The sequence below is a fragment of the Oryza sativa genome, chromosome 6, assembly GCF_034140825.1.
Source record: "Oryza sativa Japonica Group chromosome 6, ASM3414082v1".
Lineage (NCBI taxonomy): Eukaryota > Viridiplantae > Streptophyta > Magnoliopsida > Poales > Poaceae > Oryza > Oryza sativa.
Window position 1 is genome coordinate 17,925,035 of NC_089040.1, and position 72,089 is coordinate 17,997,123.

Consider the following 72,089-nt stretch of genomic DNA (forward strand, 5'->3'; position numbering starts at 1 on the left):
CGGAGCAGGCGCTGTGGCGTGGCATGGCACGGATACAAAGGCCAGCGCGGCGCGCGCATGCACGGAGGAGTGGCCTCGGCACGGGTGCTTCGGCGGTGTGACGCGCGACAGGGGTGTTCCCTAGTTGTTGCTCGCTGATTTCCCCTTTTTGTTCTTGTCCTTTTCCTTTTCTTATTCCTTTCACAGACCGCAGTCCTTATTGTGAATTCGTGACTCCCGGCCAGGGCGACGTGCAGCCAACTCAGCACGGCGCTGCACGACCGGCGTCCCGGGATGAGCGCGGAGGACATGGATGGCGCTAGCACAAGCATGGTGTTCATTGCTGTTCGCACCCACAGCATCCTGTTCATCACAGTGCGAGCGTCCAGCGCATGGTGCAGCCAATGCCGCCGGCGCGTCAAACGCACGATGCGCGCGGGTCGGGGCTTCGGGCAGCACACAACGGTGCCGGCATGGTTGCAGCCTTGCAGCTTGGCTTTGGTCGAGCGCGGTGCGGCGAGGTTCTGGCAAAGCTGGTTGGTCCTCGTCTTGCTCCCATGCACACGGTGGTTTGGTGCCCAAAAACCCCAATCGGCTTTCGCAAGCAACTCTGAGTCGGCACTGACGGTGATAGTTGCCGTTGGGAGTTGCAAAAACAGAACAAGAACAAAGAATGAAATCATTTTTGGTATACGATTGGAGACTTCCTTGATTTCCTGATAACATTCTTTACATCTTTCTTACCGGTAGAGACTCGTGCATATAACATATTGTGCAAGCCTAGAGCTACATAAAAGGGATACATACTAGGAATACAAAAAAGAGACAAATATATGAGGGACGTGCAATCTTTCTTTCATTCATCCATTGCTCTAGTGTACAATAGTCCTCTCCACTCCTCTATTCATAGCCATTGTCCCGTAGTGATGGCCTATTAGTGGGTAACCTAGGCTGGACCTTCATAGGCTGGCCGGTTTCTTAACAGATCTAAAATTTTACCAAATTTTCCTTCTAGATCCATTGGACTGCGCTCTCTCCCCTAATCCACACAAATACCCTTCCTCCTCTTCCTCCCCTCCCCGACTCAAAACCCTAGCCGCCTCCACCCGAAACACCATCTGCTGCGCCGTTGTTGCTCCTGGTGCTCGCCTCGTCCATCCTGTTCTTCTCTTCTCCATTTCCGCCGCCATCACCTCATCCTCCTACTCTACAGCTTCCTCATCTTTGGTTATGAACCCTCCCACGGCCACTTTTCCCTGCAAGATCCACTTGCCATAAGAATTTGATTCCAGTGGTGCCTAGATAAATCGGCGCCTACCGTGTGCTCTGCGACTAGCTGCTGCGTTGGTCATCCTTCTCAAGTTGTTACCACCACGCCTAACCCTTTCTATCCCAATCCCAAAAACCTAACCTTGAAAGGGTGTCACCATATCCTTGTTATTGCCAGCTAAGGAGGCCGAAGCACGCCACCCTTTACCACGGCACAAATCTAAGAGGTAATCATTATGTCAAATTACTTAATATCTATGAACTATCTGAGGATTCCCTTAATTAGAAAATGTCATGACATTCTTAGTGAGAAATTTTTATTTTAAAATACATGTTATATTCTTCAAAAGTTTGAAGTTATTTGCAATTACTTTGGATTATTGAATATGTATTCTTTCCTAACGATACAAATTTGAAGGAAAGGCAAACTGTAAGGAAATAACCGAGTATACATTAATGAACATAGATTTTATTTGAAATTTATATTGTGCATTACTAGTTAATTATTGGGTTAAAGCATATCTTAATCATGTAGTAGTATAACCATCGTTTGTCTCTGTTTGGTTGGGAAGATCAGCATTCCAAGTTTCATTGCTCCTTCCATCCTTGGCATGCTTGTTTCTTTTCTTAACTATATATACTCTCCCACTTATCCAACAGAATGGCTGGAGGCAACAAAAAAGTGAAGAAAGCTATGGAAACTATTGCCACCAACATCAATGATCTCCCAAATGAAGTACTACAGTACATTCTATCTTTCTTATCAACACGTGAAGTTGTGCAAACATGTGTGCTCTCTCAAAGGTGGTGCAACATCTGGAAGTTTGTCCCTACTGTGCATGTAACCAACGAAACTATTCAACATTGTCAGAAGTTACTGGATCATGTCATCATGCAAAGAGGTGATGTTTCTATCGATACTTGTCATCTGGAATTCGTTAAATACTTTCGTCGTGAGAATCGTAAGGCAAATAAGTGGATCTTTCATGCCCTATCAGTATGTAAGGTTAAGGAGCTTAGAGTTTATATTCAGTTTCAAGATTTCTTCCTGACGATTACCAATCAGGCTATCATATCTGGTTACCTAAGAAAGTTGGAACTTGATTCTGTAAAGTTAGAAGCTAATTCTCTTGATTTCACAAGCTGTCCATTATTAGAGGAACTACAAATGGGTTATTGCATTATTTATGCAAGGAAGATCGTGTCCAAATCATTGAAGCGTCTAAAAATGGAAACTATGTTTTTTGAGACAGAAGATGATGATGGTTGGCCTTGCCGCTTACACATTTCTGTCCCAAACATTGTATCGTTGACCCTACTTGGTTTTGATGGTTGGACTCCACTGTTTGAAAGCATGCCATATTTGGCATTTGCAATTGTCACATTTAACGATGAATGTTATGATACTTGTCAGTATTCTAGCTTTTGGGACTGTGGTATTGAAGATTGTGAGGGTTGTTATGCCATTGGTGATCACTTAAATGGTTCTGTATTTCTTCACCACTTATCACATACTACTCACATGGAGTTGACAAATGACTGCAGAATGGTATGCTTGCATGTTCTTCTGTTTTACTAAAGAATTTAATTTACTCATTTTAAAATTGCTTAAAGTGAATTCACCAATAATTTAGTTGTTGCCTAAATAAAACTAAAACAAACTTTTATTATTGCAAACTACTTTTAAACCTTGGAGAACATTTATGACTCCTTTTTAGAAAATTGTGAAAAGAAGTTATTGCACATATCAAACTTATAGAAGATCATTCATTCATTTCAAATGGTAATATTGATATAACAATAGTGCCTTTTTTATTCTGATATATGACATTCTTCACTAAGACAATAGTAAGTATTTGTATTTATTTAAATTGTATAAACTTGTGTGAATAATTTGTAACAAACTATATGTATTTGTTTAACAAATTAACTCTGTTTTTAATACCTACATGTAACCCAAGCTAATCTCATAAAAACAAACTTAAACTGATATATCGTTTCTTGTTTTGACCAGAATATGAATGACTCTATTTCAACCATATTTGATAGAGATTTGAAATGGTGCCCGCTCTTTAGAAACTTAAAGACACTGCTATTGAACGAGTGGTTTTTGGAAAATGGATTACGGGGAGTACTTCGCATTCTACAACATTCACCTGCTTTGGAGAAGATCACTCTTAAACTCTATATGGTAAATTTTCTTAAACTTCTATTCTTTTATTACAATGCTATAATGTTGTATATAGTTGATTTTACTGAATTCTGATCTTCCTATACTATATAAAGGAACCTAAAAAGATTGTGGAAAATGAAGAAAGCTATGGTACAATGGAACAACCATTTGTGATGAACCATCTCAAGAAAATCAGTGTCAAATGTCAAAAGGAAGTGATGTGGGTTAAAAAGATCATAATGACCTTAACTCAATTTGGCATACCTCACCAGAGAATTTGTGTCAAAGAGATTCCAAGATCATCCATGTAAGTTAACCATTGGTATCAGTTTTTTTCTTCACTAAATATTTCAATTATATTATCTGTGTTAGCAATACAAATGATAGGAAAGCATCTTTATGAGGAGGTACTGTTTAGGTTGTACTACTCCACCAATTAGGGTCCAAATGATAATGCTGAGAATTATACACACATGGATGTACTTTGCCAAAAATATGGGGGTGAATACGGCGTTTCTATGGGACATGCTGAAATTCAGCCGATATGCACCCTTAATCTTTCATAACTACGAAGAGTGAAATATATGAACTTTTTGAATGAATAATTTTTTGAGTAGAGGAACTCAAATTCTATGAATAACTAGCTAAAACTTCAAAAGATGCTACATTGTTCGAGGTCACGAGTTAACATACAGCGCAATATATAGTATACTATTCATCAAATGTTGTCACAATACGCTATATAAGGTTGCCGTGTATCCAACGAGGGGTAATTTATTGTACACTAACAAATTATGGACTCCATTGTTTTGCTTATTGACAGAATAAGTGAAATGACATATTTGCAAACGGAACATAATTTGCGAATGAAACCTTATAAATGTGTTCTTAGCGATCTAAAAGCAAAGGCTGAAAGATAAACTATGCTTATTGACAGAATAAGTGAAACGACATATTTGCAAATGGAAAATAATTTGCGAATAAAACTTTATAAACGTATTCTTAGCGATCTAAAAGTAAATGCTGAAAAATAAACTATGCTTATTGACAGAATAAGTGAAACGACATACTTGCAAACGGAAAATAATTTGTGAATAAAACTTTATAAACGTGTTCTTAGCGATCTAAAAGCAAAGGCTGAAAAATAAACTATGCTTATTGACAGAATAAGTGAAACGATATATTTGTAAACGGAAAATAATTTGCGAATAAAACTTTATAAACATGTTCTTAGCGATCTAAAAGCAAAGGCTGAAAAATAAACTATGATGAAAAAAAAATCCCAAAATCAACTCCAAATTTAAGGTTGAAAATTTAAAATTTGGCTTATAAGCATAAGCATAAGCCAAAAGATAAGGTTGTATATTGTTGTGGATTCTGCACCCAATTAAAATTCATTTCATGTCTTCTAATTCATCTGTCCACATGTTATATCTTCGGTGAGGGTTTTAAATTCATCGTATGGATCTAAGTATTACCACGAATCCAACAAATATTATTTAGAAATTCCTAAAAGAAAAGAATAATCAGGTAATATATGGATATGTATAACCTTCAGTAATACATAAGGTGATGTGCAAAACAACTAATATATGATAGTTCTTAATAAAAAAAGAATTTTATTGTGTCAGAAATTTAGAAAACACCATAAAATATTGTGGTAATCTGCTTGCTGTCTAGCACTGGTCCAACTATATGTGTTTAATGCAGACCTGAAAGTTTGAAACAAAGGATTGCATAACAATAAGAGAAAATTGAAAAATATGGGGTCTGCGACTTCATAATACTGGTACATCAGGTCACCAGCAACAACAAAAAATAGATTTTATGCACACACTATTAACATGTAAAAAAGAGGAACTGAAGCAAGATATAAGTGGACACCAAGCAAATCATTTTCATATTTACATCAATTTTTGGAACAACTAAACACAAACATTGATTACTCATTTGGAGTTATAAATACCATCCAATGAACTACGCAGGATAAGAACCGAAACTGGGGCCTGGGGGTGATGGCCGGATCCATGAATCCCTACAAACCAAATCAAACCAATTCAATTAGTCGACACCAGTTTAATTTCTGCAAGCAGTGATAACATAACAACAATCTGAAACAAACTTCGAGCGATCAACCAAATGCATGTGTCGAAACTAGATTTCGGCAATAATAAAAGGGGGTGGCTATCAAGCTAGGAAAGTGTATGGGTTTGGAGACAAAAGATTTATACAGGTTCAGGCCTTCTTATAAAAGAAGTAATACCCTACTCCTGTCCGGGGATGAATCCGCCGAGTGTGTTATTGATTGTATGATTTGGGGAAAAACAACATATGCCCCTAGAGGCACCCGGACCCCCCTTATATATGGGAAGGAGTCCGTGTTACAAAAGATAATCTATATCCCTAACGGAATATGCAGATACAGATAAAATACAGTCGTAACCGACTAAGTCTCAAGGTATTTCCTTGATGTACAAGTTAAGAAACAAACCCAGGATACAAGTAAGATATTCTATCTATATTCGGTATCCTATATTCAGTCCAAATATCATCGCCGTGTAGATATGGGATATCCATAATCTCCACAGTAGCCCCCGAGACCTTTGCAGTCAACCATCATAGCCTTCTCAAAGATAATAATCTGAGTGCTTCAAACTTCTCATGCCAAGGTCTGCCGAGTAGCGAAGACGAAGACTGTAAAGGGCGAAAAGATAAAGAATATGGTGCATCGAATATATGCACCTAATTAGGTGTAGCCCCCAACTATGTGATTAGTTAACAAACTAAACATATAGTTGAGAACAAAATAATAGCACAGTCATATATCATATGACAAAAGCATACGCGGCGCCTAAAGAGGCATTCTAGCCGACTGCTTTTTAGCCACAACAAAAGGAATCCGAGTGGTTAACACTCTAAAAGGTTCACGAATGAACACACTTGACAGGTATCCGAATAAAAAACTCTAAAGATTACCCACCAAGTATTATAAAAATTATGGTAATGAATAAGTCTAATAGCCTAGGCTATGACTATTTACCATAATGAAAACAGGCATATAACATACCAAGGAAATGACTATGGTAAAAACAAGTCATTCCAAGTTAACCCAGACAGCTTTTGTAGCCTAAAAAAGCTTACCAAAACAGCATAACGCCTTTCTGTCGGGCACCTTTTAATTTGCATTGCAATAATTCCAAAGAATTATATGACCGCGTAAAAAGGATTTTATCAGCATTGGGCAACACTATTGTGCGCATAAATTGCCAAAGCAAAAAATGCCTAAGTCCCTAAGGAACACAATGGGCCACGCTGTTGAAAGTATTGGGCTGAGGTACTGTTCAGGCCTAAGCCCATTAGCACCTCCGATACCCTTAACCAGAAATCCCGTGATCCAAGCGTCACTTCGTCTTCCCCGCCGGAACTCTCGCCATTTTCCCCACTCTCTGCTACAGTACAAAGCTGCGCCGGCAAACTAGGGTTCACCATTCCACTCGAATCCACCTTCGAAAAGTTCATCAAAATCCTTCCCGTAATCCACCGCCTCAATCCCTCACCTCTCCCTAGCCATCCCTCGAATCAAATCAACGCATTCGGGTAAAATCAATGGCGGAAGAGAAAGAAAGCTTTGAAGGCCAATGGGCGCCGTCCGACGTGACGGAGGAGAACCTGAAGGAGATGGTGGCGCACGGCGTTCTCCCTGCCAAGGAGATCATCGGGTGGCGTCCAGCGTGCGGTGAGGCTTTTCCATCCCCCGATACACACGAGGTTGTTGTTTTTTCCCATTTCTTCTATGGCGGCTTCGCTCTTCCGACCTCGAAATTTTTCCGCGGGATATTAAGCTTCTATAGAATCAGCTTGCATCACCTAAACCCAAATTCCATAGTCCACATCGCCAATTTCGTCCATGTTTGTGAAGCCTTCTTGGGAATCAAACCCCACTTCGCTCTGTTTCGCCGAATCTTCTTTCTCAAACCTCAACCGAACAAGAGCAAGCCATGTGTAGTCGGAGGGGCCGGATTTCAGCTGAGGGGGACTCTGAGCCAGAAGTACTTCTCGATGCCCTTCAAGACTTCAAACAAAGGGTGGCATGCGAACTGGTTTTATGTTCAGAACCCTGAACCTGCTCTTCCCGAGTACTCTTGTCTTCCTCCGGTGTACCAAGATACTTGGAACTCTCTTCCGATCGGAGATGAAGCTGCCCAAGCCTTGGAGTTGATGGACCGCATGCTAAAACTCAAAGAACAAGGCTTACAAGGAGAGCAGATTACTCGGCACTTCATCAAGTGCCGATTGGCACCAATTAAAGAAAGATCCCGTACGGCATTCGAGTTTGACGGCAAGCATGATCCTAATCGTGAAGACCCAGATTCTCTGGATTTTAAAATCATGAAGGAGAGAATGTATAAAATCTTCTCAAATGCTATTGTCGTCAGCTACTCACATCAGCTGCCAGTTGTGCCATATAACGCATTCAATCCGCCTCCTCAGGTATGCATCTGAAATCTTCAACCCATGACCAAAACATAATCTTGTCTTCATGTTGAGTTAACTAACCGTGGAGGCATCTCATTCAGGAATATGTATTGATGAAGTCTGACCCCCCAATTACTCAGCGCCGGTCTCCTCGCCAGCACACCGTTCAGGGAGGTGGAGGGCCAACAATCAGATCAGACCCGCAGCCTCAAACCTCTAAACCGACTGGGCAGACAGGTTCTCGCAAGAGAAAGCTGGTGCTTAATGACGACGAAGGCGACGACGGCAACAAATCTGGGGACAAAGGCACGCCCAATAAACTCCCAAAGCACACCATTCCCAGGAAAAAACTGGCTGGCCGTCAAATGCCAAAGATTAGAACATCTTCCAGGTATAAACCTCTCGGTACCATTTCCCTTTGACATGCTTCTCTCATAGAAATCATACTGAATATTGAAAGGACACTTTGCAGGAAACCATCTGACATAGATCCAACTGGAAAAGATCCTGATCCGGCTGTGACAGAGCCAAATTTATCCAAGGATCCTGAGCCAACTGCCGAAAGCCAGCCGACTGGCGCCCATGCTTCAGGTGATAAGGCCGATCCGAGTGACCAGCCGCCAACTGGAAACTAGTCGGCAGCAGGTGAAACTACAACAACCCAAGAGCCCCCGACTGGAAACCAGTCGGATGTAGGTCCCGATCAAGAAATCCCCGAAGTTGAAGCGCAGACGACAACTTCCCAAGGACCAGAGGCTGGTAAAGACTCAATGATTGGGTCTCCAAATAAAGAACAAGGGTCACCTCACGCTCAGCTAGGAACATCCTCAGGTAACTCATCTTCTCGAGTGATGCTGATTTGAATAACTCCAGCTTATTCGTCTAATGTCTTGGAAATACATCAGGACCACCAGGCGATGACGAAGAAGAAATTCCTCGCATAAAGGCAGCTGACGACTCTCGTCCTCCTATCTTGCTCAAATGGTGGGACGAGAACTCACAAGCTGCCGGCATCGTCATAAATCGTCAAAAAGAAGACGAGGAAGTGTGCCAGCTGAAAAAGGCACTTGGAGAAGCCACTCGCATTGTGAACGTAAATCTTCCGGGTGACTGCCTTTAATGACTTTGTTTTCTCTTCAGCAAAACTAAACCGTGAACCATCATGCAGAGAATCCATCTTCGCAATGAGGCCAAGACTGCAACTTTAGAAAAGCTGGTTCCTCATTTGGGAACTCTGGAAGCAGTTAGGGACCAGCTACACGAGGCCAAGGAGCACGCCAAAAAGACAGAGAAGGAATTAAGGGACCGAATTGCCCAGCTCCAGGATTCAAACTTCGAGCTGAGTGGTTCATCAAAAGGTAATCTTCTAGATCTGTCCCATTAATTTGTGCTGTCATAACTGTATCCTCAAACATTTGGATTTCAAACAGCGCAAGCCACCAGGATGGCTCAAATGGAGAAACAAATTGAAGCTCTGAAAAGAGATAAAGTAGAACTGGCTGCGCAAAGGGACTCGGCCTTGAAGGAGGTTGAAGGTACTGCCAGCTGACAATCTGAACTTCCCTCTTTTTAATGCAGCAGATTCTTATTATAAATGTGTTTTGCAGACCGCAAAATCAAATCTCAAGCTCAGTTCGACGTCCTGGTTGGTAAGATCAAGAGGCTTGAAGGAGCAAGAGATGAAGTCGCTAATGTCGCTACCCCACTCGTCCAAGCTATGTTCCTCAATAACAGTGGTCCGAGTGCACTCGACGCAACCGAAATCTTTGACAAGCTGAGAGTTGCACCGGATGTATATTTCAAGAATATCAAGAAAGCTGGAAGTATGGGAGCTAGCATGGCATTGGCGATGACCAAATCCTTGTACCCAAGAATTGAAATTGACGCCATTGATGGTTTTGCAGACGGGACAAGCGAAGAAGCTGCTCTTGACCTTATCAGCAATGCTCAAAACGCGGCTGACAAGATTGCAAGTGACGTTGTAGATCAATTCCGCAACAACGACCTTCAGCCGAGCAACAATAACTCTGATGATGAAAGGACTGATTCTGACTGAGTATGAATGTAGCAAATGGAGGCTCAATTTGTAAAATACTGGTGTATATATGCTGTGCTTGATAGTTCTAGCCAAATCTTTGATTTCTTAAAAGCTTTTATCAAGCTTTGTTGAGCCTAAAACCCAAAGAAGCTATTAAAAACTTTCAGTCCTCGCAGACTAAGTAGAAAAATCGAACAAGGCAATGATAAACCAAGTAAGCAAATTGAATTGATAAAAAATCACACTCCATTATTATGATGATAGCCCCCGACTGACAACTTCAAGAAGAAAACTTGATGTTGACAGTCAAGATAAGGAAGTACAATGATAAGCTTAAGCGTAGAAACGACGAAGATGTTCAATGTTCCAAGAGTTGTCGACGAGAGTACCGTCTTCGCGCTTGAGTCGATAGGAACTTGGCCGGGTGACTTCAGAGATGATAAACGACCCCTCCCATAGAGGAGATAACTTGTGCCGATCTCGTGTAGTTTGAATTTTCCTCAAAACCAGGTCGCCGACTAAAAAGGCACGGGATCGAACATTGCGATTATGATAACGCCGCAACCCTTGTAAGTATCGAGCCGACCGAATCAAAGCTGCTTCGCGGACTTCTTCCAGTCGGTGCAAGTCATCCACTCGGTCCTCCTCGTAGCGTTCTTCGCGGAAATTACGAAAGCGCAAAGACTCAAATTCGACTTCACTCGGCAACATTGCTTCTGCCCCATAGACAAGGAAAAAAGGTGACTGGCCTGTGGCCCGACTGGGTGTAGTTCGCAAAGACCAAAGTACTGATGGCAGCTGTTGCACCCATTTGCCGGCATAGGGTTTTAGCCGGTCAAAAACACGCGCTTTAATCCCTTGAAGTATCATGCCATTGGCTCGCTCCACCTGTCCATTGCTCATGGGGTGTGCCACTGAGGCATAGCAAATCTTAATTCCGAAGTCTTCACAAAAGTCTTTAAAAACTCCGCCAGTGAACTGTCTGCCATTATCAGTGATGATCCGATTGGGCACTCCAAATCTATGCACAATGTTGATGAAGAAATCTCGAGCGTTATCTGCTGTGATCGTGACAACCGGTTTAGCCTCAATCCACTTGGAAAATTTATCAATGGCCACAAAGAGATGCGTGTAACCGCCGACTGCCTTTTTAAACGGGCCAACCATGTCGAGCCCCCAAACCGCAAACGGCCAAGACAGCGGGATAGTCTGCAACTCTTGAGCTGGTAGATGAATTTGTCTGGCGAAAAATTGACAACCTTCACATGTGCGCACAATTTTGTCGGCGTCGGACACTGCAGTAGGCCAGAAAAAACCCTGCCGGTAAGCTTTGCCGACAATGGTGCGTGCAGCAGCATGGTTTCCGCATATCCCAGAATGTATGTCTTTCAGCAATTGTCTCCCTTCCTCTAAAGATACGCAGCGTTGCAGAATTCCTGAAGGGCTTTTCTTGTATAACTCAGCTTCATGCATAACATAAAGTTTGCTCCGCCTTGAAATCCGCTCGGCTTCATCTTTGTCTTGGGGGAGTTCTTGAGAAGTCAAAAATCGTATGAGGGGCTCTCGCCAGTCTGCTTCAACCATAGCTACGTCATGAGTGTCCGCAAATTGAGTAGTATCTTTGTGAGGTACTGTCGGCGTATAAAGGTGTTCGACGAAAACATCAGAGGGTGCCGCCTCGCGCTTGGATCCGAAGTTGGCAAGTCTGTCGGCGGCTTCATTATTGTGTCGAAGAACGTGACTGAGCTCGAGTCCATCGAACTTGTCTTCCAATTTGCGTACCTCTTGTCGATATGCCATCATGTTGTCATCAAGGCAGGACCACTCTTTCATAACTTGGTTGACGACCAGCTGTGAATCGCCTCGAACTATTAGACGTTTTATCCCTAGGGAGATCGCAATTCGCAGTCCATGAAGGAGCGCCTCATACTCGGCGACGTTGTGGGACGCCGAAAAATGTATCCAAAGCACATAGCTTAATCTTTCTCCAGTTGGGGAAATTAGAACCACTCCTGCTCCAGTGCCTGAAAGTCGCTTTGATCCGTCAAAATGCATGGTCCAGTGTTCCATCTTCTCCACGGGGGTATCCTCCTGGCACTCGGTCCATTCGGCGACAAAATCAGCTAACGCTTGGGACTTAATTGAAATACGGGGCTTGAATGATATGTCCAAAGACATCAACTCCAAAGCCCACTTAGCAATCCGTCCGTTTGCTTCGCGATTGTGCAGTATATCACCGAGTGGAAATGATGTGACCACCGTTACCGAGTGACCTTGAAAATAGTGAGATAGCTTCCTGGTAGTAATTAGAATACCATATAACAGCTTCTGAACCTGAGGGTACCTCGTTTTGGAGTCGGCTAGGACTTCGCTGACAAAGTAAATCGGTCGCTGGACTTTCTGGACATGGCCTTCTTCCTCACGCTCAACAACCAAGACTGTGCTTACAACCTGGGAGGTGGCTGATACGTACAGCAACAACGGCTCCTGCGGGTGTGGTGAGGCTAAGACCGGTGGCTCGGTGAGGAGTTTCTTAAAATCTTCGAAGGCCTTCTGTGCTTCGGGTCCCCATTGGAAATCATCCGTCTTCTTCAGTAGCTTAAAGAAGGGCATCCCCCGCTCGCCAAGTCTTGAAACAAATCGGCTGAGCGCCTCCATGCATCCAGTCAACTTCTGAACATCTTTCTGGGTACTTGGCGGTTTCATGTTGAGGATAGCAGTAACTTTCTCCGGGTTGGCTTGGATGCCCCTATGAGACACCATAAAACCAAGCAGCTTCCCTGACGGTACTCCGAAGGTGCACTTTTCAGGGTTTAATTTCATCCTGAAAGCACGGATGCTCGCGAAGGTTTCTTCTAGATCCGAGATCAAATCATCCTTTTGCTTGGTCTTGACGACTACATCATCCACATAGGCTTCAACGTTGCGACCGATCTGTGTTGAGAAGCATCTCTGAATCATACGTTGATAAGTTGCTCCTGCGTTTTTTAGTCCGAACGGCATGGTGACATAGCAATATGCTCCAAAGGGCGTGATGAATGAAGTCTTCAAGCAGTCGGATTCCTTCAGTCGGATCTGATGATACCCCGAGTAGCAGTCTAAAAAACTGAGAAGCTCACAGCCGGCGGTCGAGTCGACTACCTGGTCAATGCGAGGCAACCCAAAAGGATCTTTAGGGCAAGACTTGTTGAGGTCAGTATAATCAACACACATGCGCCATTGCCCCGTTTTCTTCCGAACTAGAACCGGGTTTGCCAGCCAGTCGGGATGAAGGACTTCTTTGATGAAGCCTGCTGCTAACAGCTTGGTTAATTCCTCCTTGATCGCGTCTTTCCTGTCTTGTGCAAAACGGCGGAGTCGTTGTTTGATAGGCTTGGCATCTTCTTTGACATGTAAGGAGTGCTCAATCACCTCTCTAGGAATACCGGGCATATCAGATGGTTTCCATGCAAAGATATCTTTATTGTTTTGAAGAAAGGTGATGAGCGCGCTTTCCTATTTACAATCTAACTCGGCGCCTATTATAGCAGTTTTAGTAGGATCAGAAGGATCTAGGGGAATCTTCTTAGTCTTGGCTTCGCTTTCTCCACTTTTTGAAGTCTTGGTAGCAGGTACTTCTCCTTCGCTCGCCGTGGCTGCAGCTAGTCGGATATCCTCTCGGGCAGACGCCATCTCGCGGGTTTGGGCCATGTCGCAACTCTCCTTGTCGCATGTGACGGCTTGCTTGATGTCGCTCCGTAGGGATAGGACTCCTCGGGGACCAGGCATCTTCATCATCATGTAAGTGTAGTGCGGGACGGCCATGAACTTGGCTAACGTCGGGCGTCCGAGTATGGCATGGTATGCTGTCTCGAAATCGGCGACTTCAAAGCTGATATTCTCTGTGCGAAAGTTTTCCCGAGTGCCAAAAGTGACCGGGAGGGTGATCTGGCCGAGTGGAGTTGCGGATAATCCTGGAATTACTCCGTGAAAAGGCGCATTGCTTGGTTTTAGCTCGGAGCGAGGAATCTGCATATCATCCAAGGTCTTGGCGAAGAGGATATTGAGTGCACTGCCACCGTCGATGAGGGTTCTGCGAAGCTTGACATTACGGACCACTGGGTCTAGTACCAGGGGGTACCGCCCCGGGTGGACCACTCGGTCAGGATGATCCGAGCGGTCAAACTTGATTGCAATCTCTGACCATCGAAGATATTGGGGCGTGTCGGGCTGAACAGCATTGATCTCTCGTTCGGTCAACTTTTGCTTCCTTTTAGACTCATAAGCCAGGGGGCCGCCGAAGATATGGTTGAGCTCCTTGCGGTGGTCTTGAAATCCTGCCGGGGTGTCGCCGTCGTCCTTCTTCCTCGACGTGCTTTGTTCTTCGTCGGGGTTCTTCCGCGTAGTCTTGGTGTATTGATCCGCGAATTGCTTGTAGACGAAACAATCTTTGGCCACGTGGTTGGAGTTAGGATGGTGCGGGCATTGGGAGTTCATGATCTTGTCGAACGTGTTGATGCGCGAACGCTGTCGAGAAGAGTGACTGGCGGTTGCAACAAGTTCCGCAGGCTTACGCTTGCGGTCCTTATGATTGTTACTTCCACCTCCTCCCGAAGCCGGCGTATCCTTTTTTGGCTTCCAACTGGGACCCGACTGCTTTGATGCGGTGATGGCGTCTTCAGCTTTGGCGTACTCGTTGGCTTTTTCAAACATGAGCTTGACTGTCCTGGGAGGCTTACGCCCGAACTTGCCGACCAATTCTTCGTGGCGAATCCCTTTAGTGAATGCGGCGATGATAACGTCGTCGGTGATGTCGGAGATCTTGTTACGTTGTTCAGAAAATCGCCGGATGTAATCTCGAAGGGATTCTCCGGACTTCTGAATAACGTTGTAGAGGTCGTATTGTGTGCCGGGACGCTCGAAGGTGCCTTGGAAGTTGGCGATGAAGTGGTCGCGCAATTCAGCCCAAGATCCAATTGTACCACGGGGCAATCCATGGAGCCAAGATCGGGCGGAATCCGCTAAAGCCACTGGTAAATAGTTCGCCATGGCCTTGCTATCTCCTCCTGCTGCGCGGATTGCGAGACCGTAGACGGTAAGCCACGATTCTGGGTTAGTGGTACCGTCGTACTTCTCTATTCCAGTCGGCTTGAAGCCGGCTGGCCAATCCACTCGACGCAGGTCGTCGGTGAAGGCTGCTACTCCGTCAAGGTCGTCGTCGTGGCGGTCCGGCGAATGATGATAGCCTCGAGCTGCTCGGCGCTGTATGATTGTGTCGCGAAGATCGACGGGGCGGCGACGAGGTGGTGAGCGAGGCCGTTCCACTCGGCGCTCCCTATGATGATCGGGAGGCGAGTGAACGGACCGCTCGTCGTGGCCCCTGCTCCTGCGATTGGATCCTGCGCCGGTGATGCTGAGGCTTGGATGACGGTAGTCATGAGATCGGAAGTGGGGGACTCGGCTGCCAGTCGGCGTGTGGACGCTTTCGGAGTTAACTGGGACCGAGGCCGCAATCATGGTCTTCGTCTGGTTCAAGATGTTGACGACGTGGTCGGATTGATTGAGCTCGTTTTCCTTGAGGAGGGTGTCGAGGAGGGTGATCGCGGCAACCGCATTCTGTTGAGGGGTGCAGAAAACCGGCGTCCCTTCAACATCTTGTTGGCCGATGAGATCACGCGCTCGGCGCCCTGCTTCCAAAGCTCGCTGCCGTCGATCCTCAGCCTCCTTCGCGGTCCGCTCACGCTCCTGCTGCTCACGCCGTAGCCGTTCCTGTTCTTGTGCTTGATGCTCCTCCTCCAGTCGGCGACGCTCAGTCTCGCGGCGCGCTTCGGTCTCCCGGGCTTGGCGTTGCTCTTCCGTCTCGTTACCGGCCATGAAGACGCCGAAGTAGAGAGGGGTGTAGTTGTCATCTAGGCTTCCGTCGAAGTCGTCGAGATCCAGGTCGTTGTAGCGAGAGCTAAATTCGTCGTACTCCACGATGTCGGTGGGACGCGAGTCGACGGTGGGAGAGCTGTTGTAGCCATCCAGCTGATCCGTCGAAACCGTGCCGAGTGGTTGGAGGATGACGCCGACTTCCCTGAAGCTAGGCGAAATCGGTGTTGAAGCCGACTTCCGCCTAGGCCTACGGGAAGGATACGCTGTCGTGATGGAGACGGCCGCCAAATCGTCGGGGAGCTTCATCAGGATCGGTGGGTAAGCCCCATCATCTTGATCTGGTGACGTTGGAGAAGATGCGATCTCACCCGAGTGGTTTGAAGCCGACTCGATTGAGATGGTCTTGAAGTAACTTTCAGCCGCGTTTGGGAATCCAAACGGGACTGAAATCCGGTTCTCTCCCGACTGGTCTGACTCCGAGTCGAGGAGAGAAATCTTGCCGAAGTTGTTGGTGACGAAATCGAGGCTGCCGAACCGAAACGTCTGCCCGGGTGGGAAGACGAGGTCGTCGATGCCGGAGACAGAACCCATTGCACTGATCGGCGAAAAGCTTGACGCAACCCCTACCTGGCGCGCCAACTGTCGAAACTAGATTTCGGCAATAATAAAAGGGGGTGGCTATCAAGCTAGGAAAGTGTATGGGTTTAGAGACAAAAGATTTATACAGGTTCAGGCCTTCTTATAAAAGAAGTAATACCCTACTCCTGTCCGGGGATGAATTCGCCGAGTGTGTTATTGATTGTATGATTTGGGGAAAAACAACATATGCCCCTAGAGGCACCCGGACCCCCCTTATATATGGGAAGGAGTCCGTGTTACAAAAGATAATCTATATCCCTAACGGAATATGCAGATACAGATAAAATACAGTCGTAACCGACTAAGTCTCAAGGTATTTCCTTGATGTACAAGTTAAGAAACAAACCCAGGATACAAGTAAGATATTCTATCTATATTCGGTATCCTATATTCAGTGCAAATATCATCGCCGTGTAGATATGGGATATCCATAATCTCCACAGCATGCTTCACAAAAGATAAAACTGATTGGAAAGAGTATTAGAGTAGAGTGTGAATATGCATTAGGGGATCTAGCATTATCTATGACAAGCAAACATGCCTGAGCCACCGAGAGAAGCATAGCACACAGATCCATCCCATCGGTTCCTCTAGTCATCAGGGGGATATGGATGGCTCACTTGTCACACTTGTTGCACTTTTATGGATGGGAGTAGGGCTGTCAAAAAGCAAAAGCTCGTGAGCTTTACCGAGCTTAGCTTGAGCTTCTACCAAGCTTGACTGTGTATAGTATATATTGTTTGTTCATGTTATTGATTTAATAAAATTAGCATGTGTTTGCACAATATATTTATTTTAATCATTTTTTGCTCTTTTATTAGTGTGATTAACTAGAAAATAATTATACTTATCAAGATACTATCCTTAAAATATATATTATACTACTTACGGCCAAGCTTGCCTAAAAGCTCGAAGGTGCAATAGGCTTGGCTCGAGCTTGTGTCAAGTTCAAACCTGAGCAGATGACCTTGTTCGAGCTCGGCTCATTGATAGCCCTACATGGGCGTTACCATCGAATCATAACCTATTCCCATCCAATGGCTCATGGTTCCAAGAAGAGGACGTACAAAAGTCGAGGAGGAGCAAGCTGGTGGTGGCGCTCGTGCGCATGTGGAATTCAAAATAGCGCTAGCTGCTCTCTGCCAAGGATATGGAATGACAGGATGTAAGGTACACTGGGCTGATGAATCTCGACCGCTCGATTGAGATCCAACGGCTAGAAGAAAATGAGGTGACATGGAAGCACAAGTACACAAATAATTGCTATTAACTACTACATCCATTTCATATTATAAATTGTTTTAACTTTTTTTAGTCAAACTTCTTTAAGGTTGACCAAATTTATAGAAAAAAATAGTAATATCTATAATACTAAATTAGTTTTATTAAAACTAACATTTAATATATTTTGATAATATGTTTGTTTTGTATTGAAAGTGGTTCTACACCTTTCCATAAACTTGGTCAAACATTAAACAGTTTAACTAGGAAAAAATTAAAGCAACTTATAATATAAAATAGAGGGAGTACATTGTATACGATCATAAAAAGAGCAGCATAAAAGCTAAATCATACAAACTTGATTTAGTATATATACTAAAAAAATGGGTGCTCAAGATGGAACCGTAGCATGCATATTAGAACCGTGGTCTTAATTGTTGCAATAGTGACACCATACTGTATTGCATTTTCTTGGTAATTTGCCTATTACAATACTACATAGTCATAACAGCTCTCCTAGAAAATTCTATTTCCAAGAGAACTATTGCCACTAGTTTCAGTTGATTTCTTTTGAAAATATGTGAGGAAATCCTTAGATTTGCAAATTCTATCTTGGTAACAATATGTACACTTAAACTATGTATTATCTAAAAGTATATATTGTCTAAGCTTTAAAAAGTGTCAATGCACAATCTTGTCCATTGAACTCCAAATTTGCTGAGGTCCATTAGGCCATTCACAGTGCATCACCAAATTTTAGCGTTCCTCCCATGCCATATAGACCAAGAACGGTATAAGCCACATGCTCCACAATGCAAGTTACAGCTCCACGATACAAGTTACATGTAGTGGTGGGTCCCACCATCTCTCTGTCTCCTTTACTTTTTTCAACTCCAGTACTCCACCATCCCTCTCTCTCTCTCGCCTCGCATCTCTCTCTATCCTTTTTTTTCCTGGTGGAGGAAACGAGGCGAGTGCCGCGCCGAGCAGAGGATGGCGCCGACAACGAGTGGGGGATGGCACGGTGGCCCTCTCCCTGTCCGGCCTCCTCCCTCGGTGGCAGGCATGGATCGGGGGCAGCGCGGCCAGCGAGTCCCGGCCGGTGCAGATCGAGGGGCGGCGCAGCCGGAGCAGCCGCTCCTCTCTCCCCATCGGCCCCGCCCTCCCCTCCTCCTCCTCCTCCTCCTCCTCCTCCTCTAGCATGGGAACGAGGGACGGCGGGGGCAGCCGCGTGAAGCCGCTCTCCCTGCTTCCACCTCTCCTCGTCGGGGCAGAAGCCGTGACGACGGCGGTGCTGCGGCGGCGGAGCACCGAGCGGAGCGGCAGCGGAAAGGTGGTGGCGCCGAGCTTCTGATCTCCATTGCCCTCTCCTCCCTCATGTCTCCTCTCCCTCTCTATCGCCCTCTCCTCCCCTAACAACGGCGGCGCAGATCGAAGCAGCCACTGTCGGGATGGGTCGCCGCCACCACCCCGACGAGCTCGGCGCTGCATTGCTTACTAAAGGAACAAGTGAAGAAGAGATGAGTCAAGGTCTCTCTAGGTCCACCACAAATTCCACAACTTAAGATTGCATCTTCAGGAGCACAATGCCTCCTATCCAACATGTCCCTTGTGTTCAGTCTATCCCATAAAAGCAACCACATGAAGACTTTAATTTTCTTCACACATTTAGTTTTCTAGATCCATATAAAAGGTTTTGGAACATTAATTCCAACAAAATTAGCCTTATAAAACTTTTGAGCAGAGTAAGTATGTGAGTTCCAAATGAAGGACCAGGAATCCACCTTCCTTGGACTAAGAGAAATAGAGCCTAAATCAGATTGCAACTATAAAAACTGTTCATAGGCCCTATCAACCAAAGGTAGATGAAAATTAGCTCAAGACTCAAGAAAGAACTTACAGATTCCCATCTCACAAAAACTTGGGAATAAAGATCAGGGTATCTCATCTTTTTAATCTCACCATATTCCAAAGATCATCCTAGAATAAGACGGTAGAACCTGTGCTCAATGTGCAATGTGAAATAGCTCTGAAGATGTCAGCTAATTGAATTATGTCTCTCCACCAAAAGGACCCCTTAGTGAAAACCGTATGAGGAACTTTAGTTCTATAATAAGATGCCCAAATCAGCCTAACCCAAGGCAGGTCCTGTGCAGTATAAAAATTATGAAAATGTTTCGGAAGTAGAGCCTCATTCTGAATGTACAAATTCAGCACACCTAAAACCACCTTTGTCCTTAGGTCTACAAACTTTATCCCATGATGCCAAAGACTTTCTTTTAACTGAGGCATTCGATCCTCTCCAAAGATAATTCCTTCTTGCTGTGTCAATTGCATCTATAACAGTTTTTGGCAACTTCAAAAAGCACATGTAGTAAGTGGGAATAGCATACAGAACTGAATTTATCATGGTTAGTCTATCTCCATAAGGGAGAAAAGCAGCACTGGCAGTCAATCTTCTTTCCACTCTATCAACCAAAGGTGCCATATCAACTACTCTTGGCCTTGTGGTGCCCATTGGTAGTCCAAGATAAGTAAAAGGCATTGTGCCCACTTTATATCCCAAAAGCAAAGCCAAATTATTAACTTTCTCCTCAGGAATATTCAAAGGATAAATGATAGACTTGTGATAATTAATTTTCAAACCAGTATCCTGAGTGAAAGTGTGCAGAAGAGCTTTTAAACAAAACAATTCCTTCTGAGAGGCTTTTTTAAAAAAACATTGTGTCATCAGCATACTGCATAACTGGAAAGTCCTCCCCACCTTGATCATTTATGGGTTTAGTCAATAAACCAAGATTCATGGCTCTGTTTAAAATCACTTGAAGGACTTCAGCACCAATTACAAAAAGCAAAGGTCAAAGGGGTCTCCTTGTCTGACACCTCTCTTGCATCTAAAGAATTTTCCAGGAACACCTTTCAACAAGATGGAGGAACTTGCCAAATTAAAGATCATATTAACCCAATTCATCCATTTAGAGGGAAAACCCATATGTCTCATAATTTCCAAGATGGTTGAGTGCTCAATTGTATCAAAATCATTTTCAAAGTCCAATTTAAGGATCAGGATTTCCCTTTTAGACTGTTGACATTGGTGGATATATTCAAAAGACCAGGCTAAACAATCCTATATAGTTCTCCCCTTAATAAAACTATACTGATTTTCATGAACAACCTTCTTTATCACTCCTTGAAGTCTATCAGCCATTAACTTAGTTAAAAATTTCAGACTAATACTCACAAGAGAGATAGGCCTAAAATCATTAACATTTTCTGGATTAACCTTCTATGGCACCAGAGTAGTAAAAGAATAGTTAATACAATGAAGGTCAACTAGTTCAACATGGAAGTGAGCAGCCAATGTATAAAAATCTTGAGAAACAATTGGCCAGCAATTCTTAAGGAAACTGCTAAACGATTATTTTCAGCACGCTTCCAAACTATTAAACGATTTGTTTTTTACAAAACATTTTATATATGAGTTTCTTTTACAAAATAATAAAAAATATTTTTTCAAGTTTATAATAATTAACACTCAATTAATCATATCCTAATCACTCATCTCATTTGCATGCGAAGGATAAGCTCAGCTTAAATGCCTTCTCGAACGCAGCCTTAGTCCCACTTGCTGGTTGTGCAGAGATTGATTTATACTGTTACTTGTTCAAGCAGTAGCAACAATTTATTAAGCCTTATACATGAAGCACAGTGAAAGCCTTGTTAAACAATTTGTTAATTGTGTGTGGTAGTGCAGGTATGGTTCAACAAAATTAGCACACAACTGGTATTTCCTACTCCTTTGTTAAAGTAACCTTCAGTACATTTGTTGTTCACCAAGCTATCAAATTTCCCACAATAGATGCCCGTGGCCTATAGTCGGCACCGAAAACGTGTCTTCTACTAAGGTAGTTAGTTTCCAGACTCCACCACACCACGTCCTCCCTATCCTTTGTCACCAACTCCCCTCTGCTCGGCTCCATGACCTAGCTTAGCTAGAGGCCTTGAGTTCAATGCGGTCCAGCAGGATCTAGTTGCTCTAGCTCATACTATATATCCAGATCCAGTTGGATTTGGTGAATGTTGAGGGAGACGGTGGTGGCCAGTGCGCTGGGAGAGAGGAGGCGAAGGATGCATCTCTGGTAGTACCATATATGGAAAGGATGAGATGGAGGATGGCTAGGGGGGAGGGAGCAAAGAGTCAGTAGAGAAATGGAAGGGAGCATGAGAGTAGGAGGGTAAGGAACATTCAGAGCTTGAAATTAATTAATGTAACTTCGAGCCCGTGGTTATCGCTATTGGTTCAATGTTAACGGAGTTAGTTGTGGTCTACATGATTGTTCAACATGACATGTTGGATGCGCTATCATAACCTAATGTTATCACGACTGATTTGATGTGAAAAAATAAAATAACCTATCTTGGGCTAACTCATGTAAAAGAACTCTATCTTGGGCTAACTCATGTAAACAAATAACGTATGAGTGAATTAAAAGTGATATACTAGCCTATATATCCAACCAACTCCATAATTGATAAAAGATTAGAGAGCAACCTTAACCTTAACTTCTATGTGTGCCTTGCTCAAAATTCCTTTTGAGAGGCCTATTACATCAGGTTTTGCCACAAGGTTCATCTTATGGACTAAAACCTTTCATTACTCAAAGAGACTTATTGGTTCTCATGCTTAATTGTTTGGGGAGACCTAGATGCTTTAGCTTGCCAAAAAGATGCCTATTCGTTCATTTCCATTTTCCATTCGAATTCTTAGTTAAATTTCATCCCTGATAATCCTCAATAACTTATGATGTCCCTATTTTATCTGCAGATATTGGAATTAAGTGAAGTGGAGAAAATTTCGGTTGGATCTTTAGTCTACTAAATTATCCAAATATTTATGCATTAAGTTTGTTTGTGCATTTGTTTCCCGGCTATGGTTATCAAATTGTTGTTTTGGTTCAGTTTACTTGGATATGGTTTAACTCGGTGTATTTTATCTGTTTTATTTTGATCAAGTAAATTAATTACTTTTGACTTATTGGATCATTCTGGTTAAAATATTAACTTTATGTTATTTGTGCTACTGTATAATTGTGAAACAGATATTTTAGGACCTTCACAACTGATTTGTACACAATTTTCAGTATTCATTTGGTACCTTCCATTACATTAGTGTGAAGCTACTAGAAGGTTCCACAAATCATTGCAACCTTTGCATAGTTGGATTTAATCGAAAAAGGAATGTAGTAGGACCTTATCGCAATTTTAGAACTATACTAGGAATTCGGCGCGTCTGTTGGCGCGCTGAAAATTTATAGCCTGTATATATTATTTATTGATCGTGTTGGACATAGAAAATATATTAACTTATTAAAGGAATAGAAAAAGGAGCCTCCACGTTCGCTCTCACGGTCTAGAAATTCTCATATTAATCGGAGAAAAGAAAAAAACATAGTCCATATAGAAATACAATTTAGAAATAGTTGAAATTCGGAATATTGGAAAAGGACACTAGAGTACCTATAGAAATATAATTAAGAAATAATAGAAATTCGGAATTAAAAATAAGGAATATTAGAAGTAGAGTATAGAGTCCATATAGAAATACAATTAAGAAATAATAGAAATTCGAAATTAAAAATAAGGAATATTAGAAGTAGAGTATAGAGTCCATATAGAAATACAATTAAGAAATATAATAGAAATTCGGAATTAAAAATAAGGAATATTAGAAGTAGAGTATAGTGTCCATATAGAAATACAATTAAGAAATAATAGAAATTCAGAATTAAAAATAAGGAGTATAGAGTCCATATAGAAATACAATTAAGAAATATAATAGAAATTCGGAATTAAAAATAAGGAATATTAGAAGTAGAGTATAGTGTCCATATAGAAATACAATTAAGAAATAATAGAATTTTGGAATTAAAAATAAGGAATATTAGAAGTAAAGCAAAAAGGAGCCTCCACGTTCGTTTTCACGGCCAAGAAATTCTCATATTAATAGGAGAAAAAGAAAAATAGAGTACATATAGAAATACAATTTAGAAATAGTTAAAATTTGGAATTAAAAAAATAAGGAATATTGGAAGAGGAGACTAGAGTCCATATAGAAATACAATTAAGAAATAATAGAAATTCGGAATTAAAAATAAGGAATATTAGAAGTAGAGTATAGAGTCCATATAGAAATACAAATAAGAAATATTAGAAATTTGGAATTGAAAATAAGAAATATTGGAAGTAGAGTATAGAGTCCATATAGAAATACAATTAAGAAATAATAGAAATTCGAAATTAAAAATAAGGAATATTGGAAGTAGAGTATAGTGTCCATATAGAAATACAATTAATAAATAATAGAAATTCGGAATTAAAAATAAGGAATATTAGAAATAGAGTATAGAGTCCATATAGGAATTTAAAACTAACTAAAATTGGGAATAAACATAATAAAATTAAAAGTAGAGTTCAGAGTTCGTATAAAAATACAATTTACAAATAACTAAAATTCGAAATTAACAAATACATGGGTAGAAGAGTGTAAAGTCAACATAGGAATACAATTTAGAAGTAACTAAAATTCTAAATTAAAAATTAAAGAATATTGAAAGATAAGTTTAGAGTCTACATAGAATACAATTAGAAATAATAAAAATTTAGAATTAAAAATAAATAATATTAGAAGAAGAGCCTAGAGCCTATATCTATATAGAAATACAATTTACAGACAACGAAAATTCGGAATTAAAAAAAGAAATATTAAAAGACGAGTCTAGAGTCCATATGGGAATATAATTTACAAATAACTAAAATTTGATATTAAAAATAATTAATAACTAACACGTATATAAAATACAATATGAATATTACACATTAGTAGTTTTGTAAAGTTAGTACAGAATTTAAAATTATGCTATCATTTAAATATATTTGAATAATATGTTAAGAAAACATATATGCTATTATATGAGAGAAAAAAATATAATGATACTAGCTGTGCAATCTGCGCGGGCCACCATGCTAGTTTATATAATTTTACATGGTTTAGTTTAATTTATGCACAAATCATATATTCAAAAGAATGTTTTACTGGATTTTATTTTTATATATGTTTGTCGAAGATTGAGATGGATTGTAGTAGAATAGTTGTTAGGGTTACGGATAAGGTATACTCTCTACCCTTGGATATACGCTATACATCGATATGGTATATCTGCACGTATACAGACGTTCTCTGTATATGCTAAGGAAATTCATCACGGAGTCCACAGATGGAAAGATTCCTACCCGGATAGGAATGGGTCGTCACTGTATCGTGTAAGGTCTGATGTCTCCGAGTCCTACATAGAAACCACCTGACCTGCGGTATAAAAGGGATCCCCGGGAGGACCTACAGCATCGAATCTCATAGCCAAGACAACCACCACAGCCTACAAAGCCGGAGCCTACGGGAGCCAAGTCGCCGAGTGATCTAGTCGAACCAACTCGACTACGATCTCATCGGTATCATCGAGTTCCGCTATTCCCTTTGTAATCTGTGATTTCCATCATATAATTCCATATCAACTGGATTAGGGCTATTACTTCCTAGGGGCCTGAACCAGTATAATCCCTGTTTTCTGTTTGCTTGATGTCATATTGCGTAGATCCTCGTATCAGCGTACCCCAATACCCTCTATATCCGGTCTGCGGGTATCCCCCGTCGACAATAGTAATATGTGCTTTGTCAATAACTATTTGGGTAGAGATTGTGTTGTTTAACCATGAGTATAGGTGCATATTAGGGGAAAAAATAGCAAGTATATTTTCTTAAATTGCAGTGATTTCATAAAACTTGTAAGTTTTGCATATTCCTTAGCAAAAACTTGGCCAATATTTTACATTATTTGCGTTATTTAATTTATTTTCTATATATTGTTTTTTTCATTAAAATATACAATGTCAATATAGTTATAGTACTCGCATCAATTTCAATTTAATCGTAGTTATATTTATCTTACGCTGAGTTGAGTAGTGCATTTGGCTTTTTTCACAACTCGTCGTTTATCAGGAGCACACTTTTCAAACTAATAAACAATGTATATTTTACAACAAAACTTTTTATACAATTTTTTTCCAAAAAAATCAAATAAAGCTGTTTTTAAGTTTGTAATAGTCAATACTCAATTAATCATGTGTTAATGGTTTGCTTCGTATTACGTGACACAAACTCCAAATGTCTAATTTATGTGAACACACTTTTCAAATTGCTAAACATTATGTCTTTCGGAAAATATTTCTATAACAGAGTTGTTTTAAAAGATCATATTAATTTATTTTCTAAGTTTTAGCTAATATCTAATTAATTCTACGCTAATACTGATTTGTCTCCCCTCCTTTGACTTGTCCTATAGGATTTTTCTGCGCGCAGCTATCTGTATATGTCACGGCTAGCTGCTCGATTAATCCTATATATTTATATAGTTTATTCTTAATAAGTGTAGTTAATGCTATTTCTCTCTTCTCTCATTAAGTCACATCATATCAGTTATTTCTAGCGTTTGGATGATAAATCTATGGTTAAAATAGTCTCTTCTTTATCTCTTATAAAACCATGTAAGCTTAATTATTTTAAGGCTCAAAATTTTTTAGTGTCACATAAGACATAAAATAAGGTTAACTTGCATTATATCTGCAACCATGTCATATGAAGCAATTTTTTTAGTTTTAATAGACATATTACATCTTATTTGTATATTGTTAGGGTTATGGATACCACATACCTGATAGTAGTTGACTAAATCTCGGCAGGACCCACCACATACCATGTTCTATACGAAAACAACCTGCGGATATAGGAGGAGTTCCGGATAAGGAAAGACAACCAGAGTTCTACATGGAAACGACAAGGACTACTCGATTGTATCCATATTGGTTTCCCTAGTTTTACTTGGACAAGGGGACACCTATGGGTATAAATACAAGGCCCCCTAGGAGGAGAGGGGAGACACCCAACATAGAAGCCACAACATACAAGCCAACATATGCCAAGAAAAACCGCCAGATATCGACATCAGAGATATGCCTGGATCGACCCTATCCGGTACCTACAGAGGCCGGCCGTAGGGATCTAGCACTGTCTTTGATCTCGCCGGACACAAACTCGAGGAGAAAGACTACCCTGATGTCGACTACGAGTCAGAACTTCAGACTGCCATAACGACAATAGTTAGATAGGCTACCCCAAATATTGTACTGGTGTGATTATGGTGAATAAGAGCAATACCAGCTTCGGCCAACAGGATGTAGGGTTATTACCTGACAATTCAGGGGCCCGAACCTATATAAAAATCCTCGTCTCCATCTCTTTTACCTCAGTCTCGCATATATCCTAGTACCAACGATCCCCATCCTATGCAAATACCGGAACCGCGACATCAAACGTCGACATATATATTATGTAACTTTATTTTTCATAGCAACGCGGGTATTCATATACTTCCTCTTCACATCCATCCACGTTTTAGCTTGTTTGGCAACTCGAGGGAAGAGGATTGTGAGTTTACATGAGAAAATTAATGTTGAGATTAAGATGAAAATTTAATTTTTAACCCAATGTCTTGTTTGGTAGAGAGGTGGAACTTGATAGGGAGTTTAGTTGGAGATTAGGTCATTAATGAAAAATGGATGGTTGAGATTTGTTTAGGTGGAGTAAAGGAGGAATTCCCTCCCAATTACCACCCCTACCCAGGAATTGAAAAGGAGGTAGTTTCTTTCTCAATTCCTCATCCCTATGCCACCAAAATTCTCATATCTTCCAACCAAACAAAACAGTTAATAGCCTCATCTCTTTAAACTCCCAATCCCCTCTAAAACTCCCCCGACCAAACGGGCCGTTTATGTTTGTTCTATTTCTGCCTGCTCGGCTTCGGTCCGTTATTAGTCCAGACAGCGCGCAGCTCTGACGCTAAGCACGAGCACCAGGCCCCCAGGCAGGCCCAGGCTTGCGTTACTTGGGGCCGAACAGCCCAGCAGCCTGTTGGTTTTTTCTTCTTTTTTTTTCCCCTTAAAGCGTATAACGCGCGTTAGCTGGATTGATCTAGAGGGCGATGAGGCACAACCGGCCGGCTTGAGAATATTAGATATATTCCATAATGTTGCCAAGAAGCGGAACAACAAAGCTTCAATTAGCGACCAGTGAATCAAAAAGGCCTAAGGAATAATGGTGTTCGCAGTAGTCCTGGGTGTGTCTCCAAGACTCCAACCCAATCAGTTCACTGCACCATGATTGAAGGTTATAGAACAAATTAACCAGGGCATAACTTATTGTAGGCCGGACGACTACACAAACATACAACATACTCAGTACAACTTTATTTGAATAATAAGTCAAGGCTAGGCCAATCAGAGCAATTAATCAATGGAGTTGGTCAAGAAATATATATAGGGATGTGTTTACGTTGCCTGTTTATTTTATTGGATGTTATTCACACAGGATAGCTCACTGTCTTCTTGTTTTTGCCTGTTTTAACATGCTCTCCCCTCCCATGTGGACTGAAGGAATGAGCCTGATACAATGCAAGGGGGTAAAAAAAGTACAATGAGTAGCAGTGGATTAGTTATCTTTTTACACCAAGTAGAAATGAGAAGTGAGTGCACTGTCCATAAATGCCCAAGCAGAATAATAATATTCACATGCATTTAGTAGATTTAGGCAAAATCCATTTATCAAAAACTTGGAAAAATAGTAAACCTATCAAAATCGTCACACTGCAAACTTCATGTTGGGTAGTTGCTAGGCTCATAGGGGTTCTCTGATCAGCAACCAGGTAACCCTCCCTCCTAGCAAAACATGTAAATTGACAAAACCGGTCCAAAAATATGTGATAATCATATACTCCAGTACAAGATTAGTCAAACATGGGTGCTAGAGCACAATACACAGAGTGACCCCTCGCAACAAACTTGCTGCATGCATTAGCTTGTAAGCGCCCACGTCAAGCCATGTTCACATGTCAACCATTCAAATTAGGAGGAAAACCTCATCTATAGACCTACTCACAAATGTCAGCCAATCCCATAGAGGGAGAAGACTAGTGGGAAAACAAATGTAAAATTCCAAAGTAGGACATGGATGCTATACAAGCATTTCAACAGACATGTAACCAGCATATAGGAAATTTGTCTCGCGTGTTGTTGGTCTTTCTATCCGGTAGTGTCGCCATTCTCTACAAAAGAATCAGGGCAGGTGTGCGATCGATTTGTGCCTCCTAGCCAATTATGCTTTCTCTCTTCCACATATTATGCTGTCAAACTTGTCTACAAACTAAACCTGATAGATCCAAATACCCTAGGCTCCTCCAGCCATTACCTGTGCTAGAAGGGGCTTGACAAGTAATTAATCTCCTTGGATTTATTGGGGGACTTCCCAGATCAAAACATTCTAATTGCATATTGTTTACAGTAGACAAGTATTCCAAATGTGCCCACTTCATAGCTTTGGCTCATCCTTTTCTGCCTTAGATATAGCTAAACACTTTATGGAAATGTCTTTAGGTTACATGGACTTCCACTGTTATTGTATCTAATAGGGACAAGGTATTCACTAGTCAGCTTTGAGAATATCTATTTGAAAAATCTCGCACTAAACATAGTCTAATGGACAGACAAAAAGGGTGAATTGATATCTGGAGATTTACCTCAGATGCTTTGTTCATTCTGTTCCCTCCAAATGGGTTACTTGGCTTCATCTCGCTAAATATCGGTATAACACCTCTTATGATTCTTCCCACAATCCACTCCTTTTAGGTTCTTTATGGTTACCCACCTAGCCATTTTGGTGTTGGCTTTCAAGATTGTGCAATACCTGATTTGGCTACCAGGTTGAGGAAAAGGAAACTCATGCAACAATTGATATAACAACATCTCCATAGGACTCAACATCAGATGAAGCACTTTGCTAACAAGAAGCGAAGTGTTAGGGATTTTAGTGTGGGAGATTGGGTCTACTTGAAATTACAACTTTATGTTCAGATCTTTGTGGCTGTTAGAGCAAGTCATAAGTTATCCTTCGAATATTTTGGTCCCTTTTAGATCCTAGCTAAAATTGGCAGTGTGGCTTACAAACTACAATTTCCCTCTACCAGTGCTATTCATCCAATTTTCCATGTGTCCCAGCTGAAATCAGCTATTGAATTTAATGGTTCAGTGCAACACTGACTGCCCAACTCTTCTTCAACGCTACAATACCCTTTGTGTATACTGGATAATAGGCTGACTAAAAAAGTAATTCTACTATCACACAAGTACTAATCCATTTGTCTGATTCAATCCTAGAGGAAGCAACATGAGATTATCTAGAAGAATTGTGTACTCATTTTGCTGCGTTAGGGAGAACCATGGTGTCAAACCAATTTTCAAGGAATGGGGCTTGTCAGGGAGAACCAGGCGTCTATCAAGGCTGATGAAGATGACACTAGAGACACTGAAGAAGGCATCACTGATGAATAGTACTCTGAAGATGAATGAGTCCTAGGCGGGAAGCAATATCAAGTCTATGGGTCATCGTCCAGTCCGAGAGGGAAGGCTCAACACTAGAGTCGTATATGGGCCGGACAGGTGGAGTATTCCCTTGCTCGCATGTGAGCTATCGCATGAGAGAGTAGTTGAGATGCATGGTGAGAGAGTAGTTGAGATGCATGGTTGAATAAGTATCTGTGTTTCGGATGGTGGACAGCATGAACTGGCAACAGGTGGCGTTGGTGGCGGTGGCTCAATCCGGTTGGATCCAAGAGGAGGAATCCTATTGTTGCCTAATCATTCTCTAATGTATATCTCACTTGTGTTCTTGAGTTCCCTAACACTTTGCAGGGCGCGTCTTGGTCTGGTGACGTTGGGAGGCTGCTGTGACGTGATTGGTGATGGTGGGCGGCCACCGCGGAGGTGTGGCGCGTGTGTGCATGCTAGCCGTGTTGCGGTGCATGGAGGCAAAGGGGAGAAGGGCCGGTGCTAGCACTGTTCAGTCGGCTTGGCTTCGATGTGTCGGGCTCACACGCCATCTGCTCGATGGAATGCCCACAAGCAGGAGAGAAGAATAGGGGAAGAGAAAGACATTGGGACATTGGGCGCTAGAGCGGCTGGCACGTGGGATCCTTGGCTCCTGGGCCCACTGATCAGAGAGAGGAGGAGAAGAAAGAGAGGAGGTGATTTTCCTGAAAATTCTGGAGAATGCTGAGAGTTTGATCGAATTTTCAGATGTGCTACAGTGCTCAAACACTTGTGCCAAAACTCCTGGGTATAGATGTGGTCATGAGCTTCATTTGGTGAACTTTTGAGATTTTTCTCATGTATACTTTATTTTTAATATTCAAACAAGCTCACTATTTTTATTTATTTGAATTGGAATTGACTATGACTGCTTTGATATATTTAATTGATGTGCAAAACTAAGTTACAAATTTATCAAACTTTTCCCAGAACATTATTCAGTGTTTATAAAAAAATATTTTTTTCCTATTAGATTTAATACTTCACTTTTCTGTTTATATTTAATGCATTATGAGATGCATGTTAAATCAAAAACACAAAAAAAAAATTCAAAAGACAATGACAAAAATCAAATTCATGCAAAGTTTTTCTTTTCTTTCGTTCTTTTTACTTCAAAATGCTAGATATGTGATGAGGACATCACTTCTTCAGATACACACAACAATCCTCCACTAGTCATTCAAGGACCAATTACAAGAGCTCACATGCAACAATTGAATTTAGAGGTGAGCTCGTTCCTATGTTCTTCTTTATATGATTTTGACAATAGATTGCTACCTAATGATTATATTATAATTAGGAACAATGGAGAGGACAAGTAGACACTTAGGGAGGGACTTAGAGCCGTGGAGGATCAGCAAGGGCGTCCAAGTCAAGATGGAGGCCCAAACTAAGTTGACATCGAGTATGTTTCGGAGTCCAGGACCAGTTTACACTAAAATGGTCGCTCAGGTCGCATACGTGCTCGTATTGGGGCGTTCTTTATATGGATGGAAAGGTAAGAAGATAAACTTTCCAATGGTTCTAGTATCACATCCAAATTCTTTCCGAGTCATCGAGAACCGACCGAACAAATTGATGTCCAAAATCTGTCCCGGTGCTACGTCGCTGTATTTGGGCCTTTGGGCCGTGTATCGTGTTGGAACCTATTAGAGTTGCGTCAAGGGGTGTTTGCACGACCCTAGACTCTAGATATCAGTACCCGCTGTCACCTTTAGGGTTAGGGTTTTGCTTAGATTAATCTGTCAAGAACTGTTTCGCAACTAGATTGGTTTGTAAGATCCTAACTTGTGAGCTTAATCATTCATCTGCAATTTGGTTGTATTCTTCTTTGTTCTTGTTTGTGTTCTTTGATTCGCAAACAGGAATTAGCCTTCTTGGCGAGATCAACCACGTTTCGACACGGTTGATAACCAGAGGAGACGTGGTGCTGCGATTGCGGGGCTCAAGAGCATGTTCGTTCAGAAGCCGGATTGATTTGTGTCGCGACTCCGTCCAAATCGACTGTCTATCAGAACCTTTCAGAAGATCGGGAACCCTAGTCCACATCTGTATGTTACATTATGAGTATGGTACGCGTGGCTGCTTGTGTGTGCATGTCTCTAGTAATCGAAATAAAAAAAGAAAGAAAGAAAAACTTTGTCCCAGTTTGTCCGGGCCAGGCCTCAGAACTAGAAGACGGAAAAATGGAGATGTTTAATTAATTGTATGTCTGATACTCTCATCTATTTGCAAGATTCTCCCAAGAATACAAGGATTAAACTCAGGAGGCGCATTGGAAAAACAAGTATTAGATACTTCAAGTTGGTGCTCATTATTGCAGGACAACTTATCGCTTTGATAATGTTGGAATCAGAACAGTTATATGCTTTCTTTTACTTGTTTGTTGCTACCTTACCTTCCACCTTCGTGGCAAGCCATAATTTCCCAGATGTTCTTTTCATTTGAAAATCTTCACTTTTGCAAAATTAAATTGTTATCTACTGTATTGAGAATAGAATAAATACCGGTTTATTTCCCAAATGTTCTTTTCATTTGAAAATCTTCACTTTTGCAAAATTAAATTGTTATCTACTGTATTGAGAATAGAATAAATGCCGGTTTATTCTCCAGTATATTACCACTGCGTTATGATGAAATTCTGCTTCTTCTTCTTTTCTTTTTTTTTTTGACATGGAAAAGGAAATCGAATATAACACAGAAACCTGGTACACCATTACAGTCACTTTACAACTTGAAATATTTTAACTAATCTTCAAATTATATCCACCCATAGATATCATCTGTTAGGCATGTGAAAAGTTTAGTACTTAACTTTGTAGACCCAGATTTTTTTTACTTATTTCAAGGAACTTATTAGTGAAAATGTTAATTTATGAGAAATCTTAGGCCCTGTTTGTTTCAGCTTAAGATTATTGTAATATAGATTATTAAATCAGATTACTCTAAGGCCCCCTTTGATTCAAAGGAAATTCATAGGAATTTTAAAGGATTTAATTCCTATAGGAATTTTTCCTATATAGCCCTTTGAATCAAAGGAATGAATCCTATCGAATCCTATAAAATTCCTATGGAATGTCTCTTCCCATGCAAATTTTGAAGAAAATTTAACATGAGGTTCTACCTCATGTTAAGAATCCTTTGAGTCTTTCTCTCTCCTCAAATTCCTGTGTTTTTCCTGCGGCTCAATCAAACGGTCATTCCTATGTTTTTCCTGTGTTTTGCAATCCTCTGTTTTACACTTGTATTCCTATCAGAATCCTATATTTTTCCTATTCCCCCGTTTTTTCATTCCTGTGATTCAAAGGGGGCCTAAGCTGGATTATAATAAGCTGACATAGAATAAGCTATGAACTATTTGTTTCTCTGGATTATTGGAGGCATCTAAGGGTAGTGGGTATTTAGCCACCCAATAATCTGAAAAAAGCTCATCCAGAGAAGATTATTAGATTATAGTAATCTGGCTTATAGATTATAATAATCTATCATAATAATCTACTTGTTTGTTTCAGCTTACTCCTAATAATCTAGATTATAATAATCCTATACTGAATCAAACATGGCCTTAGTTGGTGCTTCTACTGTACTGATTTGCAGTTAGCAACTGACGTTTTCGGTAATGCAGGGTCTAGCAAGCACTTATGTGAGATCTATCCAGATTTACTTGATGGAAAAATAAATGATGAGGAATTAAACAGAGTTGCTGAATTGCGCGCATGTGCAGAAAGGATAGGTGTGTTGGGTTTATTCCTGGCATATCTCTGGTAGCAGTTTGTTGATCAGATTACAGTGTTCAGTAACCAAGGGTCATACCAAATTAGTGAGGAGAACAAATTCTACTATACTAGATCAGAACTGGACATCCAAATTCCTGATAAATTATGCCTTTCAGAAACACTGTGGTAAAGACGTCATTGATCCCCACGATGGAAATGGCTTGAGCATTGAGAGAACCTCTATATGTACAATGAGAAGATAACAAATCCCTCAATTATTGATTTGATAATCAGAGCATTTTTGGGTTTATTCTTGGTATATTGCATCTGCTCATGCAATAAGTTCTGCAAAGAATTTCAAAAGCAAATATCCTTTCAGTATCTGTAACTTAAGAGGAATTTAGCAAAAGAAAATTTATAAGAAGCACAGAGCTGATCAGCAGTCAAAAGAAACGTGCACGATAGGGTTTTCAAGTTGTCAACCTGAAATAATGGTGTATTCCTTGACATATTACTATCGGTATCGACATACTCAAATTATCATCATGTCAGCGAAGAACACAAATTGCCATATAAATCGATCAGAGTCCACATGAAACACGGCATGGCATACCGTACTGTATACCTTGTTTCAGGCACTGAAATAGAATCAGTTCCCGTAATTATCTTCAAATGCTGAGAAATTCAGACAACCAAAAGCTCGTTTATACTCAGTATATTACATCTGATCACATAATCCCATTAGCATCTTCAGAAAGGAACTAATGCAACAAGGAGAACCACCGACAGATCACGTGGATCGTCACAGTGCCTACCAATTAACCTGATGGTGTTCTTGGCAAGAACATCTAATGGATGATCCAGAAGAATAGATACAGTACTTGATATTCATTACTACCATTTTGAAGGTTCTTTGTTTCTAGATATATAATGGAAGTGGTATTTGAAGGTTCTTATATTAATACTAGTACTGCCTCATCTAACAGCATCGGAGAAATGCAGTTGATGTGTATCCAACTATGAGCAAGGGTAAGGTATAATATTGAAAGAAGGGTAGGCACGATTGATATGTTGCTGGAAATAAAGGAACAGATTCTTGCTTGTAATGGTCCTAATAATATATTGTGCTTTCAGTATTAGTACAGTGTGTGTATGTGTATTAGAAGTTTGTAAAGACTGGAGATTAGGATGAGATAAAGAAAAACGAGAGTGAGTATTACTTTTTTGGCTGCTTCAAGTAGTATTGGTAGCTACCTTTTTTGTCAGTATGAAACTGGAATGGTTTGGGGAATCCTATACTGGATGAAGAATAATTCATGCTGTCCATGTAATTTTGTATTTTGTGATAATTTGAGCTACAAAATCAATTGGTACAGAATGGCCCAGGAAGCTGCTAGAGGAACATGTTGCGTACCTAGTTTGATACCCACAAGCAGGCATGTCGATTTGCATCGGTTAAAGTGGCATTTTGGGAGAGCAGAATCAGATATGCTGCCTATTAGGACAACACTAGCCAAAGAAGGGTAGCTGATTTGCTGTGAACTTTTTCATCTGAATTCTTTGGCAGATTAGCCTCTTTTTGGTCATAGATAATTAGGTAAAGTTTGATTAATCGTTTAAAAACATACTGCACAGCAAATCAGTTTCCAGCGTATCAGATGCCGTCCTGTCAAGACACTAAAACTAGATGAACTCTGAATTTCTGTATAATGCTTAAAAGAACATCGATTGGGGCAAAGAAAAATCTGCTTCTAAAGTGTGCAAAGGCGACGATGCGCCGCATCGTTCACCAATCAATCTCTTGATATCAGTTGTGAAAAATTAAATACTTTATCTAAAGCAAAAGAAGCTGCACATATGGAGGTCAGTGATGTCACAGCTTGCCTCCAAAATGTCTGAAGAACATGGAGTAGCTGGAAGGCAGCTGCTCGTCAAAGGTGAGAAATACACCACAGTCAAAACATTGTCACCTTTTGCTCATCTGAAACACAAGAAAAAGGCTTTCAGAAGGTCAAGTGTTTCATCACTGGAACAGACAGCATTACCATGAGACTAGAATTGCAGCACAAGCACAACCAAACTAAACTAGGCTTGCACAATCATAAGAGAGAAGGAACTAATTAGGAGTTCAGAAATAAAACATTTTCTCACTAAAGAAGAAGATGGCACCATCATAATCGTGATGCAATGTTTGAACTCAACAAAGTAGGAACTGATGCAATATTTCTCACAGACTCGATTGCACTCTGAACTTCGTCGTAGAAACAAGAATCATTGAAACAAAAGAGCTGCACATTGCTTAGACAAGAATATCTTGTAGGTGTATAAAGATGAGTAGCAACCATATCTATGATATGTTCTTTTGCAGGGACTAGTGGGGGAGAATAAAAGGAATGCCATATTACTCAGACCAGCAATAACATGATTCAGGTTGGCCTTGTACAGATAGATAGCTTCAGGGACTGATTGGATCATGTCACTCATACTTGTCTGAAAAAATATGAAATGAATATATATCATTCATTTTCTACTCCCTCCGTCCCACATAGACTCTATTTTTCAGTTGTTAGATACAACATTTGACTCTTCGTCTTATTTAAAACTTTTCTATGATTAATAATAATAATATTATTATTAGATAATAGAACATGAAAAGGACTTTATGGGTGACTAATATTTTTAATTTTTTATATTTTTTTCAAATAAGACGGGTGGTAAATGTTGGACAAAAAAACCCAAAAATGAAATCTCTGTGGGACGAAAGGAGTATTATATACTCCTTCAATTTCATAATGCATGCAATTAACTATGACTTCTTCTCCTTTAAATTATTACTTTTTAAAGTCATCCATCCTCAAGATCTCTAATTCTATTAGATGCATGTATTATATTTATTAGGATGATCTAATTTAGAATATGATAATAATTATTTTTGTCTTTGGGTTAAGGGTGGTTGTATCTTATATTTTAGAATGGGGAGTACGGCAAAATTTATTGGCCATATATAGTTTCTAAATGATTTGATAATCCATCTTGATGATAACAATGCATTGTAATCACAATCAGATGACTAATGTCAATGTGATTATGACTACCACTAGATAAGATAGCATTTTCACATACTGTGCCAATTAGAGACGCGCAAAATCATCTTTAATTGTGTGCATTAGGATTAGAACCCTGATCGGCGTTGTAGTCATGGATGTAACCACGACTCCATCACTGTATCAGCAATGCTGCTTCCCCATATGAGAGTATGACAACTTCTCCAAAACTGATTGCAGTAATCTCTCACTAGTTTCCTTTATATTAATCATGTGAGAGACCAAGCAGAGCAGGTTTGTCATCATGGTTCCAGAAAATCTGAATACGAATTCCCTTTCTTTTGTTAGATTAGCAGAATGCACATGCGTTGCAACGGATTATGAAAATACATTTTTAATTGGTTGAAACAAGACCTTTAAAATAAAAAAAACAAACAAAAATACTATGCTTAGAAAATTAAAATGCTGCAATCTATAGACTCATCCAAATCATAATATCATGACCCCTGCATATCAGTGATGGTGTTGATGGTGGCCGTGGCGGCATACTCATCACCTACTGTCTCTTTTAATAGTAGTATAGATAATGAAGAGTTCCCTTTCATGGGAAATGGTATTTCAGAAAATAATTGTAACTCAAAAGGAGAATAAATAAGCCAATGATTTAAAATGTTCCATTTTTTTAAATTATACAGTACAACGCAGACATTACGTCGCCTACCACTGAAAGCACAGAGCTGTTAAAATCTGAAAAATTCGCTTCCATGAGGAGTCGAACCCAGGACTTAAGGTGTCTGGAAAATTCGCTCCCATAAGGAGTCGAACCCAGGACTTAAGTGCTACTAAGGCTCTTGTAACCACTAGGTTACAAGCCCTTTCGCTATAAAATGTTCCAATTGATGTACTAGCTGTCCAACACAACCTGAAATGTAGCTCCCAATTATTCAAAAAACATTGGTCAAAGCATTTAAAAAAAATAGAGAGAGCCAGAGAGAGGAATTTTTCTTAATGAAAATTCAAACCCCAACATTTTTTTCCTTGCAGTCAAAAACTTATAAGTGGTTTTTGACTTTGTGCATCTTCATATACAGCAGCCATGATATTTATTTCATTATCTAAAAAAGTTGTATTTAGATAATGTAATTATATATTTTGCTGTGCATTATGTCATTTATGAAGGGATTGATGGTCACCTTGTTCAAAATAGTGGTACACACACAGCCCCCTTTAGTTTGGGAGAGCATCCCTGCATGGAGCATCAGAATATCCCATCTAATATTCCCTGACGGTAGCTGGTCACAATGCATAAAAGCTAAAAGAGCTCTCATCTATGATCTACTACGGACCCTATATATGAGTGCTTTCCTTTCATTGTCACTGCCTCACTCACTGGTACAGGAATGTGGGAATGCATGCATTCAAGCAGCTACCTAGCTGATCATATATTCATATCTATATATATTATATCTTGACATTGACAAGGCTAAAGCCTCCTAAGAAGCACTTAATCTGGTCTCGCAAAATTAATTCTATTAGTTACAACAACGTCAGTCCACAAATGCAGGCCGTCTTTTATATTTTATGGTTTGTAATGAAATAATTTTGATTATTTCCATATTTCATTAAACAGGAGAATAGTTATAATGTAATATATGAAAGAATTTTTCAATGAAAAATAACAACAGTACGTGTCTCAGCTTTGTTACCTGTTTGGATTGAGGGAGAATGAAACATGGGAAAAAAATGTCGGAAAAGAAAATATAAAAATGCAAATGAAAAAAAAATAGAATTAAAAAACACGGGAAATTTTACATAAGATGACATTTGGATTAACACATAAATTTTAGAGTTTGCTTAAAAAGGTATTATAAGTTAAGGAAAAAAACTATGGTTTTGAATTTCTTTGGTTTTCCTCCGTAGTAAACATACCCTTAACGAGAATGTCCATATATATAACCCCCACCCCCCCCCCCCCTCCCCCCGTAAAGTTTTAATAGAAGTGTGTGTAACACCCTGAACTTTAAAACTGGACATCTTTCTAACCCCCCTAAACTTGCAATATCGTTTATATTACCCCCTAAGGAGGTTTTGAATAGTGATTTTGTGTATTTTGATGTTTAGGGGGGTATTTAGATTTTTTCCTACCCATGAAATATGAGTAAATTTTACAAAATCCCGGATATTTTGGTTCAAGTTGTACAAAACCAAAGGATTTTAACGTGTTACACTTAAACATGGATATAATGCTTCTATACTTATATACTTAAACATGGATAGTTTCACAAAACCACACAATTATTCAATTTTTCTTTGATGTACTATACTTATATAAATTCTAAACTTATACTTAATTTATGAGTTTGCTTTAGTCCATGTCTAAATGCTATAACTATATAATTTATTTTATTTTTTAATGTGCTGCAATATTAAGTAATGTTAATTAACGGTGTGTTTGTGAAATCATAATACCATGATACCTATGATTGTCACATGCCAAAACTACTGTATTTTTAGGAAACTCGAACTATAATACCTGTATTTATATGAAATTTACTGACCAGGGGAATATCCTTGCAACCTATATCTGATTGTTGATTATTGAGGAGAAAACTACGATTCTAGTAGTAAGTAATGAAAAAGCCTTGCAAAAAAATATTCCTTTACCAATCAGCCCTTTTCCATAACATCCTTTATCAACTATTGTGACACTTTCGGACTTCCCTGCCAAAAGATACATTGCCGACAGGTTTTTGCACTATTGGTGCTAAATAAATACGGTCTGGGTTCAAATTCAAGATTTGGTGATGGTGTTGTTGAAACAAGATTTCGGCAATACGAAAAGGGGTGGCTATCAAGATAAAAAAGTGGATGGGTTAGGAGACATAAGGTTTATATAGGTTCAGGCCTTCTCGATGAGAAGTAATACCCTACTCCTGTCCGGGGATTGATCCGCCGAGTGTATTATTGATCGTATGATCAGGGAGAAAAGTTGTGCCTCTAAGAGCACCCGGAGCCCTCCTTATATTTGGGGAGGAGCCGAATTTACAAGATACAGCCCATTTTCCTTATGAACTAGGCATGTAAAGATAAATTACAATCATAACTGACTAGGACTACCGAGTGTTTCCTTGGTACACAAGTTAGCATAACAATCGAGTCCTTTACTAAACATATTCTATCTGCATATGGTACCCCTGTAACCAGTCGGATATCCATGCCGTGTGGGTATGTGGTAACCATAATCTCCACAGGTGTCCACTAAAATATACACCGATACGTACATGTCCAATGGGTATGTATATATAGGATCAGGATGGGCGATCAGAGAGAATTAATGATCATCAGTTTATTTGAAAAACGAAAGCAAACCCAAGTAGCAGAAATTTGAAAAAGAAAATAGAGATTAAAATTGTTCTAATATTGAAAGAACACTAAATTGGTCACTCCAATATGTGCAAAAAAAAAACTCAAAAACACTACGCGCTACAGTTGTATTGTAATATTTAGATTTTTTTTTCTTGCGATCATGGTTTAAATGTGAGAAGTATATGGAATATTTGAAAATGGAGGGAATGATGGTTACTAGCTTGGTTTAGGAAAAAAAACATACTCCCTCTAACGACAATGTTTAAGTCAAACCTTAAGAATATAAATCATGAATAACTCTCAAGTTGTTTAACTTGAGATTTGAAAATATAAAAATTATATGAATAGATTTGTCTTGAAAAATACTTTCATAAAAGTATACATATATCATTTTTCAATAAATATTTTTATAGAAACAAGAAGTCAGAGTTGTGTTTTGGAGCCCGTGTCGCTGTCCAAAACGACTTCCTTTACGAGTACGGAGGGAGTAGTTTAATATAATCCAATTTTTGTCATTACCGTACGGTCTACAAAATATCACATGACATTTTTACTTACACAAAATTAACGCCACCAAAATAGATTTTCTTATTCGATCTGCAGGCATTAGAGCACATAATTTCTACTATCTGCCGGTTTTTTTTCCATGTTACACATGTTATCCAATATTAGTTCCTCTATTGGACTATCTGATTATTATCGCTTGCATTACTTTTACTAATCTTAGAAAGTTGAACTCTAAAAAATATTTTTCTACCTCCAATTTTTTTCATATAAATATATGCTAGTTTATACAACATTAAAATCAAACCAGCATTTTTAATATATTCTACGTCTTACCTGTCTAATTCAATCTACAAAATTCCACGGCAACGTGCGGGATATATATCATCTAGTATATATAATATCCATGACCAACGAAAGGGAGTACTTCCCTTCTTACAACATCTCCAACAATAATAATTACACCTGCATGAATGAAGTACCATTCTCACATGTCAAAGCTAAATATTCACAGTGATATACATGTACTAGAGTTTACAAAGTAATGTTGATGTTACAGACACTACTACAAAAACAACAAATAAGTATCAACACTATAGGTGTCGAAAGTGCTAAAACCAACACCTATAGACCTTTTCCCACTTCCGCGGTCCGAAAACATAAAAAACCGGCACCTTTAAGTGACTATGGTGGTGTTATTTTCTCCTAAAGATGAAGATGAAGTTTTTTACGTAAAACGATGTGGTATTAACATATGATTGATTAAGTTTTAATTATTACAAACTTGAAAAATAGATTAATATGATATTTTAGAGCAACATTCATATCGAAAGTTTTCGCACGAAACGTACCGTTTAGCAGTTTGAAAAGCGTGCCACGAAAATCTTATTCTTCATCCAACTTTTGTTGGAGAAAAGAATGGGACCTATAGGTGTCGGTTCTGTACAAAAACTGACACCTATACTGTAGGCGTTGTTTTTTTAATAAAAACCGACCCCTTTAATTTATTATAAGTGTCGGTTTTTTAAGCCGAGCCGGTGGGGCCCATCGGCGCTCTTTTATCTGTACCCCTCACTTGTTCTTATCTCTTCCTCTCAAACTCTCTCGGTTCTTCTCTCTTCTTCTCTCTTTCTCTTCCTCCTCATTCCTCTCCACTTCTTCCTTCCCACCCGGCGTGACCCGATGGCGGCCTGACGGCAGCAGCGGCGTGTAGTGGCGGGAGGGAGGCGGCGGGATGGGAGGCCGTGGTGGCCTCCGATGAAGGCGGCAGCGGCGGGATGGGAAGCTGTGGCTGCCTCCGGTGAAGGCGGCCGCACCCTCCCCTCCGCCAGATCCGGCGAGAGGGGAGATGGAGACCTGGTGGCGGCAGCCGCAGGTGGCGGTATCGGCGGTGGTGGTGGAGACTAGCGTAGGTGTGGTGACGGCCGGTGGCAGCCAGCGACAGCCGCCGGATCCGGCGACGGCGATGGCGCTGCTGGTGAAGGAGGCTGGCACGGGCGAGGTGGCGACCGGCCGACAAGAAGTTTTTCTCCTTTTGAGTTCTTGAGTTCTTCCTCTCTTTTCTCCTCCTCCATGTACATCTTGCTGAGTTCTTGATACTTTGTAACATACGTGTAGTAGTTTGCTGTTCAGTTTTGGATGGGGATGATGTGATCTGGAATGGTGGTGGTGGAGAAGGTGAATACGTTTGGGGTGGTGATCTGGGATGGGGATGATGTGATAGATGTGTTCTTGGGTGATTGGGAGCTGCTTGATGCATCGGCTCGATTTTTTGGCTCGTGGAAACATCTTAGGTGCCGGTTGGGAACCCCACAATCGGCACCTATATTTGTTATAGGTGTCAGTTTACAACCGAAACCGATGACGGAACTCATCTATGTTGCCTTCGTGGTGCCGGTTGGAAAACCGGCACCTAAGGGGGTTTCTCAACTGGCACCATTTAGGGGTTCTGTACTAGTGAGAACGGCATCACGCCAACCATAAAACACTGCATCACACTCTCCTTGTGCTAATTGACAATTTTTACGGCCGTCAAATCTCTTTCCATCTTAATTACCCATCCCTCCACGTCCCTAACCATATTTTAGTTTGGTTTTATTGATACGATGGAATAACCTAATACAACGAATCTGACAAGTGTTTACCTTTATTCATTATACTAAGTTCATCATATTCTAGTTTAATTTATTTTGGGATGGAGAGAGCAAATATCTACATACATGAAATTAATCATGACAGTGCACTCAAGATCGCCGTAGTATATATGGCCCCATTGGGTAGGGCTCTAAACTCCAACTCCCAACTTCAAACTCTAACTCCAGTGGGAGCTGGCTCCTATAGGAGCTGAATGTGGGTATGAAAGTGTTTGGCTAGTTTGGTCAGCTCCACGCCACCACGTCCCTTGTTGCCATTTCATCGAACACATGGTTGGTGTCGCGTTGCCGCTGCCGACGCCGACACGGAGACGCCAACGCCGCTCCGCCTGCACGCGCGTTGCCTTGCTGGCTTGCCGCCGCTGACCCCGCCGTCGCTCCACCCACGTGCCGCCTGCCGACGCTGACAATGCTCAACCCGCACCCCGCCGCTCGTCGCCCTGCTACCCTCGCACGTCGCCGTTGCCGCCACCGTCATGGACACCGCTGCCGCTATAGCTCAAGGAAGGAGAGAGAATGGGAGGAGAGGGGATGTGAAGGGGTAGTTCAGTGGCATATCACGTAAATACATGAAAAATATTAAAGATTAGTGGGTCTTTTGGGTGGAGTGGAGCGGTGAAGCAGAAAAACCCAGCTTAACCCCTGTAGTATAATTTTGTGGAGCAACTCTGCTAACTCCGCTGAAAAAATAGAGAATATGTACCATTGGCATAGCTCCAGCTCTAAATAAGTTGGAGTTGGAAGCTAGCGCTATGCCAAACGGGCCCATATATATATATGATGGACGCGACTATACGGTGAGTAATATCGCTTTAGCGCTAATGAGCAACCATCAAATAGAAACCCACGAATTGCACTAGTACTTTTAAAATTTTTGGTGGCTTATCTCTTTTAATCCGTACATTGTTTTTAAGATCCGATTGAACTACATTGTTTTTTTAAGATCCGATTGAACCATTATAAACGAGTCTAATATTGAATATATTCAGATTATTTACTTTGTATTAGTGTTGTTACTTCGAATATTATGAAGAGTTATTTCCATGTAGCAGTATAGTTACTTTTAATACCATAAAAGGTTAGTTGTATTTTTTTTCAGTTACTTTCCTCTAAGAGTGTAGCAACTTCTAATATTATAAAGTGTTACTTCTAATACTATGAATAATATTCATAGTTACTTCTATTTTATAAAGAGTTACTTCCTATATAAAATAAATTTGCTTTTATCGAAAACAATAATATCTCTATATATACACACTCATATGGATTACCTCGAATAAAAAAGTCATGTATTTACTTGTAAATCCACATTTTACCTATGAAGATATTTCTTTTAACACATATAAGTAATTACTTCTAATGCAATAAGAAGTTACTTTATTGTAGAGCTTAGTTACTTCTCCATTTAAATAAATTACTTTAAAATATTTCAATATATTTGATATTGTACTCATTTTACTATATATTTTAAGTGGAGTAGAGCTCCATGGTTAATACAGATCTTAAAAATAGTACATGCTTTGAAATATATAAGCCATCAAAAAGTTTAAATAGATTAGTACTACATGTACTACATAGTACATGAGACTCACAGCGTTGGATGGCTATAGCAGGCGTCTCGCCGTACGACTAATTCGCGCTCGCGTGGATTAGATTTTTACCATATATGATACGTGATTTTATTATTTATAAATAATTGATGTGTGCATGCGTGGTTAAATAAAAACGCCGTATGCGAGCGAGCGTCCTGGAGGAAAGGGATATATCCATGCGTGCGTGCGTGTATGCTTCTGACCAGAGCTTCAGATTTTTTTTTTCTTATTTTATTTTACAAAAGTAAGTATAACTCTCGACCTCTACACTAGTTTACAATAAACTACTCATCTTAATTTGGGCACTGCTCGTGACTCTGCACTAGTAGTTTACAATACAGTACTGTTTATCCCAGCAAAGAAATGATGCTTTCCCCAGAGCTTTGGAATTTGATCTTACTGTTCCAACTGGATGAGAAGTGTATAAATAAATGTGAGAGGTAATATATACTCCCTTATCCCAAAATATAAGAGGTGATCGAGCTTGAGAGGGTGTCCTTTTTCTCATACAGTGTTTGTAGCAACAAAATTAGTTATAGCCATGTGAAGTACATTCAAATGTCAAACTAATGATATTAACTTTCATCAAATAAAATTTTATTTCTAAAATTATACTAAGGGCATTTGCATTCTTAACCCTGTTTTCAACTATAAACATGATTTTACTTCCATTTATCTTTTTTTATGATTTTACCCTTATCTTTTTAAACAGAAGCTTGTACTTGCACTCATTCCGTTAAGAGGACATGATGATGTTGAAATTCAAGTCAAAACAGGGGCGAAGTTCATACCAAAATGAAGCTTGCGCTTACCCTCATTTTTTTTCCTGAATAAAGCAGTGAAAATTCATGTCGAAATGCTTAATATCAACATAGGGGCAAGATCATAAAGTTCTTTCAGAGGTCAACATATAAGAGACACTACTCACTACTGCCGACCAACCCAGTTGGTCTATTGATAATTGGAATTAGTGCTAGTTTTGGGCAACCGTAATCGGCAGCGATACGGGCAGCTGTATCTAAGTTGGATGGAAAAAAATGTGTGAGCCGGCAGTGATATTACAATCACTGTCGGTCCAATACGAACCAGCAGCGATATGTTGTATGATAGTGAGTTTCATCGATTACTCCCCTCATGTCGATAATACTTATCGCTATCGTTTTTGTCATTTTAGGAACACGATCTAAAAGATAACTTTCACCACTATTTTCTATTACTGTGATACACACACCCCATTTCAAAAATATATGCTGCTAGAGAAACTGCTATTGGTGGGGAAACCCCATGGGTGGGGGTGCCAGTTGCCGGATTTCCTAGCCGCTATGAGGCTTACGACAAGAAAAAGAAAAGAGTCGGCTCAATGGTTCGAGTTGATGCTTCGATTCATCAAGCCGGTGCTTCGAGGCCCCCTCCTGAGATCTATATCAAAGGCATACAACGAGAAGCCACAGAAGAAAAAAATCAGGTGCATCCATTCCATTTCACTCAAAAACAAATTAACAACATTCACCACATTACAAACAACAGTTCATGTTTGGATCCAACACACATCATGAACCCCTAGAACACGAATTCCCGCATATTTGCCTTTCCCCAAAAATCAAGAAAACCCAACGCAGAAACGCGAAAGTGGGCACCAATGTTGTCACCGGTGAATCCCTGCAGCGGGGAAGTTCACAGTTGGAGTAGTCCTCCCGTGGAGCCATCGTGTCGTCCTCGCCGTCGTGGCGGTCCCGAGCTCGGGGGCCATCAGATCTGGCCCCTGCCGTCCCACACCTCGTCCGCCACCTCAAGGAAGAGAAGAGGAGAGGAGAGGAGAGGAAAGACCTCGCCGGATCTCCTCGCCTCTGCTGTGTTGACCTCCCGCCGACCGGATCCGGTGGCCATGGGAAGGAAGAGGCATTAGTCGCCCCGCAGGGGAATAGGGAGAGGTGTCAGCCGCCACGCGGGTGTTGATGACAAAATTTGGTAAGCCCGGAGTAATCATCGGCTTATAGTTAGTATTGGCTTCAAAGTTCTGGAATCGGCCGATGAGAATCATCAAGTCGCCAATAGTCGGATTCCTGCTATATTCGGTTAAGGAAATTAATCAATTAAAGGAAGTTTATCTAGATGAGACCGAGTTCAAGGAGGATGCGGCATGGCAATGTATCTATTAATTAAGAATAGTATGTTAGTTTCGTTTTATCTTTAGGAAAGTGTGTTTAGTGTCGGATAAGGATTTTATGTTATTCTTTTATCTTTAGGAAAGTTTCTTTTTTTTTGTCCTACAATGACTAGTATCTACCCATGGGTATAAATATGTACACCCGGGGTCACTGAAAACTATATCTCGATCAATATACTCTCGGCGCATGGACACCCTCTTTTCTGAGGTTTTATTTATCAACCGGTGGAATTTGGCACCTAACGCGGGGCTGCATCGGTTCAGTTTGATCTTCGGCGAAGGGGTAAGTCCTATGTTCCATCGGCCCTGGTGAATCTATTAGCTACGTTAGTTGTTCAAGGCTGCATCACTTCGATCTCTTGGATCGCTCTGGTTTGGTTGATATATTTGCCTACCTGATATCTCAATTCTATCTCTAATTACATTGTGTTTAGAGACGCATCGGTTTAGTAGGGACTGTCTCGGTTAGGTCTGATCTTCTATCTTAGCCGATATATCTCTACAATCATAATGTTGTTATAAATAGATTTGTTATATCCATCACATTAGACAGATCTATCGGCTCATCGAGTATTAGATTATCATATATAATCTCGTGCTGCATCGGTTAGGTCCGACCTACTAGATTGTTGTTGATAATATAAATCCTGTTAAGCCGATAGGTTCATGCTAGTGTTTTATCGGGGTGCTAGCCGATAAGTTATCTGGACGTTGCATTGGCTTACAAAGATTACATACAAGTTGGATTTAGCCGATTGCAACAAAGGTTTCACTGTTTATCTAAATCGATTGGATTTTATGACATCGGACTTTTAGCCAATGTATGCTTTAACCATCGGATCAATACTTATCCTATCATATTATTATTAGTCGACTGGTTTCTACTGGATTATATTATTGTTATATTTTATTATCATCAGCCGATTATCTTTATATCATTATCTACATTGCACATATAGCCGATTACTCAAAACCCTATCGACGTCGGCTAGAATCGGCATCGGTTAATATCAGCTATCGGCTGGAATTACTCCATCGACTTGTCAGCCGATCGGCTGTTTTATCTGCTATTTACATATCTTATCAGTTACAAGATCACATTGACTGGCACGCCCGCATCTCATCAACATCTTGGACATGCACTAGAGCTAAGCAGATCTCCTAGACCAGTGTGTGTTTTCTGCATCAACGGCAGGCCAACATAGAGGAGAGGGATAAGAAGAGGGCAAAGGCGGAGACAAGAGAGGAGTAGGTGAGAGAGAATAATTAAGTTGTGTCCTCGGCTTGGCTCCGTATGCGAGAGGATAGGAGCGAGAAAATTTTCTCTCATCTCATACTCCACGCCTAGCTCGACTCCATGAAGTGTCAGTCTTTTTATGAAAACGGCACTTATATCCTAGATATATGTGCCGGTTTTTAATAGGAACAGGTACCTATGTCTGACATCACTTATAGCTGTCGGTTCCTATTAAAAACCAGCACCTATGTTGCCACATAGGTACCGGTTCTCCCAAACGGCGCCCCCGTGCATGCGCTCAGACGAGAAAAGCACTACAGCTTCTGGTTCTAGAATTTCCAACACCTATAGGACTGTCCTCTTTTTGTGTTTCTGTAATTGTGGTTGCAACTTTTAACTATGAATGTGGATGACAGTATATCCAAATTAATAGTAAAAAATTGCTATATTTTAGAACGGGAGAGTACTTTTAAATACTAATACTATACATTTGGTCCCCATATTTGTAAAATAAATATTTTAGAAATTATTCATAGTTAAAGATTTTAAAGTTTGATATCGGCCTTATCCAAAATAATGAGTATTATCAATCTGGAGGAGAAGTGCTGTTTATGTGTTAACCTTTGGTTGTTTCGTACAACCGTATTGATCTTTCTGAATAATGTGCAAATTGAGTCATAGTGTGAAACTTATGGTATATGTGCCTATCATTCGTTCGCGATTTCTCCTAGCAACAGATCATTCTTGCTGGAAAGAAAAATGATCGTAAGCAAGATAAAGACAAGTAAAGAGAGCAACATTACCACCCAAAAACTCAAGAGAGAGCAAAAGCACAATCTTTTTGTTTGAGAAAATAGAAGCCGTTGTTGCTTAGCTCAAAAGATTTGCAATTTTCTTTTGGTGACCACCCTTTGAAGACCATCCTAGTTGCCTTTTTCAAGTTAGCAGGATATCATTTAAAAAGTTGCAAAGCAAAGTGATCACCCTCTTTCAGTGTAAACTTTTAAATTCCACAGCCAATAAATTCCTTCGATCACATCATTATCAATAAAAAGGTAATTAACACTTTAATTTGTGCGATCAATTAAAATGATCAAGAAGCTACCTTTAAGAATTAGGGTGTGTTCGCTAGAACCAGTTCCTATCCGAAACAGTGATCATGAAAAATGGAACGGTCCATTAGCACGTGATTAATTAAGTATTTGTAAAAAAATTTTAAAAATAGATTAATTTGATTTTGTAAAGCAACTTTCGTATAAAAACTTTTTACAGAAAACACACTGTTTATCCGTTTGAAAAGCGTGAACGCGGAAAACGATGAGGAGGGGTTGGGAAAGGGGGCATCCGAACACAGCCGTGGCTAGTGGTTACTCAGTTATTGTCTAGTAATCTAGTGTCGCTGATGTATGCATTGACCGTTTGACCTATTTTTAGTCGGCTCTAGAGCATATTTTCTCTCCTTTTTTAGGTTTATAGCTCAATTAAATAAAAAAATAAAAACTAATCCATTATATGCATGTATCTTACCGAATTCGAAAATATACAAGTGTTAAGGGATTGCATTTTTGTCTGTTTTCTGCAAGTGTGTTTGCACTAACATGTTTTACATCTGCGAAGAATGAACTGCTCAGAAGTACATAAACTAAACTACATTGAAATCACATGTTTTTCCCCTGTCTGTATTTGGGGTTAAGAAGTGTTGCTTCAATAGTTCCACTAATGGGAACCAATCCAAAATCAATAGCAACAGTAAGTATGTAGTGTAAAAGAAACGTGCTCTATTAAAACATGGGTAGTCTTGGGTTGCATTTTGTACCAACAAATTTGTCATACAATAACTTAATTTATACCAATTTTCATTTCCCAACATTAAGAGATTTGTTTAAAATACATGAATTTTATAAGGAACACTTCAATTAAAGTGATTTCACCGTCCTTAAAAAGGTACCGGGAATTACTACATTTCTACCGTAAAAATTAGTCTTTATAGAAGGTACCATCCTTTTTTGATAGATGGCAATCTTCTCTCTCTCCTCTTCTCTCCCCTTCAACATATATCAAAAATCATGCGTGGCATCTCCTCCTATACGTTGACATCACACCATTGTTCAAGCTAAGCGAACTATTTAATTTTACTAATTTCTGTCGTTTAGCTATAAGACAGCAATATCATTGTTTTTCTCTCATTTTATGGAAAGAATAGTGATTTCCTCAAAGAAAATACAATCATTTGGTTTCGTAATATGATTATAATTATCATACTAATTAAGAACAGAGTGCACGGCGGTCTAAATCGCCTCGTTGTACCGTACGTGAGCTGGAATACTAGATCGAAAGAAGCAATTTGATTTACTCCAATCATGGGTAAATTTTATAAAATCCCACATATTTTGGTCCAAATTTCACAAAATTGCAGGAACTTTGACACGCGACGCATAACCCTGGTATTATGGTTCTAACGTTTCACAAAACCATATTACTATGACTTTGATCAATTATATTTTTGAGTTTTACAATCACATCTCAAATTTATAAGCATTTTATCCATCATATAAATTTTACATCCATATTTTCTATTTTGATGTAGGAGTATGTCAAAATGGTTAATGGTGTGGTTTTGAAAAACTTTAGAACCATAATACTAGGGTTAAGTGTCACGTGCTAAAATACCTATGATTTTGTGCATATTATATCATAATATGTGGAGTTTAATGAAATTTACTCTTTGCGTATGTACAGGCAAACGTAGCAGCAGACCAGAAAACTTAGACTCCGGGCAAATCTAAATATATTAAGTATTTTTAAAATTTTATTAATTAATTGTGCTTTTGCCGATCAACCAGGGTGGCCATCGGCTAAGAGCGATCGGCTAAGAGCGAGTATAATAAGATGATGTAAGCAGGCTATACATGTTGTCACATCATATTTGTACTTTTGTGAATAAGAGAGGAGAGGAGAGATAGAAAAAGCATGTTGTCACATCATATTTGTACTTATGTAAATAAGAGAGGAGAGGAGAGAGAAAAAGCATGCTGCAGATTTGTAGCCAGCTACAATACGAGCTCCAATAAACCATATGAGAGAGAAATATGGAGAATACATTAATGGTGTAGTATATATCTATATTTAACTAGTATATTATTAGTAGACTATTAATTAATAAGTTAGTTATAGATGATGTGTTAATTTTTTAAGTTAGTAGTTAGCTATATTATTAAACTTGGTCTAATAGGCAGTGGATCCGCCACTGCTCGAAGAAAAAAAAACATGGTACAATTTATTGTAACTTTTTTATTTTTTTTCTGTGCCATGATTCTGTAGCTGAATATTGGCAGGTACTGTTCACAGGTACATCTGAAACTATACACATGATATTTAAGAAACAGTGGATACACACATCCTAGTCTATCTATCTTCTATCTATCTATTATATACTAAAAGTCCATTAAACTTCCTACAAGCGCTCTCAAGCCGCCACGTGGCATTTCTACAAACGCTCCTAAACCGCCACGTAGCAATGTCTAATCTCACTGTCGATTTTCAATTAAATCGGTGGACCCGAAAATTTGGACCATTAGATTAGATTAAATCTATTTTATTTAAAAAGAAACTAATACCTTACCGTTGGCCGAAAAAAAAGTAAGAATTCCATAAGTACGTACGTACGGCTTAAAACAATAAAACTAAAATACTGTTCATCGGTTCCGGTTCGCTGGGAAAATAACTATAAGTACGTAAGATCAGGAAAGAGCAATCGAGCTTATGCTGCTCACCTACGAGGCTACGATTCGTCAGGAAGGAAAAAACCATGCCAGCTTATCTACGATGAAAAAATTTAAAGCAACGTGTAAACAAATAAAGCCAAAAAATAAACGTACTTAGTACCATCGAAATAAATCGAAAATAGAAACATATGTAGTTACTAGAAAAAGCTCGTGCGTTAAAGCTATTTTAATTTTATTATTAGTGTACGGTTTAGCTAGAGTGAAATTGACTAGGGGAATTCGCTTGGATATTCTTTTTACAAAATCACGAGCTACAATTATGGGACTGATCGTCTCAAATTAGCATGCAAGTTTTTTAAAGTGATTTCTTATATGACTCCCGTATTTGTAAAAACAAACAAAATTAAAAACCGACTCAAACACGGACCTGTATTTCTAAAAAGCGATTGAACTTAAAAACTGACTCAAACACAGATGACGTATCAAAGCACCGGCAAAAACATATTCAATCTATCTATCTATTATATACTAAAAGTCTATTAAACTTCCTACAAACGCTCTCAAACCGCCACGTGGGACTCCTACGGATGTTCCGATATCGCCACACGGCAATCTAATAAATTGGTAGATCCATTATTTCTAACTATTAGATTTACGTTTAAAAGAAAAAAAAAGACCCCATTACCCACCTCCCTCTTCTCTTCCCGCACCAGCCCGTCTTTCAAATTGGTGGACCCATTATTTCTAACTATTAGATTTATCTTTAAAAGAAAAAAAAGACCCCATAACCCACCTCCCTCTTCTCTTCCCGCACCAGCCCATCTTTCCTATATGTACATACATATGTACATTCCTCCTCCCTCCCCTCCTATCTATTCTCCCCTTCTTTCTTTTCTTTAGTTATTAAAATTCTAAAAATTAATAAACTTTAAATAAAAATAATTTACCAAAAAAATTTAGTCATGACTTTTAAATAGATAGAAATCTATTTCTTCCGTATTACTGTTTCCGCTAAATAAATTAGATCTACGATGTAAAAAATAAAAAATAAATAAAATGTGAGTAACATAAAAAAAATATATCCCGACCTTTTGCCATGCCATCCCAACGATTAAAAGGTCTATGAAGAAAATAGATGATATAGATCATATCATCATATATCACTTAAAAAAGATAATTATATTATAACCGTAATATCACAAAATAAAATAATTTAACTCTAATAGTCCCTCCAAAAATACCTCCTTTATAATGTTATCTTTTTATGAAACAAAATAATGTTAATTAAATCTATCATGAAAGTTATTTTGACATTATTATATGTTTAATATTCAAAGCAATCTACGGTATCGCAAAATAAAATATTTTAATTGTGATTAGCATTCAGAAAAAAATATTATCATCATTCTAAAATATCAATATCAATATGTCCAAACAATCTTAATAAATCTGTCAGAAAAAAAAAGACTATGATACCCCTTATTAATTAAAAAGTACGTAGATGGTGAGAAGGTGGTTAGAGTAAGATTGGGTAAACAATAAATGTTAGTTGTTTGGATAGGACAAGTAGTACTACTCTAAAATCCCTTATATTTTGAAACAAAATTTAACTTTCTCAGATTTACGTGACGGGGTATAAATCTATCTTTAATTAGATGACATAGTTCTATTAGCTATATGCTTAATAGAAAATCTTAAATAAATTTATCCTAAAATCCACAAATACATAGAAAGCATAAACGCAATTATTACTTAAAGTTTAGAAATACCCATAGTACAAAATATATATAGTTTCATAGAAATCAACTTCATGGTGGAGACACAATATTTTCTCATAAATTCAAAGTTGCATGCTTTCACACAATTTTAGTTTACAATCTTTTATGCTGCAATGGTAATTAGAAGAATATCGATCATAACCAACATTTAAAGCAATCCCAAATAAATTCGAATAGAGTAGAAATGATATTTCAATAAAAAATCACCTACACATGAACATTTGTAATAAAATTTCAAACAATTTAACAAAATGCCCGCGCATGTGCGCGGGCTACCTTCCTAGTTTCCATAATTGTCACAGCCTAACAGAGGCTTATGTTAATCCCATTATGTATAACTAAGTCATATAAAATTAATTCAATTTTATGTTAATCCCTTAACTCTTGACAGCACCGACCATACGTGTACACAACCCATCCATCATCCTATAAGTGACAGCCCTCCCCTTCCCCATCTCCACTGGGGAGAGGCTAGCTAGGGGAATCCATGCACCAACTTTACATTTCCAAGTGGTGAATTTGGTGACCAGATCGACGAGAGTTGACAGGAGGAGGTGAGAGCTTAGCCAACAAGCCCCAGAATCCCTTCAATTCAATTCCTTCCCCCATCTTGTCGACAAGAACCTGAAGAATATAATGTGCTACTAGCTTCATCACTGATCTAGCTAGATTATTCCCAGCAGCTATTCCAAAATTCCATCCATCTCCAGAGCTCCAATGGATACCACCACTGCAACAGCCATATGCTGCTCGCATCCACGTATAAGTACACCTCTCCCCATGGCCACCATTGAGACACACTACCACTGCTACTCTCTCCATCAGTCCACAAAGAGGAAGGTGGAGGAAGAAGACCTGCAAGGTGAGAGGAGGCCAATGGTGAAGTTCTCCAAGCAGTTCGAGGGCCAGCTTGTGCCCGAATGGAAGGACGCCTTCGTGGACTACTGGCAGCTCAAGAAGGACATCAAGAGGCTGCAGGCTGCGGAGGCGGAGGCGGCCGGGGTGGCGGCGACGACGCCGCTGTCGCAGTGCCAGGCGCCGGTGGCGGCGGCTCACTGGGTCATGAGGCTGCCGTTCTTGCACCCCCATGGACACCACCACAAGGAGCATGGTGCCATCCAGGCATGCAACCACTGCATTTTTATATTAATTTGTGCAAATTACTCCCTCTAGTGAAAAAATATTTAACATTTCGTCCAAGATTTTTGATCAAACTGCTATAGAAACTTGACTCTTGTTTTACATTATAATAAGTTTATGAAATCTAATAAGCTATGATATTAATATAGCACCTTTTTAGACAAATCTACATATACCCCTTTTTTTTCATTTTCAAACTAATCATAAGAATTTGAGAGATTATTGTTGATTAAAGTTTTGAAAGTTTAATCCTATCCTAAACATCAAGGGAAATTTTCAGCAATTTTCATGGTTACGGGTGTTCGTAAAAGTAATAACTGTATCTGTTCTGCTGTTGGCACGTGTGCAATGCAATGCAGGTGCATAGGAAGCTGGCCAGCGGCGGAGGCGGCGGCGGCGGCGCGGTGGCCGGAGAGGTGTACGAAACGGAGCTCGTGGACGGCGGCGCCGGGTTCGCGGACGGCGAGGCGGCGAGGGCCTTCTTCGCGAGGCTGGACGAGCAGCTCAACAAGGTGAACCGCTTCTACGAGCGGAAGGAGGCCGAGTTCGTGGAGCGCGGCGAGTCGCTCCGCCGCCAGCTGCAGATCCTCGCCGAGCTCCGGGCCGCCGTCGTCGCCGAGCAGCAGCGCGACGGGCGCCGCCGCCGATGCGGCAACGGCGGCGACTCCTCGCCGCCGGACACGGAGGATCCCTCCGTCTCCTGCTCCATCCTCCACGGTACGTGCGTACATACTCTCCAGTCTCCATCTCTCTTCTGCTAACACCTGCACGTACTGTGTCATCAAATACGTCACATTAGAATAGTCAAAGTGCACATTAATTAGTTTTTGATGTGTAAATGAACATGATTGAAATGATGGTAATTTTTTGGGACAGATAAGATATAAGTTTGGTGGTGTAGCATTTCGATTAGTACATTGATATTGTTGTTGCCATTCATGCCAGCTGAGAATAGATTTTGATTAGGCAGGCTGACATATACGTATACCCAACACACCCATAGTCTCATATAGATGTATCCTACATATATACACCTATAGCAGAAAGAATCCTGCAAGTGACCATCTTCTTTTTCTCTGAATACAAATAGTTGCATACGCACCAATCAGAAATAATCCATGAATGAACCTATAAAAAAGACGTGCTGAAACGCGCATACAGTTGCTAAAGAAACACGCTTTTGTATTGTTTGGGTCGGATGTGTTCTCTAATCTAAACCATCCCTCTGAATTTAGTAACAACATACAAATTGAAGTAGACTGAACTTATCATTATTCATGACACATCCTCTAAAAAATCACAGGAGATCAGTCCCTCAGAGGCACTTCTGAGCAAGAACAGGAAGGCCAGGAAAAGCTCACCAAAGACATGATTGCAAGGAGCCCTGACGAAGGAGACGATGATCAGCTCACCATCCCTCAAGAATTGGGCGATTCAGGGAGGCTTGGCAGGCCAAGAGAAGAAGCCGCCAACACCAGGCCGAGGACGACGCTCCCAGGAGGCAGGGCGGTCACCTGCCAAGGCAGAAGCGTCAGGATCAACATCCCGGTGACCACGCCGACGAGGACCGTCACCGCCATCCGTGAGCTTCTGTTCGACGACATGCTAAGCCAGTCGAGGAGGAGCGGTAGCGCCAACGGTACAAAATGCGGCGACAAGCTGAGCATCAACAAGAGGAAGGTGCATCAGGCAGAGAAGATGATAAGGGGTGCCCTGATTGAGCTGTACAAGGGATTGGGGTATCTCAAGACATACCGGTAAGTGTAACTGACATGTAATGCTTGGCTTGGTTTTATGCGCGTACTGACAAGACAATCTTGCTGCAGGAGCTTAAACATGATGGCGTTTGTGAAGATTTTGAAGAAATTTGACAAGGTTCCTGCCAATTCCTCTTCCTTCTGATTCCATGACCTGAAATTTATCACGTATTAGAATTTCTGAAAGAACATGAATATCTTCTCATTTCAGGTTACAGCAAAGGAAGCTCAGTCAATATACCTTAAAGTAGTGGAGAGCTCCTACTTCAATGTCTCTGACAAGGTATTTTCCAATCATGCAGAACCTAAAGAAACTCTGAATCAGTTAATTCTATTAACACAGCAAAGATCATGATTTAAAATTCTTTATTTGAACAGGTAATTAGGCTAATGGACGATGTGGATGAGCTGTTTGTGAGGCATTTTGCAGAAGGTGACAAACGGAAAGCAATGAAGTATCTTAAGCCAAATCAGAGGGAAGAATCACACACCACAACATTTTTCATAGGTAATAATTCTTAATAATCTTTGCATTAACTCATCAGCCCAAATTTAAGATTATTTATGCACACGCTTGTCAATTTCCAGGGCTATTCACTGGTGGCTTTGCAGCATTATTCATTGGTTATTGTATCATGGCACACATTGCTGGGATGTACACCCAGCAGTCAAACAAGGTCTACATGGCAACATCATATCCTGTCCTGAGGTCAGCTAAAAAATGCAACTCAACTGCTACAGCACACCTGAAAAAAAACGAAAAATTGCTCTAATTCTGATTAAATGATCTCAAACTGCAGCATGTTCAGCCTCTTCTTTCTGCATCTCTTCCTCTACGGATGCAACATCTTCATGTGGAGAAAGACACGCATAAACTACACATTCATATTTGAATTCACGCCTACCAAAGAGCTGAAGTATCGTGATGTGTTCCTGATTTGCACTACTTCCATGACAATTGTCATTGGTGTTATGTTTGCACACCTGACACTCATTGTCAAAGGGTATTCGTCATGTGCAGTCCAAGCAATACCAGGAGCTCTACTTCTGGTATGCAGTGTTGAACATTCCAAGTGTAAAATTATATGCTTACATTTGAAAGATATTAAACATTTATGAGGTTGGTGCCCATCTATTCAGGTTTTCTTGCTAATATTGGTCTGCCCTTTCAACATACTCTACCGATCATGTCGTTACCACTTCCTAACAGTGATCAGAAACATCATTCTAACCCCTTTCTACAAGGTATTTTTATTATAGTTGAAGAGAAGTAGCTTATCGATGATGTTCTATCAAATTCCACATCCAAAACAAATTGCTAAATATTTGTACGTCTGTAGGTTGTCATGGTTGATTTCTTCATGGCTGATCAGCTTTGCAGCCAGGTAATTACTTAACAGAAGCCACACCTAGGCCTTTACTTGCTCAGCAGAGCACATTTTCAGCATGACGAAAGTGGTTTTGTCACCGTAAGTGTCTGTTTGAGTGATGATTCTGTACAGAAAAAAGACTAATAAAACAATGACTCCTGGAAACTAGGTACCACTGCTTAGGAGCCTAGAGTATCTGGCGTGCTATTACATAACCAGCAGCTACAAGACACAAGACTATGGCTACTGCACCAGAGTGAAGCACTTTAGAGATTTGGCTTATGCAGTATCCTTCCTACCTTACTACTGGAGGGCCATGCAGGTATATAATTCAAATCATACACTGCAACGTCCCTTCTTCAGACAGTATGAAGATTTCATATCTTTTGTTTTGTAATGGTTGGGCAGTGCGCAAGGAGATGGTTTGACGAGGGGGACATAAATCACATTGTCAACCTTGGGAAGTATGTGTCAGCAATGCTTGCTGCTGGAACAAAAGTGGCATACGAGAATGATAACAGTGCTGGATGGCTGTCACTTGTTGTCATTGTGTCGAGTCTCGCCACTATCTACCAACTATACTGGGACTTTGTCAAGGATTGGGGTCTTCTGCAGTTTAACTCCAAGAACCCTTGGCTCCGTAATGATCTGATACTCAAACAAAAGTACATCTATTTCCTTTCCATGGTATGTTCTCTTAAAAAACTAAGGTCCTGCATCAGTACTTTTAGAACAAAGATAGATTTCAGGATACTTACATTAGAATCCTTTTTTTTTTCAGGGTCTGAACCTTATCTTGAGGCTGGCATGGCTTCAGACCGTCATCCACCCTAACATCGGAAGCCTGGATTCCAGAGTAACTTTGTTCATCTTGGCAGCTCTTGAGGTGATTCGACGAGGCCACTGGAACTTCTACAGGTAAAAAACCATAGCTAATTAAGCTACAAAAGTGAACTTAAACCTAGATTGATACTAAGAAAACTTACATGTCAGGTTGGAAAACGAGCACCTAAACAATGCAGGGAAATTCAGAGCTGTGAAGGTTGTTCCACTTCCTTTTCATGAAGTGGAAGAGGACTAACAAAATAGGGCATCATCATCATCATTGCAGCAGATTCTAGGGATTCAGAACTCTAAGCAGTTCAGATGTAACACCAACTAATGTTAGAAAGCCTGCACTACCCTATTATGATTCAATTAAATTTTTTGGTGTGAGGAATAATGGGCATTTAACATGTTCAGTTTGGAGAAGATACAAGCAAAAGGCAAACACTATATAGATGTAGAATACAGGGGTTCCAATTAGTTTACCAAGATCGAATACTAATCTCGTGGAGTTGAAGCGAATTCACTTGTGGAAAAATCCAATCAATCACAATTGTTCTTTTGGCCACTACATCCATTTTGTAATTTGGCTTGCTGGAAATGTAATTTTATCTAGTTAATGGTTGGATGTTTGTTCATCCATAAAATTACCTCAAAAGAGATTAATGGTTGGTTCATTTACCACTTACCAGTTACTTACAAGAAAAAACTGCAACACACCATCCCAGTATTATCACATATTCTGAAAACAAATCCTGGTACTATGAATTGACAATGGTACAGAAATTTTGTGTTCCAGTCAGAAAGCCATATTGATGTTGAAAACCAACCCTCACTTAGTGCTATGACCCATTTACCCATTATGTATTCAAAAAAGACGAAAATATTGCAAATTAATTTAAGGAAAAATCATATGCAAGACAAGCTGGACAATCTAGTACTGACCTCCATTGTTCGTGGAAGCAGAAAGTACGGAAGACTTGATATTGCATTAGCTTTCACCAATGACCAAAAATTTATAGTATATTTCAAGTCATGAAAAAGTCAGCAAACTCTGCAAAAGGGAGAATGACTATATTGAAAACAATAGTGAGCACTCTGTATGTGGTTTACTACAATGTCAGCATTTATATACTCCCTCTGTTTCTAAATGTTTGACACCGTTGACTTTTTAGCACATGTTTGACCGTTCGTCTTATTCAAAAATTTTTGTGAAATATGAAAAACTATATGTATACATGAAAGTATATTTAACAATAAATCAAATGATAGGAAAAAATTAATAATTACTTAATTTTTTGAATAAGACGAATGATCAAACATGTTTAAAAAGTCAATGGTGTCAAATATTTAGAAACGGAGGAGTATATTGTCTCGCCTTCAAGCAAGAAAAACATTGCAAACATGTCCTGTCACCATACGGATTGTTACAGTCCAGTTCTTTTCACCAAATTATTTCCAAAGTATCTCACATAGCATGTTCAGCATGAACTCGTCCATGTAATAGGTAGAGTTCACACAATTAATTCCACTGTCTAGCTAAAACTATGAAGGCTGATTTTCCTGGTGAGCAGAAAAGAAGAATCGGCAGTAAATTATCAGTCATACATTGTTCCAGCTCGATTGCTATGTAGGAATAAGTCTTGGCTGGTTGGTCTTGGTCTTGTGGTGCTTTTTCTTGCTTTTTAGCTTTCTAGGACAGCATCTCTACTTTCAGTTTGGATGCTCTAGGACAGCTAGGACAGCAGTTTGTTGAGATGCTCTAGGACAGTTTGTTGGGATGCTCTAGGACAGCACCCTCTTGCCCTAGCATGGCTGCTACACGCAAGCATCGAGCTACCTCCAGTGGCACCGGCCGCAGCGGCTTTCCTCCACCTTGATGAGCCGAAGGTGCTCGTCTCCCTCTGCAACAGCTCCAGCAACGACAAGGCTGATGGGTGGTACCTCGACACCGGCGCCACCCATCACATGACTGGCCAGCGGGAGGTCTTCACCGAGCTTGACTCCAGCGTCCGAGGCTCCGTCAAGTTTGGGGATGCCTCCGGCGTGGAGATCAAGGGCGTCGGCTCCGTCACCTTCACCGCCAAGTCCGGTGAGCACAGGCTGCTCACCGGAGTCTACTACATCCCCGCGTTGAGAAACTCTATCATCAGCGTGGGACAGCTTGATGAGAACGGCTCACGCGTGTTGGTCGAGCACGGAGTCATGAGGATTTGGGATCGCCGCCGTCGCCTTCTTGCCAAGGTAACCAGAGGCACTAATCGACTATACATCCTCAGCGCGTAGGTCGCACAACCAGTATGCCTCGCCACTCGTCGGGACGATGAGGCGTGGCAGTGGCACGAGCGTTTCGGGCACCTCCACTTTGAGGCCCTGAAGCGGCTCAGTGCCAAGGAGATGGTGCGAGGCCTGCCGTGCCTTGACCACGTGGAGCAGCTCTGCGACGTCTGCGTCCTAACGAAGCAAAGGCGGCTCCCCTTTCCCAGCAGACGAGTTTCCGAGCCAAGGAGCGGCTCGAGCTCGTGCACGGGGACTTGTGTGGCCCAGTGACACCAGCCACACCAGGAGGACGACGTTACTTCCTGCTGCTCGTCGACGACCTCTCCCGCTACATGTGGGTGATGGTCCTCGGCAGCAAGGGAGAGGCTGCGGACGCCATCCGGCACGCGCAGGCTGCTGCAGAGGCGGAGTGCGGCCGCAAGCTGTGCGTGCTGCGCACCGACAACGGCGGCGAATTCACGGCGGCTGAATTCGCGTCGTACTGCGCTGATGAGGGCATTCAGCGCCACTACACCGCGCCGTATAGCCCGCAGCAGAACGGCGTCGTCGAGCGGCGCAACCAGACGGTTGTGGGGATGGCTCGGGCTCTCCTCAAGCAGAGGGGGATGCCGGCCATCTTCTGGGGAGAGGCGGTGGTGACGGCCGTCTACGTCCTCAACCGCTCGCCTACCAAGGCCCTCGATGGCAGGACACCGTATGAGGCTTGGCATGGGCGCAAGCCGGGGGCCTCCCACCTGCGGGTCTTCGGCTGCCTCGCGTTCGTCAAGGAGCTTGGCCACATCGACAAGCTTGACGACAGGAGCACCCCAGGGGTGTTCATCGGCTACGCGGAGGGCTCGAAGGCCTACCGCATCCTCGACCCGGAGACACAGCGTGTGCGCACAGCGCACGACGTAGTGTTCGACAAAGGGCGAGGGTGGGTATGGGACAAGGCGGTGGACGATGGTTCGACTCCGACGTACGACGACTTCACCGTCGAGTACGTCCACTTCGAGGGAGCTGGGGGAGTAGGCAGCTCTTCTTCACCTAGCGTGTCTACCCCAGTCCCCGAGCCTCCACCGACTCCGACACCAACACACTCTTGGGCCACGACTTCGACTACGACGAGCTCTTCACCGACACCACCACAGCCGGCGACCCCACGCCCTCCAGCACCAACAGCCACTCCTCCGAGCACGTCTACTCCGACGCCAGCTCGTGTTGAGCGCAGCCTGGTGGAGTTCGCTACTCCGCTCTCCCACGACAGGGAGCGCATCGACGCGTACCACAACGGCGAGCAGCTACGGTACAGTACGATGGAGGATCTTCTCGGCGACCAGCCGGTGCCGGGACTGGTGCCTTGCGACCTGGAGGCGCAGTTGCACCTTGCGTGCGACGACAGTGAGCCTCGGTCTTTCACAGAGGCCGAGAAACACGTGGCATGGTGTGCCGCGATGCAGTCGGAGATGGACGCGATTCAGGAGAACCACACCTGGGAGCTTGCTGACCTCCCTCGTGGTCACCGTGCGATCACCCTTTAAGTGGGTGTTCAAGCTGAAGAGGGATGAAGCCGGAGCCATCGTCAAGCACAAGGCTCGCTTGGTGGCACGCGGTTTCGTGCAGCAGGAGGGGATCGACTACGACGATGCCTTCGCTCCCGTGGCACGGATGGAGTCCGTGCGACTCCTTCTTGCGCTGGCTGCTCAGGAAGGCTGGGGCGTCCATCACATGGACGTCAAGTTGGCGTTTCTGAACGGCGACTTGAAGAAGGAGGTCTACGTGCACCAGCCGCCGGGATTTGTGATCCCCGGCAAGGAGGGCAAGGTGCTACGCCTGCACAAGGCCCTTTACGGCTTGCGGCAGGCACCGAGGGCGTGGAATGCCAAGTTGGATTCCACGCTCAAGGGGATGGGCTTCGAGCAAAGCCCGCACGAGGTGGCCATCTACCGGCGGGGCAATGGAGGAAATGCCTTGCTGGTGGGTGTCTACGTCGACGACTTGGTGATCACCGGCACCAAGGATGCGGAGGTCGCGGCGTTCAAGGAGGAGATGAAGGCCACCTTCCAGATGAGTGATCTGGGGCCTCTCTCTTTCTACTTGGGGATTGAGGTGCACCAGGACGACTCCGGGATCACGCTTCGACAGACCGCCTACGCCAAGCGCGTCGTTGAGCTGGCTGGGCTCACCGATTGCAACCCAACTCTCACTCCGATGGAGAGACTGAAGCTGAGCCGCGATAGCACGACGGAGGAAGTGGATGCTACACAGTACCGGCGTCTTGTGGGGAGCCTTCGCTACCTCACCCACACACGGCCGGACTTGGCCTTCTCCGTCGGCTACGTCAGTCGGTTCATGCAGCGACCGACAACGGAGCACCAGCAGGCTGTGAAGAGGATCATCCGCTACGTTGCGGGGACTCTCAACCACGGTCTCTACTACCCGAGGTGTCCTGGCAAGGCACACTTCATCGGGTACAGCGACAGCGACCACGCCGGCGACATCGACACCAGCAAGAGCACGAGCGGGATTCTCTTCTTCCTTGGCGAGTGCCTTGTTAGCTGGCAGTCAGTCAAGCAGCAGGTGGTGGCCCTGTCCAGCTGCGAGGCCGAGTACATGGCGGCCTCCGCCGCTTCGACCCAGGCGCACTGGCTTGCTCGACTGCTTAGTGATCTCCTCGGCAGAGATACTGGAGCGGTGAAGCTCAGGGTGGATAGCAAGTCCACTCTGGCCCTGGCAAAGAACCCCGTTTTTCACGAACGGAGCAAGCACATCCGGGTGAGGTACCACTTCATCCGAAGCTACTTGGAGGAAGGGAGCATCAAGGCGAGCTACATCAACACCAAGGACCAGCTTGCGGATTTGCTCACCAAGCCCCTTGGGAGGATCAAGTTCCTTGAGCTCTGCTCCCGGATCGGGATGGCTCAACTTTCCCACAAGACGGCGCACAAGACTTAGGGGGAGAATGTAGGAATAAGTCTTGGCTGGTTGGTCTTGGTCTTGTGGTGCTTTTTCTTGCTTTTTAGCTTTCTAGGACAGCATCTCTACTTTCAGTTTGGATGCTCTAGGACAGCTAGGACAGCAGTTTGTTGAGATGCTCTAGGACAGTTTGTTGGGATGCTCTAGAACAGCACCCTCTTGCCCTAGCATGGCTGCTACAAGCAGCTATAAATGTGTATCCAATCCTCTTTGGGAGGATATGGCTTTGTGTTTTGTGAATGAAGAAAACCAGAAAATTGCCCCATCTCGAGTGCCATCCTCTTCTCAATGAGAGTAACCATTGAAATTCTAACATGCTATGTATCAAATATAACACAAACTTGCATAATTGAGGTATAATCTTACTCTTGTAGTTCTTTCAAATAATAATTTCATATTTGTAGGTATGCACAAATGAACTAATAAATCTTCTTTCCCTTGTAGAAAAAGTTCCATGATATGCATTCTACGACTCATATAAAAGTGAAAAGATTTGCACTCTACAGTATCTCCAGTAGGAAGTTATACAACACCAAGGAAGCAAAAGAGATTTATAATCATCTGAAGCTGCAAAGCGATTCCCATCAAAAAAAAAAAAAAACCTGCAAAGCGATGGTTATGTCAACTCCAAGTTGGCAGATATCAGATTCTTCAGCAATTGATTTATATAGTAATAAATCAGTGATATGTTTTATTCACCTCCAGCGGAAGTAGTTCATACCATCTACCATGCCTGTCTCTAGAATGACACAATGAGCTCGTGTTAAACTTGCTTGAGTACTACCTGCTTGAGAGGTCCATCATCACCTCATCAGTTGGTCAATATTCACAGCCTAGGGCTAGTTGCTTCTCCATCCTTTACCAGTTGCTCTTCAATAAATAAACAAACGATTTTCAGTTGCTTCTCCATCATAATAAGACCCAAGGATTGATACATGTTGCTCTTCAATAAATAAACAAATGATTTTCCGTTCGTGCATGCAAGCTTTCACATTACCCCAAAACATGGTGTTTTGTGAAACAAACTTCAAGATCTGTGGTTTTGTGATACCCATGGACAAAACCTGAGGTTTTGCAGAATTTACTCAACTAAATACTAGTAACTAATTAGTCCAAACCCAAAAGGACCCAAAAGGGTAGGCCTTTCAATTCACACACACTTCATTTTGAAGACAGATTTATGTTGGTAAACATGTAACGTAAACAAATTAGAAGACCATTGGAAACCAAGATAGTTCAAGCTTTAACTGGAAAGAAGAAATTATTGATTACCCAATCCCCAACCATTCTCTAGTCTATGTTCAGATCATGAAATTTCACTGGCATTTTCTGGTAGTGTAACTTGCTGCATTTGCAAATTGCAAACATAGTCACAAGGCTTCAGGCATTCCTTCAGTGCATGAATGTACAGAGCACAGTCAACAGCAAGAATTATCTCTATCTGTCCTGCTTTCAGAGAAAAAAAGGTAGTCAAGCTGACGATCCGCATCAACGTATAATTATGAATCAACAAAGATCATCACAATATAAGAAATGCCAAATGGAAGTAACTATAAGAGCAAGTACAATAAACCTCTAAACACTAGCCCCAAGGAATGTAGGCTTAGATAATGATGTGGAGAAGAGAAGGGAGGAGAGGAGCCACCCCTCATGCAAGATGCAACCTCTACAAAAACTTTAAGGAAAGGGAGAGAAAGAGAGTAGATGATTGGGAGTAAGTGTATTGGGGCTAGTGTACTAGAGCTAGTGTATTGTGTATGTTAACTTTAAATTGGTGAGTACATGATGTAGACAAAATTGGAGGTAACCATCAACTCTACTGTTAAACTTGCTCTAAGAAAGAATTTCACAATAAAAAAAAATAGCAGATGGAATCCAAGTCCTGAGAAATAAGGGAAAATTGACTATTTACCACCCAATGTATATGCCTTTGCTCTTTTTCTATAGAGTAAAATGTCACCAAGTTTAGTCCTTCATTGGCATAATGTCACCACGGCCAACTTTTCTATTGTCTTCTCCCTCATTGGTTTTCTTCCTTATTACCTCAGCAGCAAGCAGGCCAACAGATCTCGTGGTGGTGGCAGATTGGACAAGGGCTTGGAGCTCATTCCAGCGCAACCTCTTCAGTCATGTTCTGCTGCTGCCATGAGTTTGCCCACGAGCATGCAAGCTCAATTGAGACTCCTCGTCTGCCCTGTCCCAATGTGGGGTAAAATGGCTGCCAGAGAAAACAAAGAGAAGATGAATAGGAAGATGGGGTGAAGAACTTGTGAATTGACAACTAAACTCGGTGGCATTATAATGACTATCTACTCGATGGCAAAAGAGCAAAGGCATGTAAACTAGGTGCAAACAGTTTATTTTCGCATGAAAAAATGAAGTAAAAATACATCACATGTTGTGTAAGGAACTATTGCCAGATAGACGGTAAAGCCTAAATACCAACCTCAACTCTATGGTCACTTTCAGATTGTGTAGAGTTAATGATTCTGTCTTGGAGATCAATATTACCCATAAAGTTTGGCGATGCATCTTAGTTCCCTCTCCACAGAAAAGGAAGCATCAGCACATCATCAGTCTTATGTTACTCCAACTTGTAATGCGTTAAATATATCATCTGAAAATCCTTGTGAATCAAGCTGACTACTTCCCACGTCCTTCCTCAATTGCTGGAAGTCTAATAAAGTTCGATTCCGGGCTTTTTCATCCCACATATCAATTGAAGCATGAATGCTGGATAATATAATATATGGTGAAGGATCCTCTGGTTTAATTTCCAGAATCTTCTTTGCTGCCATTCTTCCTAAATCCAAATTACCGTGAACCCTACATGAAGCTAGCAAAGCTTCCCACACCAGTTGGTCTGGTTGACAAGGCATGGCATCAATGAATTTCATCGCATCAGAAAATCTTCCAGCACGGGCAAATAGATCAACCATGCATGTGTAATGTTCCATCTTGGGCTCCAGATTGTACTTGGTCTTCATCTGTTTGAAGTATTCACAACCCTCTGCAACTAGGCCCATTCGGCTACAAGACGACAATAGTCCGACAAAAGTATAATCATCAGGACACACCATTTCTTCTTGCATCATATCAAATAGCTGAATGGCTGCCACCTCATTGCCATGCTGAGAAAAACTTGTGATTAACGCATTCCAAGAGATAATACCCCTATTCCTCATTGAATTAAAAATCTTCAATGCGACCTGAACAACTCCACACTTTGCATACATTGTTACAAGGGCATTCTCCACAGAGGTGTCATCATCAACCCCTAACTTAACCACCCTGGAGTGAATTTGCCATCCACAAGAAAGACTAGAAGTGGCAGAGCAGGCCCGTAACACACTTGTGATGCAAAATATTGATGATTCTAGCCCCTTTCGAACCATTTCCCTAAAGAAGAATAGTGCCTCCTGAGAAAGATCATTCTGCACATAGCAAGTTAATAAAGCTGTCCAGGATATTGTGTCCTTGTTTTCCAATGTATTAAATACAATCTCTGAACTTGCTATATCACCACATTTGCCATAAACAGTGACAATAGCATTCAGAAGTAATGTATCCAACCTAAAAAAATTCTTTAGAGCATAGCAATGAATCTCCTTGACCACTCTAAGTTGTCCTAGTGATGAACAAACCTGCAGCAGGCTAGTTATAGCTGACTGGTCAATAGGCATATGACCCATCAACATGTCCCGGAAAACTCGAACCGCCTCCATATTGCAGCCATTACGTGCATAGGCTGTAAGCAGCGAAGTCCTGGAGAACGCATCATGCCTTATCCGGCAAGCCAACCTAGTTATCTCATCCATTCCACCACATCTACCATACATTGCCAAAAGAGCAGTTCCTAACGCAGGATCTACCTCAGTCCCCATCTTCACCAAGCAGCCGTGAACCTGCTTTCCGCTGGGGAGCAACTCAGGCACATCAAACACCTTCAGGATGCAAGAAAACGTAGCATTTGTTGGCCAAACCTTCAAAACCAGCATCTTCTTGAATAGGACAATAGCTGTGTCACGGTACCCTGAATCCCCATGGTTGACGAGGCAAGCGATCATGCTTGTCCAGCTCAGAACGCTCCTCTGCGGCGTGAGCACAAACGCCCGCCATGACGAGCCCACGCGACCACACTTGGCGTACATGTCGACCAGCGTCCCCGCAACACTCTCGTCCTCGTCGACGCCAAGCTTGACCGCGGAAGCATGCACTTGCTCGCCCGCGACAGCGTCCTTGGCACGGGCACACCCGGCCACCAGCGCGGCGACCGTGAACGAGTTGGGTCGGTCGCGTTCCCCGCCGCGAAGCATGCCGGCGAACAGCGAGAGCGCATCCCCGAGGACGCCGAGGCGGGAGGAGGCCGCGATGAGGACGGACCAGGAGACGACGTTGCGGCGGGGCATTTCGTCGAACACGCCCCGCGCGTCCGCGAGGTGGCCGCGGGCCTGGTACGAGAGGAGGAGGTTGTTGCAGAGGTAGGTGGAGGCGAGGCAGCCGAGCTTGACTGCGGCGCCGTGGACGGCGCGCGGGTGCGAGTGGTGGTGCCCGCCGCTGCCGCGGAGGAGGAGGGCGGCGAGGTGGTCGTGCATCGTGGGTGCCTGGCATCGGCGGCACGTACTCCGCGCGCGCCCTCGGCTCAAGCCCGTCGAGGCCCCGTGTTCGGTAGGATTCCTAGCACGACTCCCCCCAGGCAATGCGGCGGGCTCAGGCGGCCGCCGCCGGTGCGCCGCCCAGCCACCACCGGAGGTTGGGAAGAAGAGGCATGGCTGGGCGCCTCGGCGGCGTCTCGGCCATTTAGGTTAGGCCTGCTTCGAAGGAGGGCCTGCGTGAGAAAGGGGTGATATCTGTGGGCCGTAAATGGGCCGGATCAGTAAGGGCAGCCCATGAGTTGGGCCGGAACTTTCGTCCCTGAACCGAAATATCAGATAGAACGGGTCATCAACTATTAAAATCGGTACAAATAAGATTTTAAAGTGGTTTAGATGGTTGTTTTAGCTAACGTGACGTCTACATGGCTGGCTTGACTTAGTCCTCGTCATACGTGGCAATGACGTGGCATTGAAAGCAAAATATAAAAATTTAAAATTAAAACAAAATATGAGTCCCACATGTCAATCAAACAAAAAATAAAAAAATAATAGGGCCCACGGGTCAGTGGGTCCCACCCTTCTCTCTCTATGGACGACGGTGTGTCGCTGCCTCCTCCTTCCCTCTCCCTTCACGAGCTTCCTTGCCGACCAGACTTCATCGTTTGCAATCTTTGTCAAGAAGGCCAGCCTCGCCGGACTCGACCGCACCATCATCGAGCGCAGCATCGCCATCATCAGCATCGTCTCGGCAAGCCGTTGGTCGCTCCACGACGGCAACTTCACCGTGCTAGTCGACCCGACCCTGACGACGAAAGACCTCGACACCACCAGCTCCTTCACCGACCGAACAATTCCCGCAGCTTCACCGTGCTCATCAACCCGACCACGACAGCGGAAAACCTCAATATCACGTCACCACCAGCTCTTTCACTGGCCCGCTCATCGGCACCCTCATCGCCCTCACTCTCAGGGACGTACCGTAGATGAACGTTGCTGAGGAGAACGGACACTCGCCGGAGATCCAGAAGGCCGATTCGTCGCCACCACCACCAACACGAGTGGAAAAGAACAACGTGGCGAAGGGGATGGAGGTGGACTGCAAGGGGCTGGACCACGTGGATGCGCTGCGGCTGATTCGCCATCGGCAACCGGCTACGGTGCATTAGCAACTGGCTGGTGGTGGCGATGCAAAAGCTGCAGCACCGTCGATGACCACGGAGACCGACGGAAAAGGGGAGCCATGAACGCTGACGGAAGAGGGTGGGACCTACATGTCGGTCCCACTATTTTCTTTATCTTGTCCGACTTATATGTGGGTCTCATATTTTTTTTTAATTTTTATATTTTGCTTCTAGTGCTACCTCGCCGCCACATTGGACGAGGACCCAAGTTAAATCAGCCATGTAGGCGTCACGTCAGCCAAAACCGCCATCCAAATTGTCTTAATATCTTATCTATATTGGTTTTAATAGTTGAGAGATCTGTTGTATCTGGTATTTCAGTTCATGGACGAAAATCAAACTCGCTATCAAATTAAAGGATCTTAAATGAATTTATTCCTAGTACCAATGATGATGTTAAGCGTATTATTTCATAATAAAATAAATAATGGAGTTGCAAATTTTAAAGTATCTGAAATTTCAGGGTTCAAAATTTTAAATATGAGTTAAAGTTTCATAATTTAAGTTGGAATTTTTTAAAAAAATTTGATTTGAAAGTTTTAAATGTAAGTTTAAAGTTTAAATTTTACCGTTCAAATTTTAGATATTAGTTAAAATTATTCATAATTTAAGTTCGGAGTTTGTAAATTTTGAGTTTAAAGTTTCAAAATTTTGGAGTAAAAGTTTTGAAATTTTGGGTTAAAATTTTCAATTTTAAGTTGAATATTCTAAAGTTTTAAGTTTGATTTGAATGTTTTGAATTTTCAGTTAAAAGTTTTAAATTTGAATTATATAAAAAATCAAATTTTATAAAAATTATTTTCAATAAAAATTTTGATAACTTCTAATCTATCCCAAATCGACCAAATCAATTAGCATAAAATGGGAAAAAGAGAAAGGAAAAGAAAAGGTAGAGAGCATACACCCAGACAATTAGAATTAAGAATATTTTGTCGTCGTAAGGATGCCAGCGGAAACATGCATGGGTGCAAGCTTTGCACACCGTGGGCCTTATATGGGTTGATCGTGCACTCATAGCCTTATGTGAGCTGACCTTGTAGCACATATACGTAATTAGCAAAATCGGTGATTATGGGTGGAGAGAAGCCAATGAGGCTCTGATTAATTTTCTATTTTGATTTCTGACGTTTAGGATGGCTTTTTTTCTCTGGACAGGAATCTGGAAGTTTAAGTCCCACAACAAACACAACAAATTTGATAGTTTAAGAAACCAAATGAAACTCAGTTGAATAAAGGAAAATCTGGATTAACATTTTTGGGCTTAGGTTGTCTACAATTTGATCCAAGCTAGCGTTAGAAGTTTCTTAATTTATTTGGTTGTTGTTTGAGATTGTTGTCTTGTGTAATAATCATATTTCAAACTAAATGAGCTTAGTTGAATGAAGTACAAACTGGAATAACATTGTCGGTCTTATATTGCTTGAGTTGTGTTTTTTTTTCTAGATTTTGGTGTGACCATTCAGAGTTTTTTTAGGTGTTTGAGATTATGGGGCCACCTTTTGCTTTCGCTGGCTGCAGCTGGCCAGCTGCAATTCGAGAACAGTGGTTTGTGCCTTGCTTGGCTACCGCTGCATGGGCTTGTTTGGATGACTACTCCAACTTGCCAGGCCACAAGCTACCTCGTGCCACAAGTTTGGCGAACGATTTGAGAGCCACAACTTAGGCTAAGAAACTTTGGCAAAGTAGTTCACGAGCACCTAATTTCTTGTGGCAGGCTAATGTGTGGTAAGCAAACAAACATATGCTAACTACCTGTGGTACACCGAACTTGATGTGCGGTAAACTGAGGCACCTATCCAAACAGGCCTGCTAGCGAAACGGCTACTCCGCGAACGATTCGCCAAATTCCGGTCCGGCGAAGCTGTCGGCCCGGCTTTCTTTCATTTTTCTTATTTCTCTCCTTTTCCATTTTTATTACGTGGGTTAGGCAGAGAAGGAGAGAAGAGAGAAGCTAGAGGGCGTGCATGCATGCAGCTTTGCCGCCTCTTGCTACTGAAGTGGTATCCACACGGGATATTTTTACGTGATAAACTCATTTAGTTTTGTTGCATTTACTATTTTGTTTATCTAGTTTATTACACTATATATGTGCGATATAGTTTCTACTTGTTGACTTATTTTCATTGCTTTAATTTTTTGCTTCAATAGTAGATACTCCCTCCATCCCAGGAAAAAAAATCTAGGATTGGATGTGACACATAACAGTACAACTAATTTAGACAGAGGTATATTGAAATTCGTAGTACTAGATTGTGTCACATCTAGTACTAGGTTGGTTTTTTATAGGACGGAGGGAGTACACTGCAAGTTGTGTCCTTTAGAAGTCATGATTTATAAAATAAATATATTTATTTCAATATAAAAAAATCGAGTACAAAGTTTATGTTTATAAAGTTTCTGAGTATAAAATTTATGTGTATAAAGTTTCCGAGTAAAAAGTTTATGTGTATAAAGTTTCCGAGTATAAAGTTTCTGAGTAAAGAGTTTGTGTTTGGTTGATTGCTTCACTTTGCCACGTCACACTTCAG

General features: G+C 41.4%; 3 protein-coding genes across 6 annotated transcripts; 2 read left to right on the forward strand and 1 right to left on the reverse strand.

Annotated features, from left to right (window-relative positions):
• The first annotated feature begins 823 nt into the window (after positions 1-823).
• LOC136357107 (putative F-box/LRR-repeat protein At5g02930) lies at positions 824-22,679 on the forward strand. 2 transcript variants are annotated; one of them, XM_066311875.1, is made up of 5 exons: positions 824-1,475; positions 1,909-2,797; positions 3,263-3,439; positions 3,535-3,728; positions 22,474-22,679. In XM_066311875.1, the coding sequence occupies exons 2-5, from the start codon at positions 1,910-1,912 to the stop codon at positions 22,484-22,486; spliced, it is 1,272 nt and encodes a 423-aa protein (XP_066167972.1). In that variant the 5' UTR covers positions 824-1,475; position 1,909; the 3' UTR covers positions 22,487-22,679. The 2 variants fall into 2 exon arrangements, with proteins under 2 accessions (XP_066167972.1, XP_066167971.1); XM_066311874.1 differs by lacking the exon at positions 22,474-22,679 and adding an exon at positions 4,245-4,341.
• A 31,520-nt stretch (positions 22,680-54,199) lies between these two features.
• On the forward strand, positions 54,200-59,120 carry LOC4341088 (phosphate transporter PHO1-3-like). Its single transcript, NM_001423992.1, has 14 exons — positions 54,200-54,580; positions 54,958-55,315; positions 55,902-56,355; positions 56,425-56,473; positions 56,567-56,638; positions 56,734-56,863; positions 56,944-57,064; positions 57,156-57,405; positions 57,496-57,600; positions 57,696-57,740; positions 57,895-58,047; positions 58,134-58,412; positions 58,507-58,643; positions 58,719-59,120. Exons 1-14 carry the CDS (start codon positions 54,239-54,241, stop codon positions 58,804-58,806), a joined length of 2,583 nt encoding a protein of 860 aa, NP_001410921.1. The 5' UTR covers positions 54,200-54,238; the 3' UTR covers positions 58,807-59,120.
• On the reverse strand, positions 54,872-68,592 carry LOC4341090 (pentatricopeptide repeat-containing protein At4g13650). 3 transcript variants are annotated; one of them, XR_010742066.1, is made up of 9 exons: positions 65,698-65,839; positions 65,058-65,231; positions 64,485-64,655; positions 59,496-59,604; positions 58,484-58,637; positions 56,597-56,660; positions 56,354-56,509; positions 55,960-56,257; positions 54,872-55,371 (listed from the first exon to the last, which is right to left on the reverse strand). XR_010742066.1 is itself a non-coding variant. In XM_066311684.1 (4 exons), the coding sequence occupies exon 1, from the start codon at positions 68,378-68,380 to the stop codon at positions 66,365-66,367; it is 2,016 nt and encodes a 671-aa protein (XP_066167781.1). In that variant the 5' UTR covers positions 68,381-68,592; the 3' UTR covers positions 64,623-64,655; positions 65,058-65,231; positions 65,698-66,003; positions 66,232-66,364. The 3 variants fall into 3 exon arrangements, 1 of the variants encoding a protein (XP_066167781.1); XR_010742067.1 differs by lacking the exon at positions 65,698-65,839 and having other exon boundaries at positions 64,570-64,655; positions 65,058-65,202; XM_066311684.1 differs by lacking the exons at positions 54,872-55,371; positions 55,960-56,257; positions 56,354-56,509; ... (1 more) ...; positions 58,484-58,637; positions 59,496-59,604 and adding an exon at positions 66,232-68,592 and having other exon boundaries at positions 64,623-64,655; positions 65,698-66,003.
• Between the last annotated feature and the right edge of the window lie 3,497 nt (positions 68,593-72,089).

Coding starts and splice junctions, on each gene's coding strand:
- LOC136357107 (XM_066311874.1), top strand. CDS start 1,910: ATGGCTGGAGGCAACAAAAAAGTGAAGAAAGCTATGGAAACTATTGCC. Junction 2,798..3,262: donor TGACAAATGACTGCAGAATG/GTATGCTTGCAT, acceptor TGTTTTGACCAG/AATATGAATGACTCTATTTC. Junction 3,729..4,244: donor GAGATTCCAAGATCATCCAT/GTAAGTTAACCA, acceptor GCTTATTGACAG/AATAAGTGAAATGACATATT.
- LOC4341088 (NM_001423992.1), top strand. CDS start 54,239: ATGGCCACCATTGAGACACACTACCACTGCTACTCTCTCCATCAGTCC. Junction 56,864..56,943: donor CACCACAACATTTTTCATAG/GTAATAATTCTT, acceptor GTCAATTTCCAG/GGCTATTCACTGGTGGCTTT. Junction 58,048..58,133: donor ACTACTGGAGGGCCATGCAG/GTATATAATTCA, acceptor ATGGTTGGGCAG/TGCGCAAGGAGATGGTTTGA.
- LOC4341090 (XM_066311684.1), bottom strand. CDS start 68,380: ATGCACGACCACCTCGCCGCCCTCCTCCTCCGCGGCAGCGGCGGGCAC.